Here is a 72,089-nt window from a genome sequence, read left to right on the forward strand (position 1 = left end):
GAATCATACAAGATGCATTAGCTTGGAACGATTTGAACTCATCCACAAAGATATTCATAGAAAACTTGCTTCTCCATTCATTGCATTACTCTACATCCACCTAGTGTGATGGGACATGGGAGAGAGAAATAGATTGATAAAAAGAAAAATACAGAGCATGCAAATCGATAGATGAAATACAGAACCTATATTGATGTAAGATAATGATTATAGGAAGAGCTATCTCATGTCATAACCTCCCGACCACTCCTAAGCTATCTCACTATTAATCACAATCTCAATCTTGTGCACAATCTCAATCACAATCACACTCTCAATCTCTATCACACTCTCAAAGACAATCACACTCACAATCTCAATCCCAATCACAATCTTGCAGCCTCTGTCAACGATTATAGACACTATCCAAATCGTTGCTACGTAACAAAATTGGGCTTGTAACATGGAAAGTAGCGGAATTAAAATAACTATAGTGATCATTTTTAAGAGAATTCTTCAAGAGCATAAAGAGAAGACTTGATGATAGATAGCAACATATTTATTATACCTAATTAGCTTGGCATGAACAATACTTTGAAAGAGAGAGAATTAGAGAAGTTGACAACAGTTGAGGATCGGATTTACTTGGAGCTGGTTTCCCCACCAAAAGGCTTTTGTATTATAGATTTCCCAATAATGAGAGACTTGGTACAATACAAGCTTTGTGTTCCTTAAGACCTGCTCTATGCAATGAAGATGGAAAGCTTCATGCATCAAAATTATGCCCTTAATCAACTTAATGAAAGCATTAACTTGTCCCCGGCCTCAGTTTCAAGACCTCAAACACCTTCAAAGGTGGAGAGAGCTAGTAGGGAATGAGGGTAGGGAAGAGGAAGAAGAAGTAACATACGAGAAAGAAGTACCTTCCTCACCTTAGATTACTCTTGTAGCTTAGCTTAGCATATTAATATAGATGGTAGAGAAGATCAGCATGCCATTGAAGCTTGGCTCTTGGTTGGATTTTCATTCCATATCCAAGAGTTGTTGGTGTAGACTCTCAACTTCTCAAGCTTGGACAAGGAGATGGAGCTCTTTGCTTCACCCATCAAAGTGTGTGTGTGTGTGTGTGTGTGTGTGTGTGTGTGTGTGAGAGAGAGAGAGAGAGATAATGAGAATAAGGATGTCCAAATCAGTCCCCCCTCTCTCGCTCTCTCGCTCTCTCTCTCTCTCTCTCTCTCTCTCTATATATATATATATATATATATATATATATATATATATATATATATATATATATATATATATATATTATTTCATTATATCATTTGGACAAGTGTCCTCTTTTTCCTCTTTGAGAGAAAGAGCTCAATTATTTATTTAAATGCATCTAAATTCTAATTGGACCCCCTTAAATCCTATCCAATAGGATTCAAGTATATCATGAGGGCAAAATGGGGAGGATCTTGACATGTGTCTTTTATGCTTCTTAAGAGATCATGTTTGAATTGAACACTTCAAGCACCTTAGTAATTTAAACATGACAGTATTATGCCTCTTGAGAGATCATGTTTGAATTGAACACTTCAAGCACCTTAGTCATTTAAGCATGATAAGAACCTCAAGCTTGGGCAAGGTTCCCGCAAACACCTTAAGCACCTTAGTGAGCAAGCACGACAAGCACCTCAAGCTTAGGTAGGACCCCTTTTGTTTAATTTACATAGTGCTCCAAGGGTGAGCCCCTCTTTGCATGAAATCGTGTCCAATAGATTCTTGAGGGTTTGAAAATATGCATGGACTAGGATTATTCACAAATATGATATGGATATGATGAAAAAAACAGGTTAATCCATAAACAATTCATGGAATCTAGAATAGTGTCACTTGTATATGAATATAAAAAATAAAAAATATATAAAAATTTAGGGAATCAAATGAAGGGGTTTTCATTTGTTTTTATTGATGTATGCCTATTTACAAGACGTAAGGAAAAATGCATGTAAAAAATGGTAATTTAGTAAAGAGAATAAATGGGTGAAAGGTATTTTGTAATTTTTTCTTATAGTGGATTCACACAAAAATTTAGAGAGGCTTGGGTGAAAAGATCTTTTTATAGAATAAAGAGTATACACGATTGGTAAGAAAAATTATGGTAATGGTGAGTCAATGTACATAAAATACTTCGGCAAATAATGGACGCTTAGGTAAAAATATTTAATATATACCAAAATAATTATAATTAAAACCCTATATTTATGCCCTAATATAGTGAAATATTTACACACAAATGGATCATAATATATTTTTATTTATTTTTTTGGCTCAACTAGCCAGTGACTAGTTACGTAAGGGTTTTAAAGAGATATGGGGAAAGTCCCCTAACTCACACACGCCTATGTACAATGAAAAGGTGAGGATAGCCACATTATTTGGGTGATTTTGATAGGATGAGATAGCTCACTATGGCAATTAAAAATAGCCAAAAAACAACTATCACTAGCCTTCCCCCAAGATGATGGTATATTCATGTTCCATCATAAGGCATCTTTTCCAAAGAGAGTGATTCTGAGTCCTTTGTGACAAGATTTTCATTGTGTGGCTCCTTGTCACTTTGGTTTAATTCCAAAACATGCATCATGCAGCAAAACTTACACGAGATAGTATCTCTTTGACATTTCTTTGGTAGATCCTTTGGTGGAAGGCAACTCAAGTAGAGCTTTAGAGCTTTAGCCGATACTCGTTTACCTTCTTGGAGTGCTCTTTACCATTCAAGTCCATGAGCTGGTAGTAACTTGAATTGAAGACTATGTATGGTCCTTGCCATCTAGTTTCAAATTTGCATCAAAATGATTATCAAGTCGATTGTCATACCTTAGTAGAAGATCTCCTTCCTTGATGCCTTTATCGTTCAGTTTCTTTTTTATCTTCTCTTTTGCTTGTGTAGTTTTCTCTTGTAGCACTCATAAGCCGCTTCTCTCTTCCACTCCCACTCTACTAATGTAAGAAGTCAATCCGTCCATGCTTCTTGATCATCTTGTGCCCCTTTGCTGTGAAGCCACATTCTTGGAATGTTGAGCTCGATAGGCTGAAAATCCTCTTGACCATAGCCCAAGTGAAATACCATGAACTTTGTGGCCTCCCTGGATGTGGTTCCATATGCCCACAATGCTCCATCCAAGATGTCATCCCACAACTTTGTCTTGTTTTTCACCATCTTTTTTATGATTCCTGCAATCAACACCATTAGCCTTCTCCACCAAACCATTTGACTGGGGTAGTAGAGTGTGTTGTGATAATGTAGAATGTGAAGTTCTTCACACACTTCTGTGAGCAAGCCCTTACTAAACCCTGGACCATTATCAAAAAAAAGAATCCAAAGGTGTGTCAAATTTGTAATAAATGTGGGGTAGATAAATTTTCTCAATGTCCTCTCATTTACCTTTGCCACACTTTGTGCTTTCACCCACCTAGTCATATAATCTATTGTCACTAAGATGTAGAGTTTACCATTTTTTATTCTAGGCAGTGGACCCATAGCATCAATGTCCCATTTTTGAAGGGTCCATTTGCAAGCACAATTTGCCTTGGACCATGCACCAATCCTTTGTTTCCATTAACATGACAATTGTGATAGCTTCTATACCAATGTTGAACATCCACATGCAAACTTAGCCAAAGATACCCCGCAAGAAAAACCTTCTTCACAATTAACTCTTCGAAAAAATGACCACCACATGCTTCCTCATGCAAACCTTCTAGAATGGCTGAAATTTCCTCCATTATTGGTACTCTTCTACACAATTGCTCATTTCCTCTTTGATAGAGGGAGCCATCTAGGAAGAGATAGGAACTTGCCTTCTTCATGAGTCTCCTCTTCTTAGCTTTTTTGAAGCCTTGTAAAAACTCGCCCTCTAAAATGTAGCCAATAATGGTATCTTCTTGGGAGTGACAATAACAAGAGAGACCCACTCAAAATTCTCCACTGGATAAATGAAACCTGTTGTTAGAAGCTAACTTACCTCCTTGAGTAGAGTCTGGTCCTTGATGACTCCTAGCCTTCATAGTTTATGAGCCTTAGGTTTGGCCTCATGCTTTAACTTGATCTTGTGTTGAACATCATCTACTCCACTCACATCTAAGTAGTCTTTAGCAAAAATCCTGAGAAACTTCCTAAGCACACATTTGAAATCCTCTCTTTCTTCCTTTGTAAGTGTTTTTGACAGCATACCTTCTAGCATCCTTTCATCTTGTACATCTTGTTTCTCTTGAGAACCTACCTCTTCCAAGCCTGGGCAAGAGGTCTTGGATGGTTGAAGGAAGCTGGGTGAATGACGTTGTCGGGGGATAAATGTGCGAAAGGTGAGCCGGGAAGGCACCGGGCCCCTGGCTGTGAGAGGTGTGGGGAAAAGAGATGTAGCAGACACAATTAACAAGACAGATCTCAAAACAAACGGTACTCTTAATTCTAGTTAATCCACAGTAGTCATCATTAATCAATCATTTATGGAGGCTTAATGCTCCTTACAAGATGAATCCTGGCTTAAACCAGGTGCTAATCAAGAAAAGTGATAATGACCTACTTAATATTGTCTTCTGCTTCTTCCCGTTATGGCTTAGGAACTTCCTCTTCCAATGGCCATCTGATTTGTCTTCAAGAATTGAATGGGTTTAGGCTTGGCTAATGGTTTAGGATTAGGATCAGAGATTAGGCTTGGCTAATGAATTGAGATTAGGCATCGGCTCAGTTCCATGATCCTGCAGGCTTCGATTCATTACTTGCTTTAATCCTTACAAGCTTTTGCTCAAGCTTCGACCTCCAACTTCCTTGCTTGCATGCCTTGTCGAAAACTAGCTCGAGAGATTAGGTTTGATTTTGAGAGCTTAGCTCATGGCTTAGGATTAGAGGCTCGAGAGTTAGAGAGCTTATGAACAACTAATGAGAGATTAGAGAAATCAAGAGGATCTTGAATACCTTTGATTAGGCTTGGATGGCATATCTCCTTAAGAGTCGGTTAGTGGGAGCTTAAGGGATTGAGCTTGAGGTTCATGAGATTAAGGATTTCTTACGGGATTAGGAGCTTTAGTGAGTGCTTAGAAGATAATCCGAGCTGTTTATGAGGAGGATTAGCTTAAGAATCGAGCTTATGAGAAAGAGGAGAACTCCCAATGATGAGGAGAAGGCCCGAGAGCTTAAGGAGCTTGGCCTCCCAAAGAGCGTCCTCCTGACGATGATGAGCCTTGGCTTCCTCTTTTCGAGAGATTTCCCAACAAGATGATGAAGAAGAAGACTCTCCCAAGAGCCGTCCCCTTTTGTGCATGAGGATTCTATTTTTAGCCATCCCATTAGCGCTAATGGGAATGGTTGCTTGATGATGTGGCAGCCAGGCGGATGACCAGCACGGAATCATGCAGGAGTGATGCCAAATTTTCTCGCGCCGGCGTTGTGATCAACTTTCGCTTCTGCAGCGTCTTCATCCGAGTGCCACGACGTCCGGCGCGATGATTTTTCTCCTCCTCTGCGCCCTTTGCGCTGCTCGCTGCCATGGTCTCTTTTTTCTTTACATGGCTTCACACCCTTTGTTAGTTAGGGTGGCCATTGGATTAGCCCTAGTGGGCGGCCGGCCTTTGCTTCAACTTGGGTGGGTGACCCCCCATTTGGCATACATATCGACTAAGGCATTACCAAGCCGAATTCTCTCCAGCGGTCCTTGACTAATATTATCATTATGAACTTTGATTCCCGTATTAACATCTCATATAATGCCACATGCCCTCAAGATGCAAGTTTATATTCGCTGGAAGGCATCTCCTTTGCAATCGGAAAAAAAACCCAACTCCTTGCCGTAGCCGTGTCGGCATTCCCTGCAATATTGCATTCCAAAAGACGACATTCCGAACACGAGACTCCTCAAGCACTTGTTGTTCCCGCATATCAAAACCCGAATAAAGCTCAAAAACTCTCAGATAGCACTCCGGCCGAGCCGACCAGGGCGGTTTGAAAATTGTAATGTCCAATATTTATGCTAATGAAAATTGTGTCACTAATATGAACAATTAAGACTCCTCTTACTTGTTGTATGCTTGTAAACTATGTCTTATAAAATCATGATTTGTGTAAGATTGAGTTTAGTAAGCATTTAAATGATCAATTTTTGTCTTCTAAAAATTTGATTTTTATACATATAAGTTGTGGAAAGGTACTCTTCTCCTTGCCCCTACAAAGTTTCATGGTGGCCATCACTAACCGTCTCGATGGTGAGGGACGACTCGAACACCAAATTTTTTCCATTGGGAAATTTATTTTGCCATTAGGCCTTAGCAAGGGCCCTTAGCAAGCCCAATGGAAAAAAACTGGTGATTGTACAGCACCACATTGATGAGACAACAATGGATGTCCTTAAAACTTGGCAGGCGTGGGAAAAGCACCCTTTCGATTTCCCTACAAAGTTTCATGGCCATAGCGAACCATCTCAATGGCCAAGGGCATCTCGAGCTCCAATTGTTTACCATTGGACCCTTAAGAGAACCCAATAGCAACTCAAGGGGATCTTGGGTATACATTATGAGATACTTTGGATCCTTCTTTAGCCATCATTTTCTCCAAGTTGGATGTGGATCTGTAGTGTTCGTGGCATGATCTTTCTCTAATCTCTCCTTGACTTTGAGAATTTTGTACTTGACTAGAGGATATAGAAGGGACTTTTGATGCTATGTGCTGATGATTTGTTTCGAGGTCAATTGAGCAACATTGGAAGAGTATAGTATATGCTTCTCCCAAGTCATAGCCTCTTTCCATATATCCTCCATCTCAGTCTCTATGCTCGCCTTCAAAACTTTTTATGATTAAGTTGTGAAGCTATATATTGGGCCTTGCTCTGCCTTGAGTTCCACTACGGTTGACTCTAGAGGTGTGGCGGTAGTATCTGTTTCTCTTCATATTGTAAGAATTCTAGAGCTTATATCTATGATGGCAATGATTCAGGCCGATTCTCCTCTTATAGCTTCTACTTGCCCTTCAATTTCTACTAGGTAGCTGCCAAGCCTACTTGCAAATATGTGATCTATTTTTGATAAGCGTCTACAATCTTTTTTTTTATAAGCATCTTAGTGTGTCATGAATGAGAGTTATAACTCTCACCTTTATATTTGCTCCAACTTTAGCTTAGTCTCTAAATATTTGTTTTTCTTCTCCATTGATTGATAGGCAAGATTAGACCCTTGTACATTAAGGATTGTGGGGTTGTCTTTCAACTTCTTTAGCGGTTCATTAGGATCTTTAAGTCGTGCCTTAGCTTGTGTTGCTTGGAGGTTGGCCACCTCCAACTGGGTTTGTAGCCACTACGCATGTGCATTCGTATCAAGCAATGTGACATTCACTTCTTGAAGTTTCTTTTCATGGCTCCCACTATCTGCCCGTGGTTAGCTGTTCCACCAGTGTTATCATCTCCTTCAGCTCAGTCAATTGATTGGTGTTAGCCTCTTGTAGGCTAGAGATCTTTGCCTATGACTATTTGTACAGAGAGCTATATTCCTCAACAAAATCATCCACCACATCTATTTTGGCGATTAGGTGTAGATTGTCTAGCTCAACTTTCTTGGTTTTGTCTTCTCTAGTATAAGCTGAAGTCTTTATTTTCTCCACTATATGATGTGTGAATTGTGCATATTCTTCAATCTCTTTATGTTGGATGGGTGAGAGGTGCTAGCTTTGATCCTCTTGCTAATATTTTTTGTGTTCCTTTTCAGTACTTGTGGTGTCTTGTGGGGAAAATACTCCTTGATCTTCTTGATGCTCTATTTGTTGGGTATGCTCTTGTTGCTACTCTAGTTGTGAGTCATCTTCCCCCATGTCTTCTTTGCCTTCATTTGGTACTACTTCAGTAGTGCCTAGCTCTGTGAGCACTTGTTCTTCTATCTTATCTACTTTCCAATGTCCTTTGGTTGGGTGACTTCAGTCTTTGGTGGTGGTGATGCATCTTCTTGTGCCATATCTTGTGTCTTGTCATAGATGGGTGAGAGTGGTGTGGTAGTTTTTGGAGTCTCTAGTACCTCATATATGTGCCTACCACTTCATCCCTCTCAGCACCTTTGGTCGTCTCTCGTTTCTTTCTTTCTAACTCTTTGTCTCCATTGATCCTCTCTAGTTCAGTTGATGGATCCATGACCTTTGCATATAATGGGTTTCACTTCATCCCTCTCAGCACCTTTGGTCATCTCTCATTTCTTTCTTTCTAACTCTTTGTCTCCATTGATCCTCTCTAGTTCAGTTGATGGATCCATGACCTTTGCATACGATGGGTTCTTTATGTGTAGCTTATGGAGTTTTGGTTGCCAAAATTCTTCAAAATCCTTGTGCAACCCTCTTCCTCTATCAAATGCTTCTTTCTCTCTTTAGAGCCGAGCTGCCCACTGTGTTGGTTTGTTAGCAACAAGCTAACACGGACACCATTTTTTGGAGTTCTCTTTGTAAAAATTTTATTATTTTGATAAATTTGGAATATTGTAACTCCTATTTTCTCGGATAAACTCTGTAATTAATGAGCCAGGGCTACAAGCTTCCAGATTATATCAGCCAGTCATTACCCAGCTTTGGTAAAACTCCATATTATTAGTTTTGACCACCCAAAAACCTTGGCTAAGGTATAAAAGCCAATTTTTGTAAGTTTTTTATAAGTTTTTGGATAAGAAATACACAGTATGAGCTAACAGTGCTCATTCCTCTCCTTCTCGCGTTTCCTACTCCCTCTCCGGTTGTCACATTGTGATTGCGTTTGTTGCATTGAAACCGCAGGTAAGAGCTCTACACATTGATGTAAGCAATTCACAGTATTTCGTAGCTTTTGGCATCGCCGACCCGCGGCTTAATTTCATCATAACTAGGAATTTACACTTTTAAATCAAAAACTAAGTATAGGCGGGGTAATGGGGCATCATTGCTAAGCATTTAGATGCATTCTGGGTCGAAAATGACTAGGTCAAAAATCCATTGCTGTTAATAATCGTAATTTTTGAACTTTACCTAAAGTGGGAATTGAGACCATAATCATGTTTGCTTAGGTCTTATAAACTTGTCCTAGAAGTTTCATTATGTTGGGATGTCATTTGATGCTGTAATGGATGTGATTTGTTTGTCGATGAGCAATTGGCTTTTGGTGATTTCAGTCACTTGAGTGTAGCTTGAGTTAGATGCGAGTTGTTAGTTGTTTTCCGAGAGATTGACAACCTCTTGTAGCCTCTATGCACTAGTCGAGTCAGCTTCGTCCCATGGTTTGACAAATTAATCGTGGTTCTCGCTAATACTGCAATAAGATAGGATGGTGAGGTTAGACATGCGTCCCACATTTGGCACTACTGTCGGGGATCAAAGAGACCTAAACTAGGGACAACACGAGCGTCTCGTGTAGTTGTCCTTTAACTTCCTCTAGGTTCGCCTAGAGTTCAAATGTTACGCCCTATGCAGAGCCTAGTCCATCTATGATAATGGTAGAAGGAGATTGGTATAATCCACATCCACCACCAATGCAAGAAATAGTGACTTATGCTCCACTAGAGCTCGCACCAATGTATTATGTATCTAACCAAGGTGTCAGCCCTCCCGTGGTAAGACCCATGATGAAGCCAAGAACAGGAAACTGTCATAACTGTGGTGCTGATGATCATTGGGAAAATGAATGCCCAGAGTCTGACAAAAACCTCAAACCAATTGAAACCTATTGCATACAATGTTGCAAAAAGGGAGGACGCTTTCCGAAAGATTGTCCTAAAAATCCTTTGAACAAGGATAAAACGATAGTAAACGTAGTCCAAGTGATACCTAGTAGCTCATGAGAGAGTGAACCGATTGTTCCAATCAAGGTAATCACTAGAGCCCAAGCCAAGAAAAAGAAACACAACTCCTCTTATGATTTGGAAAATACTAAAGTTTCCTCTCAAAGAATCAAAAGGAGTAGAAGCAAAAGATATGAGATGAGAAAACAAAAACAATGGGTTGAAATCGAGGAGAAAGCAAAGAAGCTATTCTAGGAAAAGTTGAAAGAAACTGGAAGTGAGTTTAAAGAAACAACCGTGAAATCTGGAGGATCCATTTTGGTTGATAAAATTTTTGAGCCTATTAATGCCGCCTTGGAAGCCTACCAAGCAGGAGTTAAAGCAAGCCAAAACATAGAAAACAAGTGGAAAACCTATCCTTCTCTAGACATGGAAGCAGCTAAGCTGAAAGCTTATCAAAATTTGGTAAGAATCACGCAAGAAATGCTGGAAAAACAAAAACCCAAGCTTGAAAGTATTGCAAAACCTAAGGAGCTTGTGGTAAAAGAAACGAAAGAAAATCCGATGTGGTGGCAAAACCCCACCTTGACACAAAAGAACCAGAGCTTATAGTGCCCGACAGCGAAGATGCCTTAGACGGAATTCCATTCGTAGAGGCAAAGTGGCCAGGACACTTATGGGAAAAAGTGAGAGAGATCAATGATGGGAGCCTAACTCTATAGAGGAAGTCTGGTTGGATAACCTACCTTCTGATATGAACATGGATTTACAATCCTTGTACGGGGATTGCAGATCGAAAGCTTTAGGAATGTCGAAACCATTGACCTTGAAAACATTACCTTCTTACTTGGGAGATAACGAAGATGAATCCATCGTGTGTAAGACCACTCAAGTAAAAAGAGCTGAACAGACCCTAGAAGTAGACAACATTCATTCAATCATGTCTACACCCATCCAATGCACTCTTACCTTGGGAGGATTGTTAAAAATCAGACCATACTTATGGAATGATTTACAGAAAACCCTAGAGAAGGTAGGGATAACTGGGTTAATCTCAAAAAAATTGGGAAATTTGAAAAATGAAATGGAAAACAAAGAGATTTGATATATTCCCATGAACAAAGTCGGAGAATATTATGAAGGGGAAGAAGGAAACACCTCCCTTCCAGTGAAATATAATGACATGGAAACCATGGCAATACTGGATATTGGAGCTGGCATAGCCATAGCCACTAAAGCAATATGGGAATCCTGGGAACAGCCAGCCATTAGACAAACTAGAATGAAATTGCAGTTGGCTGACGGACACATTGAGAGACCATTAGGGCTGCTTGAAAAAGTGATAGTCAATTCTTGTGGAATTGAATATCAACACACTTTTGCCATAGTAGACTTTGGAAAAAAACTCAACTATGAAATCATATTGGGAAGACCTTTCATACGATAGGTACAGCTTATCCAAGATTGCAGAAACAATTATCTGAACTTGAAGCAAGTGGGATCTATAACAAGAGTAAATCTAAAAAAATCACACTTATAGAGATGTCTTGAAAACACCCATCCAAGAGTTTGATTCAAGCTCTTTGACTGAAACTAAACTCCCATCCTGGTTAAACAAAGACACTCCTATTTGGATGTGTGGAGCTTCAAAAAATGAAAGCTTAAGATGAGAAGAATGTATCATAAGGGACTGCACAGACGAAGCCTATGTACCTGAACCCTTTCCAGAGCATTTATTTGAGCCAATCGAGTGGACTCAAATTTTATCAATGGATGTATGTGTGAATACGTCTATGTCTCAATTTTGGAATGAGGATGGCTACGACATAATTTTCATCCAAATGATTTCAATCCTCAACATTGAAGACAAAGATGAGGAACCCAAGGACTTAATGAAAGCTCAACAAGTCTTTTCAGACCTCTATTACGATGCAACTGATGAGTTAGATGAACACTCAGCTACCTCAGAAGGTTCGGGGTCAGAAAAAGAGCATATGAGAGCTAAGCTACTCTTAAAAGGAGGGGAGGAAAAGTTCTTTGACTTTCCAAACCAGAAATCAAGAAGAAAAAAATGGTCTAGACGAAAGAGAGACACCAGAATTGTGAAAACGCGACCTATGCCATCAGTCTCGAGTAAAACACAATTTTTGATGCAGATAGATGTTAATGATTGTGTCAAGGACAAAATAACTGGTAGATATCCTTCAAACAAAAACTCAAAAATATCTCAAACATCGAGAAAAATAGGGAAGGGCACTTAAGAAAAATCACAGGATAAGAAACCACTCATGACCAGAGTCAAGCGGAAAAAGAAATATGAAGAGTTGAAAAAAGCTCTAAAGGAGATATACACAACTGAAATGGAAACCATGGAAGAGGATGGTAAGGATGTAATGCATGTTCCATCCCATTACAAAAAGTATACTCTCCAAGATCGGGAAATTATAGTCGAACAACCTGTTAAGGAACTACGGGAACAGGGCGAGTCTTACGAAGGGCCTGAAAATGCTAAAAAGATACACTTGAGTGAACCAAGAGAAGAGCCTAGACCGGTTTACATTGCGAATGACCTAACAAAAGAAGAAGAAAAGCTTTTATTGAGTTTGTTAAAGGAATACCGAGATATCTTCGCTTAGTCTTACAAGGATCTCAAGGGTGTTGATCCAAAAATCTGTCAACATATCATACCCATGAGAGATGATGCAAAACCAAGTAGACAGAGACCATACACGTATAATGAAACATTTCCAGGAAGATAAAAGAAGAGTTTGAAAAACTAAAGGAAGGCGAATTCATTTACGAAATTAAACACACAGATTGGGTGTCTTCAATTGTGGTAGTACCCAAGAAGAATGGAAAATTACGAGTGTGTGTTAATCTCAAAAAGGTGAATGCAGCTACCATTAGAGACAACTTTCCTCTTCCGATAACTGTGCATGTTTTAGAATGAGTTGCACGCAAAGAAGCTTACAGCTTCTTAGATGGATTTTTGGGATACAATCAACTTTTGGTTGACCCAAAGATCAGCATAAAACTGCTTTTGCAACAGAATGGGGTATATTTGCCTATCGGGTTATGCCATTTGGGTTAACTAATGCTCCAGCCACATTTCAAAGGTTGATGAGCCATGCTTTCAAAGAATATCTTAGGAAATTCTTAGAAGTATATATGGATGATCTATGCGTACATTCATCAATCCGGACTGATCATTTTGAACACCTCAAAAAGGTATTCGAAAAATATAGACTTTATAGGATTTGCTTAAATCCTGAAAAGTGCACACTCATGGGTAGACAAGGAAAAAATTCTTGGACATATAGTGTCTAAAAATGGCATAGCTGCTGATATTGACAAGATTCATGTCATTACTGATTTTCCTAGACCAACAACAATAAAGGGGGTACAAGCCTTCATGGGACATTGTAGATATTACCGAAGGTTCATCTACATGTACGCTAAATTGCAAAACCCATGTATAGCTTGATTACACACTTTGAGTGGACCGAGGCATGTGAAGAATCCTTCATGATTCTTAAGCCAGCTCTCACCTCAGCTCCAATATTGAAAGCACCAGACTAGAATAAGGTACTCCACGTACATGTAGATGCTTCCAATTTTGCTATCGGTTGTATACTAGCTCAACCAGGAGATGGAAAAATTGACTTTCCTATTTCTTATGCTAGCCGACAATTGAACATGGCGGAAAAGAATTACACCACCATCGAAAGGGAAGGATTAGGAATGATCTATGTCATTAAAAAGTATTAGCCAACAAGTTTGTGTTCTTTGTGGACCACCAAGCTTTGTTGTATTTGGTCAAACAAGCCATGCAGCACAGGGAGAATAGTGAGATGGTTCATCATTCTTCTGGAATTTGATTTCACTGTGGTTGTAAAAAAAGGTACTACACATCAACGAGCAGATCATTTTTCAAGGATTGTTTCAGAGGAATCACCTAAAGGGATAGACGATGATCTACCAGATGCCAATTTGTTCTCCGTGGAAATGATACCTCGATGGTCGAAAAACATTGTGTCATTGATGACAACAGCTCAAGTGGATTCACAAATACCACTTCCTATCACGATCAAATTAATCGATCAATCGGCTATGTATCAATTACTAGCTGGAAGACTATACAAAAAAATCGGGACGGGGTATTGCTCTTATGCATTAATCCTGAAGAAAAAGAACAGTGCCCAAGTCAAGCACATGTTACCATAGTAGGACTTCACTTTGCGAAAGACCAAACTATGCAACAAATCTTGAGACTTGGAGTATTTTGGCCCCCCTATTTACGGTACCACGTGAGTGTACAATAGGGGGGTTTTTAGATTTTGTACATAAGCATATACAATAGGGGTAGCCCCTCATTATTTCATACTCATACCGTACACATAAGGGAGGGGGGCCGGGGGGGCGTGGGGGGGGGGGGGGGGGGGGGTTACATTGGGGCTACATTCAACTACATGAGCTACCTTAAATACATTAGTAAGCCTCTCTCTCTCTCTCTCTCTCTCTCTCTCTCTCTCTCTCTCTCTCTCTCTCTCTCTCTCTCTCTCTCTCTCTCTCTCTCTCTCTGCATCGATGAATACTTTCATGGCGTGGTGAAAATAAGGGAAAACTTGAAATTCTCTCGTTTTTTGGGTCAAAATTAGAAGCTTTTGTCGGTAATTACATTAAAACTTAAGTGAATTGCCTCATTTTCTTAAAGCCAAGCTCAAAACCCCTCTAATTTGTCGAAATTCCCAAAATACCCTTCAAATTTTTAAAATTTCCAAAGTACCCATGTATCTATTTTGGTCGGATTGATGAAACTTTTCTAATTTTCATTCCTTTTTTACAATTGAGATGCATTTTTGAGTGGTCAGCATGTAATTTGTCACATATTACCTCACAAAACAGGCGATTATGTCCACAAAGATAACACATAAGTGTACTCATCAACAAAATGTCAATCACTGAAGAACAAGAATACATCCTAATTCTTCTCTGTCCTGCCACACATTAGCTATATATATATATATATATATATATATATATATAGAGAGAGAGAGAGAGAGAGAGGAAGAAGAAGAGTTTTAACGTCGTAGGAAACTATCCCAAGATACCTAGCCAACGAGGAGAGTTGAACTCAAGACCTGTTATGAGTGAGAGAGAGAGAGAGAGAGAGAGAGAGAGAGAGAGGGAGAGGGAGAGAGAACGTTAAAGCTGGTATCTATTATGCTTAGTTCAAATGTGGAAATGACACATTGTGAGAACATAGATTTTCACTCTATATTTGTTTCACCATCTTTCATGGCAACAATGTACCCTTATGTATGAACCAACTCAACCAACAATATCATCGTGAGTTCTTTTGTCCATCTCAACGTCTTCCAAATTTCCACCTATGCTTGCCTTCAAGATGCAATCATAGGTGGTGGAGAGATGTGCTCACTTTGTATCTATTGAAAACGGCTCAGAGCTTCCTGGCCCTACCACATTTGCCATACATATCAACCAAGGCTATGCTAAACATACCAATTTTTTTCAACAATCCGTGAGTAACAATATCATCGTGAGTTCTTCTTCTACAATCTCCATCATCGTCACTTCCTTGACTTTTGTCATCATCTCAACTGCGGCATCCACTTCTTCTATCATGTGTACCGTCACTGCTACTTTTGTGTAATTCCTCTTCTTTCAACTTTAGCCTTATGCTCAAGCTCCTATTGCATAACACTACAAATTTTAATCTTTGGAGGTAAAGGGCATGTCTGCGTCAAAATTTCAAGAAGCTCCGCGGCTAGAAATCCCGCCACAATGGATGGAGATCAGCGTGCGCGCAAGGTGCGACCCAAGCAAGCACGATCGCAAAGGTATAACGCACATGAAGTTTTCAGACTACGTAAATCCATTATCGTCTGTGTGTGTGTGTGTGTGTGTGTGTGTGTGTGTGTGTGTGTGTGTGTGTGTGTGTGTGTGTGTGTGTGTGTGTGTGTGTGTGAGAGAGAGAGAGAGAGAGAGAGAGAGAGCTGGATCTCGGCCTTCCATCGCCAACTTTGAACCCTACTTTTCAAGAAGTTCGCCATGAACAGCTTACAGGAGAGCGCTCTCTTGGCCAGAACCCTACTGAAGCTGCGCTGCAAGAAATGATCAACGAGGTTGAATCAGACGGAAATGGGACCATTGATTTTCTTGAATTTTTGAATCTCATGGCCAGAAAAATGAAGGACTCTGGCTCTGAAGAGGAACTTAAGGAAGTGTTTAAGGTGTTTGACAAGGACCAGAATGGGTTTATTTCTGCAGCAGAGCTTCGTCACGTGATGAAAAATCTTGGGGAGAAACTGACTGATGAGGAGGTGGATGAAATGATCCGTGAGGCTGATGTTATCGGTGATGGACAAGTCAACTATGAGAAGTTTGTGAGGATGATGTTGTCAAAGTGAACTTTGTTGAATACCTCGTGGTGCAACCAGCTTTTGCTGGGCTTAATGTTACCTTTGCAAAGTAACCTTTCTTTTATGCTCATTTAAGCCCAATTTGGCTATTAGTCATAGTGTATGCCTTCAAAAAATATGATTGCAGGCTTGTATCTTGGATGAGTATTTCTGGTGTTAAGCTTAGCTGACTTGATCTTGAGAATATCGAACATGTTAGTACTGCCCAGTTGCACAGTTATAGCGTTAGGATGAAGTGCTAGTTCGTTTGATTGCAGTTTTCATGTAAATTGATCAAGAATCTTTTTGAGCAATTCTTAGCAGTCAAAAAGAGAGAGAGAGAGAGAGAGAGTTCTTGCTTCCGTATGACACGGGTAGAAGGAGAAGAAATTGGGAGACCTGAGAGCTCTGAAATGCAGGTGCCTTTGTGCTGCGGCCAGAGTGGCCTTCCACAAGCTATCTGGGCGGGCGGGTGGATGCAGTAACTATGTTGGCTGGTGGCTTTGGCTTGCACAATGCATGGCGCAACCATGCCCATGTTTCTTCTTTTCCTTGGTAAGCTCGTTGACTTGATCTGCAGCTTTTTTTATTCTGATTGCATGGCCAAGCAAGCCTCCAAGGTAAGTAATAGCTTTGGTTTCCTACTATGCCTTGTATTAGAATCAACAACAACAAGGCAAAGGAATGACATTGGAAGGCTTGCCATGTTGGGATGTATTTCCAATTATGTGTTTGTTTCTCTGATTTTCTTTCTAGTTTTTTTATTTGTCTTTAACAACTTCATTGAAGCTTGAATTAGTGATTTAGAGTTTACATTGTCTTTAGTATTGATGACATGAAGTGATGTTATATCCATCCCCTTAACTGAAACATTTCCTCTTGGTGATTTTTTGCAGTATGCAGTCTATTTATTCTACTTGAGTTTGGTGTGGTCTGGGACTGGATAGATTGGTAAGCCTACATTCTCATTCACACTTAGTTAAACATGAATGCGTTTGGATAATTAGGATAGAACGTCAGGAGTACAATTTATTTGAGAAAGAAATAGAGACATTCTACTATGTAGTGCAGAAAGAAACTTAAGGTAATCACTCTAATCATTTTCCCATTCAAGGTAGGCTGAGTCATTCAAAGTCATTGCAGTCGATCTGATTAGCTTCAATTGTGTAATTTACCAGATCTTTTTTTAAAAAGGGTGCTTTGTTATTGCATAGGCAAGAAACTTGCTAATTTACTAACAGGGACTCCTTTGGCTGGGTAATATTATGTTCTTATGTGTCAGCAAAGGAAGAGTGCTAACCCTACAATGCAAACAAAACCAAGCACTGACATTCGTTGAAGCCAGAAAATTGTATTGGAGAGTAGCCAAATATCCATGTTTCTCTTTATAACAAAGAGAGAACCATTGTAAGACTGGCTTCGAGTTTTTTGTGTTATCCTAGAAAGAAGTACCATGATCAAAGCTACAAGTGGCTAGACACCGAGACCATTTCGATTGGCAGTTATGTCGACACGAAGAAATTCCCAAGACATCAAGAGTCAAGACCCTTGCTTCTGCACCTTTGTCATTCGGCACAGTTGTCACTTTGACTGAGGAGGAGCCTTTGCAAGGGGGCCAATGACGCAACCAAATCGGCGCCAAGTTCTGGGAGGTGGTATGCACAGAGCACGACATTGATCCCACGGGGTCATACATCGGTGACACTGACGTGCAGATGGAGAGAGTGAATGTGTACTACAATGAGGCAAGCTGCGGGCACTATGTGCCTCGTGCCGTGCTCATGGATCTGGAGCCAAGTACTATGGACAGTGTTCGAACGGGCCCCTATGGGCAGATCTTCTGCCTTGATAACTTCGTCTTTGGCCAGTCCAGAGCTGGCAACAACTGGGCCAAGGGTCACTACACCAAAGGCGCGGACCGATGCTGTTCTAACTTCTCTAGCTTCCTAGTATCCCCCCTCACATGGTAGACATTGGCTTTAGATCTACGCTCACCACTGCCAGCCAATGCTGGATTCCAAATTTGTTTCAAGTTAGCAAGGCTTTGCCACAAACTCTTTCTTCAATTAATGTTGATCTGTAAACTGTATATTATTTCTATGCTTGAGATGTTTGTCTATACACTGTGATGCAAACTTCTGTAGTGGCAAAGCTTCCTCTTTTCAAACTTCTTCGGCAAGGATGATGACGATGTGAGGAGGAGTTTGTGCTGACGCTCACAATGGGAGGTCAGCACCTTGCAAGCAAAGCGATGCATGACTTGTGGTCGTGCTTGTGGTGGCCATAGCAATCTAGGGATGGGCTAAGATGCATGACTGCTATTTGTGCCGCATAAAAATGCCAGGCTAAGTTCATTAGGATCAGGACGGGCCGGCACTCGAAACGGATGAGGATGGCAGCATGATGCATGAAGATGTATGCGCTTGTCACCCCTTATCTGAAATTGGAATCTCTAAACAAATCAATGGTTTTTATTTTTTTGAAGCCATTAGGAATACCTATTAATTAGGTGGTACTAGTTGCAAGATAATCGAAAAATCTCTAGAATCTTCGAAAATGCTCTTCCGGGTGAGTACGCAGGTCCTTGGAGATGCCCCGGTGGTGTTAAGCAAAAGAGAATGAAAGCAAAGATGGAGACTGACCGTAGGTGTCACGTGACACATCCAGCCCTATGTGTCCGTGGAAAAGCTACAGCATGATCAGGGTTCAGTCAGTCAGTCCATTCAGTCTAGATTAGCAGTGATCTGGGTTCAGTCAGTCCAGTCAGTCTAGATTAGTAGTGATCTGGCACTTTTGTGAGTCTATTCGTAGATCGTGCATGCCCAGTCACTTAGCAAGATGCATATCCTCTGGTTGCACACAGCATGATCATCAGTATTCCCTTCAGAATCCATCAGATTCAGTCATAGGAATTTTCAAGTGCATTTAGCCTATTTTTTCTATTTTTGACATTTTTCACTAATTATTTGTAAGTGACTTTCCAACAAAAGTAGGTAGGGCAATTTTGCTAAGTTAATATATAAGCAAACCCAAGTTAGCACTTTCTAGCAGAAGAGGCAGTAGAAGCACATGCTCAACAGGCACCTCCTCAGCAGAACCCCAGCAGGAACCCCTAGCGTTTTTGGTCCTCATCCTCACCGCACATTAGCCTAGCGTTTTTCAACTTGGATCATCGTCATCTTCTCTGAAAACCTGGAGTTTTCAAGCAGCAGCAATAAGACCTCCACAGCTCGCGTTTTTCCCATGATCGCCATCAGTACCAGACAGGGTAGCGTTTTCTATTAACGCTAGAGAAGCTGCAGCGTTTTTGGTTTTCAGCCCATTCCGCAGCAGAACAGTAGCGATTTCAGCCTTCATGGACAGCAAACCATTCAGCCCTAGAAGCATTGCAGATACCCTCATTTTCAGCCCTCAAAAACGCAGCTAAAACAGTCATTCTCAGCCCTCGAAAACGCAGCCAAAACAGTCATTTTCAGCCACCGAAACAGCCCCGAAATTCAGCAGATAGAAGACCACAGATTTCAGCCCTAAAGTCGTCGTCGTCATCATCGTCGTCGTCACCGGCATATGAAGGAGTAGGAGCGGAAGTGCGACGCGAGAGAGAGTGCGAGAAGAAGAGCACGACGATATGGTGAACTCGCTCTACTGTAATGTGTAGAGCATAGTGAGTTCTTATTAGGTTTTTACAAAAGAATATGTGTACATACCTAGCGGCCCGCCCACTTACCTGGGCGACCACATTGGGCTTTATACCCCAACAACCCCCACTTAAAGTCCAATGTGGTACTTTAAGTGTGAGAGAAGCTACTATAAAAGCTAATATACAAGAGATGTAGAGAAGTGATGTACTACCCTACACCTAACTGCTTGCGAAAATGCGCAAAGCTCTCTAAGGGAAGTCCTTTTGTAAGTAGATCAGCAGGATTTTCTGTGGTGTGAACTTTGACAAGCTGAAGTTGCTTATCCTCGAGCATTTCCCTGATGAAATGATACTTCACATCCACATGCTTTGTCTTTGAGTGATAAACTGGATTGCGAGCCAATTGTATAGCACTTTGACTATCACAATATAGCACAGACATCTCTTCTTTGATTCCCAAATCTGTTACTAGTCGATTAAGCCAAATTGATTCTTTGCATGCCTCTGATGCTGCAACATATTCAGTCTCTGTAGTAGACTGAGTAACACAATCTTGTAATCTAGAACGCCATGATACTGCTCCACCAGCCAATGTAAAGACATACCCTGACGTAGACCTTCGGTTGTCTAAGTCACCTGCATAATTTGAGTCTGTAAAACCCTTTACACTTAGCTCCTGACTCCCATAGCATATACGCATACTCTTTGTAGCTTTCAGGTATCTCAATATTCCTTTCACTGCCTCCCAATGTTTCTTGCCTGGGTTTGACATGTATCGACTTACTACTCCCACTGCAAATGCAATGTCTGGGCGAGTAGCAATCATTGCATACATCAAACTACCCACTGCAGACGCATATGGAATCTTATCCATTTCAGCCTGTTCTTCCTCAGACACAGGACAATCTTGTTTGCTAAGTTTCACATATGGTGGCAATGGAACACTCAATGCCTTTCCCTTCTCCATATTGAAACGTTGCAAAACCTTGTCAATATACTCTGTTTGAGATAACCAAATCAACTTCTTTGATCTTTCTCTCTCAATGCGCATACCAAGTATATGACTTGCCTCACCCATGTCTTTCATGTCAAACGATTTTTCCATCTTTGACTTCAAAGCTAAAATTTCTTCCAAGTGCTTGCCAGCAATCAACATGTCATCCACATACAAAATAAGGATCAGCCAACTGCCATCCTTAGCCTTCTTTGTATATAGACAGTGATCGAACTCACTACCCTTGTAGCCTTGAGAAAGCATAAACTTGTGGAATTTATGGTACCATGCCCCCTCGGTGATTGTTTTAAGCCATAAAGACTCTTTAACAACTGGCATACCCAATCTTCCTTGCCTTTCTCAACAAACCCTTTTGGCTGCTGCATGTAAATTTCCACATCTAAATCACCATGCAAGAACGCTGTCTTGACATCCATTTGGTGCAACACCAAATCTAATATGGCAACCAATGCAAGAAAGCATCTCAATGTAGTCATCTTGACCACCGGAGAGAACACTTCATCAAAGTCAATGCCTTGTTCTTGCTTAAAGCCCTTGGCAACAAGCCTTGCTTTGTAATTTGGCTGACTATCATTAGCGGTGATCTTATACCTGTAAACCCATTTACAAGGTAGAGCCTTTTTGCCCTGTGGTAATTTAACTAGCTTCCATGTCTGGTTTTTATGCAGAGCTGTCATCTCTGACTGCATGGCCAATTGCCAATTCCTGGAGTCCTTCATTTGCACTGCTTCCTTATAACATGAAGGATCATTGCAATTAGTCAACATGACATAGTTCATAGATGGAACAAACCTATTAGGAGGTCACGTGACACGTCCAGATCTACGCACAATAGGTGGTGATGGCAGGAAAAAGAGCAGTGCAATCGGGTGGCCTCTATACTCGTGCACACTCCACAAACCACGCCTCATGCAAACAAGCAAAGAACAAAAGAAAGGGGCACCACCCTAAATTAACAGGTTTAGGGACCTCACACATAGTGCACATAGGCAAGTGAGACTTCTGGCATTATGATGGCATCAAAACATATGGCAAAACACATAGAAACGAAGCTTAGGGACCTTATGTAGCATATATATACACAAGACATCAGCTTAACAATACAACGGTATCTGATCATACATAACAAGGATATAGAGAAGCAAGTCAAGGATGGCTTAATCCCTTGTTAAAAACAATCAACCCAGCAAGTAGGTATGATCCTATTAGCAACACATCAATACCTTAGAGAATGATGGCGAGGATGGTGGCCATGGAGCATGAGACAAGACTCCTTATTTAGGTTTTAGGGCTAGTAATGTAGCATACTAGAGGGAGAGAGAGAGAGGGAGAGAGAGTAGAGCTCCATCCATAGCTCCTCGTTGTGAGCAATGTCGTCATAGCTTCATTGCTTGGTAAAGTGGGTGAAGTGTTGGTTTTGAGTGAGAGAAGGCCTCCTTATATAGGTTTCTGAGAGGGTTTAGGATTAGGGATAAACATGCTTAAATCCGCTGATTGGGGTTACTTTTTGCTTAGGGTGGTCAACAGATTGAGGTCACCTGATATGTCACCATCAAGATATTCTCTAGAGTGACGTGAGAGGGGAGGGTAAATGCTGATTTTTCTGATTGCGACACATGGGGATAAGGCCTTGACCAGCATTTAAGAGCAGGTAAGGTGGCTGTTGAAACTAAAGGTTCTGCACATGTCAGGGGGGGACCTGCTGGGTCCTCCTGAATATCAAATTCTCAAAAAATCCTCAACCATGGCTTCTTTTGACATGTGTTCTTTGAAAAAATCAGCATGTCTCTTTTCAACTCAAAAGTCTTTATCCCTGTTGACTCACCTTTACCATAAGATTTTTCCCTTTTCTCCTCCTGTAACTGCATTGTTGATGCCCAATCACTGCTTCTAGTCACAGTGAACTGTTACCTACCAAATACTTATGGTGCAGTAAAAAATATTTACCATGGGTAAAAAAAGTTACTGTAGGTAAAAAGTGATTTGTATTTACCATGTAGGTGAAAAATATTTACTGTAGGTAAAAAATATTTACCGTCGGTAAAAAGGTGAAAACGGAGTATGCTATGCTGTGAGTCCACACAAACATCCTCGTGTAAATTTCACTAGAAATTCACACTTAGAATGGGCTATTCTGTAAGATATAGGTTGTAGGCATGCATAAGAGCTCGTTCCCACGTATCTTCTGTCCATGGCACTTTTTACTCTTTGGTGCTTGTGAAGTAGATTTTTCTTCTCTTTCGAGATCCCTTGGACTAGAGTATCCTCATCTCCCCAACAACTGACTGTGCCTTTATTGCATCTTCAGAAGGGGTCCCAAAAACCATGCATCATATAGCCCTCCCCCTTAAGCTAGAGGTATTTGATGCCTCTAGCTGTAGGTTGTGCTACAATAGGGTTCTCTTGAATACTTACCCACCTGGTACCACTTGAATTTGCCATGTTACTGCTTTCTTGGCTGATGCACCCTGTTTAGTCCTTTCTGATGAATAATTGTATCCATCCATGACTAAAAACTGGTCTCTTAGACCCTTGAAAGCCATACCCCATCCATTGTCAATATCCACTTTCAATGGTAGCATTCTCTTTTTTTCTTTTTTTTCTTCTCTTTTTTTCCTTTTTTTTTTTTTCTTTTGGAACGACTATGTACATGATTGTTACCTTAGTTGGAGCTCGAATATGATGAGCTCTCCTCTGAACCATCCTTAGCATTGATTTCACCAGCATATGGCTGTGAAAGACGACATTGGTAGGCCTTCAATCGCCAACCATTTACCGGGGTCTGATGTACCTTACCATCTAGGTCACCCAGTTGGTAACTACCATTTGAGAACCTCTGTATCACTACAAAAGGGCCTTCCCACTTAAGCAAGAACTTACCATCCTTCCTGCGATCAAAGCGATTGTCGTATCTGAGCACTAAAGAACCTTCCTTGATACCTTTCTTGACAAGGTTGCGATTGAACTTCTTTCGTTTCTTCTCTGCCTGGGCTACATAGTACTTCACTGCTGACTCTCGATCTAGCCCTAACCTCTCCAAATCGATGATTCTTCCTTCCACCTGCTTCTCTTGACTATCCTCTTGATGTGCTTTTAGAACTCGGAGGCTCGCTAGCTCCACTTCTATAGGCAATAGTGCCTCTTGCCCGTAAACCAAGTGAAAAGGTGTATACCCCAAGGATGTTTTAAAGGATGTTCTGTAGGCCCAAAGTGCTGCATCTAGGTGTTTGTCCCATGCCTTAGGATGTAAATGCACTTGCTTAGTGATGATCTTACATATAAGACCATTTACCTTTTCCACAAGACCATTGCACTAAGGGTAGTATGGTGTAGAGTGTCTGCGCTTGATTTTTAACTTGCTCATCAATTGCCCGACTAAATCAGCTCGAAATCCCGGTCCCCTATCCAAGAGAATCTCCAAAGGTGTGCCAAAACGGCAACAAAGGCATTCAAAAATGAAATCACTCACGTCCTTGGCTGTGATGCGCTTTGTGGGACGAGCTTCTGCCCATCTGATCATGTACTCCACCCCCATAATGATGTATTCCTTCCCTGATTGAGTGCAAGGTAGTGGCCCTATTGCATCTATCCCCCATTTTTCAAATGGCCCATAGGTTTTGATTGGATGCTGATTTTCATGGGTAAGACGCCTTGGTTCAGCTTTTTGGCAAACCTCACATGTGCTGCACCAATGTTGTACATCTCGATGGAGGCTTGGCCACGTGAACCCTGCTTGTAAAATCTTTCTGCTAGTAATCTCTTGTGCAAAGTGGCCACCACACACACCTTCATGAAAACTAAACAAAATATCCTTTATCTCTTGGGATGCAGGAACTCTCCTTAAGACAACATCTTTCCCTCTACAATACAAGTCCTCATTCACTAAGCTATAGCTGGTAGCCTTTTTTGCCAACCACCTACGTTCACTTTTACTCATACCAGAGGGTGCTTCACAATGCTCAAGAAAGTAAAGTAAATCATGCAGATCCTCCTTTCCCTGGTATAAAGGACTTTTCACAAGGATAGCACCTACTATGAGAGTTTGTAGTTCTTCATGTGCTAAGGCATCTGCTTCTCGATTTTGATCTCTAGGTACAAAGTGCACTCGAACTTCTTTAAAACCCTTCAACAAGGCCTTTGCTTCCCTCATCTTAACAGACAATTTGTCATTTTTACAGGCCCATACACCAACCATTTGCTTAACAATCAACATGGAGTCACCAAAAACATTTAGCTTTGTGATGCCCTGAGAAAGACAACATTGCAACCCTAAAACAAGGGCATGGTACTCTGCCTCATTGTTAGAATGAACCTCTTTTAGATGAAACCCTTTTGCAAAGATCTTCTCCTTCTCTGGACCTAATATTACTATGCCTGCTGATGCCTTGTCTTTGGTCCTCTTGTCAGCCCCATCAAAATACAGACTGTGTGCTCCCAGTCGAACTTCAGGCTCCGGGATAGGCGGTACCTTACTAGGTGCCTCTTTCTTGGCCTTCTCATAACACCTTTGTGTGAGGACATCTGCCAAACAAGCACGGGTGGAATCCTCTACTTGTAGTGTGTAGTCAAACTCTTGAAGCTGCACCACCCACTTTGCTATTCTTTGAGACAATTCCATGTGTTGTAGGGCATATGGAAAAACCTCCTCAGTTGTGATCACCACAAATTGTCTCGGAAGTAAGTAAGCCTGAAACTTCTCCACTGCAAACTTAAGAGCTAGCACCAATTGCTCAGTTGCGCTGAAACCCTTTTCAGCAGCTGTCATCACTCTACTAGAGAAGTAGACTGGTCTCATGAGAGATGTCTTTGGGTCTTTTTGCATCAAGATAGCTCCTAGAGCTTCTGGACCTACACTAGGATTTACATAGAATAATTCACCCCATGTGGGTTGTAGGACGACAGGCAATGAGCTCAAAATGGTTTTAACTTCTTGAAAGCACCTTTCACCCTCCTCACTCCATGTCAATGTAGTGTGTTTAGTGAGCTGCTGCAAAGGATAGATTGCTTGAGAAAGGAGATGTATGAATCGTCCCATGTAGCGAACCTTTTGAATGAAGGAGACTAGTTGCTTCACGTTTGAAGGAGTAGGTAAAGCTAACAATGTCTTTACCTTTTCAAGGTCAGCCTCAATACCATCTTGAGACACAACATGGCCTAGTAGAGTGACCTTGCTCTCACCTATGTGGCACTTGTCTTTATTCAATTGCCCACCCAATTGGGCCAGACGGGTGAAACCTTCATCAACCTTGGACAGATGTACTTCCCTAGAGCTGTAAATGAAAAAATCATCAATGAAGACTCGTATGGACTTACCAAAGTAAGGTTGAAACACCAAGTTCATAAACCTCTGGAAAGTAGCTGGGGCATTAGTTAAACCAAAAGGCATAACTCTATAAGCAAAACACCCCCAAGGTGTTATGAAGGTAGTCTTTCTTTGGTCTTCATCTGCAATTCTGATTTGGAAGTAGCCTGAGTACCCATCACACACTGTGTACCTTTCATGACCAGCCACTTCATTTAGTATTTCATCTTGAAAAGGCAAAGGAAAATGGTCCCTTTTTGTGGCTGCGTTTAGAGGCTTGTAATCCACACATACCCTCCACTTCCCATTTTTCTTTGGTGCTACCACAACTGGAGAAACCCACTCAGAATCTTCCACTGGGTAGATAAATCCTGCCTTGAGTAATCTTTTTACTTCTTTTAAGAGTGCATCTTGTTGCACTAGCCCTAATCTCCTTAGCCTTTGCACCACTGGTTTGGCACCTTCCTTTAATTGGATATGGTGTTGGGTTACCGTCACTCCTTTAATGTGCTCGTAATCAGTTATAAAGAGGCCAGCATGCTTCTTTAGTACCTGCAAATAGGGTTCTCTCTCTTCTTCTAGTAGGTCCTTAGCTAGCATCTCCTCTAAGCCTGTGGCTTCTTCCTTGTTTAGAGAGTCTTGGCCACCTTCTCCTTCTGGGTTTCGCAGTATTATACCCATGACTTCCAAAGAGCTAGCATCCTCCTCAGATGACTCATCCTCAGATGAAGAGCAGCTGCTTGTGCTCCATTCATCCATAGAAGTCTCCATCTCTAGGTCTTGTTGTCTACCCTGCTTCACGTCATACACAATTTTTTGTTGCTTGCCACCTACCTTATGATTTGGTCACAACTCAAGGGAACCTGTCTCCCAATCTTGCCTAGCTTTCATAGCCATAAGCCAAGGTCTTCCAAGGATTAGCGGATAGACCTCCCCCTTAGTTGGGATCACATAAGCATCAATTGAGATTGCCAAACCAAAAGCTGAAACCTTCACTCCATTAACCTTTCCCACACAAGCCACCCTTACATTATTTGCCATCTTAGCTTGTAAGGAAGTTTGCTCGTTTACTTCCAAACCCAACCTGTGCATTAATTTCTCTGTCATAACACAAATCTCGGCTCCACCATCTACGTACACATTGGAAACTCGCTGACTCTTAATCTCTGCATCAATGACTGGCACGATATCCTTCATGGCTCTTGCACTAATAGACCCAACTGACTTTGCCTTAGCCCTCCTGGTGCTGACCATCTTAGACCAGGTTCTACGCATCTTTGGGGAAAGGTGGAGGAGTTGCTGCCATGAAATCTTTGGTCCTTGCTTACTCACATCTGCTACCAGGTCGTAAGGTATGGATCCTACCCCAAGTGGAAAGTCTTCTACTCCTATGTGCCTCCTTGACCTACTCTTCCTTTTCTTGTCTCCTATCACTTGGGAGGAACCCTCATTCCCTTTATCCGGCTCTAAAGCTTCCATTTCATCAGTTCTTTGTCTCCTAACTCTCTTTATTGGCATGGTAACAGCTTCCTCCATTTTTTCTTTCCCTTTATCCTTACCGTTGTCAAGACTTATGACAGAGACAGCCCTGTCCTCCCCTCCCGATGGTAGTGGAGGGATCTCTGCTGGTGCTTGTGGTGGTGGAGGAGGGGGTCTCAATATTTGGATTGGTGGAGCCACGTGTGCATTTTGTCCATTTAGTGGCCTAGCTTGAGGAGGAGTGACTTGCTGGCGAGGAGGCCGTCTTTGATTACCATTTCCTTGATAGCGTCGTGGATGGGGGCAATAATACATGCCGTGACCTACCTCTCCACAGTTGTAGCAAATGTACTCACGTGCTTGCCTTTGTCCTTCTTGTCTATTTCGTTCATTTCCTAGCTGGGGAGCCCTTACACCTTGAACCAGATTGATGGACAGGCTCTCTAGTTGATTGGTGATTTGTTGAAGTAATTCTTGTTGAGAGGACTCTTGGTCTGTTGCTCCTGTCCCTGCTACTACCCTTGCCGTAGGTTGAGCTAGCGGTGAAGGCTCCATTCCCCCTTATAGTTGAGCTTGAAATTTTAACTTCCTATCCTTCTCCCTTGCATAAGTCATAGCTTTATCAAAGGTATCTGGGAATTTACCTTTTATCTTTTCTCGAAGGATGGGGTAAAGCCCTGCCAGGAAACAGTCCTTCTTTAGGCATTCTGGCGCCCTTTCTCCTTCACCTAGTGATGCACACCATTTCTCCCACAGGTTGGAAAACTTTCCTTCATAGCTTCTATAGTCATTGGGTGATGTTTGGCATAGCTCTAAGAGTTGTCTCCATATCTCCTCTGGAGGCTCATGGCGGCGAAATTCTTCGATGAAGGCCATCTTTAAGGACTCCCAGTCTCTTCTTTCTTCAGGTGCCAAAGTTTGATACCATAATTTTGCACCTTCCCTCAAGACCAAAGGAAAGGCCCTTAACTTAGTAGCTTTGTCATCCCTTCCCGATACCAGAAAGGCCATTTTCAAATTATCCAAAAAGTCTGGAGTAACCTCCCCAGGCTTACCATAAAAATTACGGAAGGCCATAAGTGAGAGAGTAAATAATTACACAAACAGCTCCAATTTATTTTAAAATAGAGTATGGTAATTACAATTTGGAGCTTTAGCACAACTTAGCTCAAAATAGGATGAAGATCGACACATCAAAGGAATGGTAATAGTCTAGTAAGGGTAGAATGACAGGATGAGGAGAGCGCAAGATTTCCCCAAGTCTCTCAGGGCTATTCTTTGCTGATAAAAGATTTTTCTATCAATACAAATATTCACACGGATATGACGCACAAAATGGAAAGGAAACATGCGGGGATCATCATTCTCATTATTGGCATCCATACTTACACACAAGAGCCTAGCTTAGTTGCACTACCTTGGGACCAATGAGCCTGATCAGCCACAGAAGGTCAGCACCTCGGATCACTTCGACTCTTCCTGATACATCTGTGAAGACATAAGGCGTGATGGCAACACTTTGTACAATGCTGAGCCTTTTAGCAAGCAACAATTGGATGATATTACCATAATCAGCATGACGAATGAAAGTGACACCATTAATGTGCAGCACATCATCAACTAAGATAGTTTCCTTAGATTGAGATAACTTCTTGAAAATTAGCAGCAAAGGTAGGGCAGGGAGGCTTTTCACCCGGTCTCCAAAGCACTTTGGACAATATCCAAAGTGATCTTCACGCGGACAGGAGGTTGGCTTGGGATTGGTGGTGTCTGGATTCACAAAGTGCACTGGGAGCACTCGCAGACGGGCGGCAATCTTGTAGGCAAGCCTTCGCCTCTTTGCTTCAGGAGGATTTAGGGGTGAGAGTCGTGGTTGCAAGTTGGAGGTTGAAGTTGGTTGCTCACTAGCCTTTTTCTTGCCTGTAGTGGTCATGTAATCCCTTAGTAATGAGATTAAGCCAAATGTTACCTTACGCTTGAGCACGCGCTGCGGCCTTGGGCCACTTAGGTGTAGAGGTGATCTTCCTCCTCTTAGTCGGCTCCTCAGGAAAGAGAGGTCTGGTGATGCTTTCTCTTCCCTTAATGTGTGTCACAGTACCTTCGTGTATGTTGATGTAGAATATTTCAAGCTCGTGTGCGTTGGAGGTTTTTGGAGCACTCATAGGTTGAGAGGAGAGGTATATCAAGCTCTTCTTCTTACTCTACTTCATTGGCAACGATCACGAACAAGGCATGTAGAAGAACTTACTTCTTGAATTTCAATGACACTGCAACCTGGTAACAAGACCTTGATGAAAGCTTTTAAGGCCTCTAAAGCCTCCTCCTCTTCTGTTCTCCAATTTGCAAACTCCTCACGCCATTCGTCCATGTTGTAGATTGCACATCTTCATTGCTTGTGGACTGAAGGTCTGTGTAGCCCTCCTCCGTGGGGGCACCAAAATGATGGCGGGAAAAAGAGCAGTGCAATCGGGTGGCCTCTGTACTCGTGCACACTCCACAAACCACGCCTCATGCAAACAAGCAAAGAACAAAACAAAGGGGCACCACCCTAAATTAAGAGGTTTAGGGACCTCACACATAGTGCACATAGGCAAGTGAGACTTCTGGCATTATGATGGCATCAAAACATATGGCAAAACACATAAAAACGAAGCTTAGGGACCTTATGTAGCATATATAGACACAAGACATCAGCTTAACAATACAAGGGCATCTGATCATACATAACAAGGATATAGAGAAGCAAGTCAAGGATGGCTTAATCCCTTGTTAAAAACAATCAACCCAACAAGTAGGTATGATCCTACTAGCAACACATCAATACCTTAGAGAATGATGGCGTGGATGGTGGCCATGGAGCATGAGACAAGACTCCTTATTTAGGTTTTAGGGCTAGTAATGTAGCATACTAGAGGGAGAGAGAGAGAGGGAGAGAGAGTAGAGCTCCATCCATAGCTCCTCGTTGTGAGCAATGTTGTCATAGCTTCATTGCTTGGTAAAGTGGGTGAAGTGTTGGTTTTGAGTGAGAGAAGGCCTCCTTATATAGGTTTCTGAGAGGGTTTAGGATTAGGGATAAACATGCTTAAATCCGCTGATTGGGGTTACTTTTTGCTTAGGGTGGTCAACAGATTGAGGTCACCTGATATGTCACCATCAAGATATTCTCTAGAGTGATGTGAGAGGGGAGGGTAAATGCTGATTTTTCTGATTGTGACACATGGCGATAAGGCCTTGACCAGCATTTAAGAGCAGGTAAGGTGGCTGTTGAAAATGGAGGTTCTGCACATGTCAGAGGGGGACCTGTCGGGTCCTCCTGAATATCAAATTCTCAAAAAATCCTCAACAATGGCTTCTTTTGACATGTGTTCTTTGAAAAAATCAGCATGTCTCTTTTCAACTCAAAAGTCTTTATCCCTGTTGACTCACCTTTACCATAAGATTTTCCACTTTTCTCCTCCTGTAACTGCATTGTTGATGCCCAATCACTGCTTCTAGTAACAGTGAATTGTTACCTACCAAATACTTATGGTGCATTAAAAAATATTTACCATGGGTAAAAAAAGTTAATGTAGGTAAAAAGTGATTTGTATTTACCATGTAGGTGAAAAATATTTACTGTAGGTAAAAAATATTTACTGTGGTAAAAAATATTTACTGTCGGTAAAAAGGTGAAAACGGAGTGTGCTGTGCTGTGAGTCCACACGAACATCCTCGTGTAAATTTCACTAGAAATTCACACCTAGAATGGGCTATTCTGTAAGATATAGGTTCTAGGCATGCATAAGAGCTCGTTCCCACGTATCTTCTGTCCATGGCACTTTTTACTCTTTGGTGCTTGTGAAGTAGATTTTTCTTCTCTTTCGAGATCCCTTGGACTAGAGTATCCTCATCTCCCCAACAACTGACTGTGACTTTATTGCATCTTCAGTAGGGGTCCCAAAAACCATGCATCAAGTGGCTCAGGCTCAGCCACAACCTGTGGTTCCACTCTATCCTGTCCTTGCTCCTCTTGAGCCCTGACATTTTGTCTTGCACGTGCAGATCCATCTTCTTGGAAGACAACTCTTCTAATCTCCTCAACCCTCTCATGTTTAGAATGATATTTGGATTCATTAAAGTGAACATCATTGCTGCGGACAACCTTTCTGGATTCGGGATCCCAAAGTTTGTACCCCATCTCACCAGAATTACCATAGCCTAGAAAGATGCACTTTCTACTCTTTGGCTCAAGTTTATTCCTAAATTCCTTTGGAACGTGAGTATATGCCTCACAGCCAAAGACTCTGAGATGCTTGTATGAGGGCATTTTGCCTGACCATACCATCTCTGGCACTGAATCCTTCTGCAAAACCTTGCTAGGAGATCTATTTACAAGATGAACAGCTGTTGATACAGCTTCAGCCCAAAACCCATTTGGCAACAGTGCATTAGACAACATACTTCTGACCTTCTCTTGTATAGTCCTATTCATCCTCTCAGCAACACCATTTTGAGGAGGATTGTAAGGAGCAGTAAGTTCACGTTTTATACCTTTTGACTCACAAAAGTCCTGAAAGGCCTTTGAAACATACTCTCCACCATTGTCAGTGCGTAAGCATTTAAGCTTCTTGCCACTCTGATTCTCCACAAGTGTCACAAACGTTTTGAAAACACTAAACGCTTCATCCTTGTGCTTGAGAAAGTAAACCCATACTTTCCTCGAGTAATCATCTATAAATGTCATAAAGTAAGAAGCTCCCCCTAGAGATAGGTTAGGCATAGGTCCACACAAATCACTATGAACAAGTGCCAATTGTGTATCTCTTCTACTGCTTCTATGCTTATGTGGCTGCTGTGTTTGCTTACCATACAGACAATGTTCACAGAATTCAAAATCATTAAATGAAAAGCCAGGCAAATAACCAGAACGAGACAAGATTTCCATTCCCTTCTTGGACATATGTCCTAACCGGCTATGCCACAAAGAAACGTTCGGCTGCTCGGTTACATTGATTACACTTTTAGAGACATTTGATACATAAATCATGTAAAGTCCTCCAGACTTTACTCCATGTGCTACTGTCATAGAACCCTTGGATATCTTCCACATGTTCTGTCCAAAAATGGTGACGTAGCCAGCATCATCAAGTAAACCTGGGCTGATCAAGCTCTTTGTAATTGCGGGAACATGTCTCACATTCTTCAGCGTGAAAGAAGAGCCATTTTGAAACTTCAACTGAACATCTCCAACACCTAAGATCTCACACGTCAGCCCATTGCCTAGCCGAACATGATCTTTAGTGGTCACATACGAAGTAAACCACTCCTTGTTTGGAGACACATGAAGTGATGCCCCTGAGTCTATAATCCAGTCACTCAGTGCATTTCCATCAGATGTTGTAAGAAGAGCTGAGTCCATTGTATTCTTCAAGAAGTAGATGTCTCCTGACACTAGACTGTCATCCTCTGCAACAGTGTTTGTCACATTTATTTCTTGACTGAGGACTTGTTCTTCTCACCATGGTCTTCAGCTTTCTCTTTGCCTGTTTCTGTTTTCCATTCTCTGCAGTCTCTTTTCATGTGACCCTTCTTGCCACAATGGTAGCATTCTATGTCACTCTTGCCTTTAGCACTGCGGGACTTGCTACGAGACTGATTCCTCTTTCCACCTTTGTACTTTTCTTTGGTCCTTCCCCTGACAACTAAGGCTGTTCCTTTGCCTTTGTCCATTGTCTTTCTATTGGTTTCTTCAGTAAGCAGACTTCCTTCTACACCTGCTATGTTCAAACCATCTGGAGGTGCAGAATTACTCAAAGCTGTGCGAAAAGTGTCCCAACTTTCCGGCGATGTGATCAACAGGAACATAGCTCTAACAGGTTCATCAAACTTGACACCTTGAGCTGACAACTGACTGTAGATTGTGTTGAATTCATTCAGATGATTGGACATAGGTGTCCCTTCTTTCATCTTCAAGTCAACAAGCTTCTTAAGCCAGTATACTTGTGAAGCTGCACTTTGCTTCTCATAAAGATCACTCAGCTTTAACCATGCTTGATAAGCCGACATCTCGTCTGCTACATTGAAGTAAACGCTTTCTGCCAAAGTCAGCATAATGGTAGAAAGTGCCAATTCATCCATTTCGTTCCATTCATCTTCGTCCATATCTTCTGCTTTTATCCCCTTGAGCTTTATAGGTTTTATCTGCTTCTTTTGTACCAACACGTGCCAAATGTGCTTCTTCCACAATGGGAAATTGGTTCCATCCAGCTTCTTGATATTGTAAAGAGCAGTGTCCTGTGATCCAGCCATAGCTACGCTTCATAGTGGTTTACTTTCCTGGGAAAAATTCAGCAGAGTTTCCCCTGTAAACTGACCTCTGAACCAATATCAACCTGTCAAATGAACCAAGAAAGTTTCAAATTCTGCATAAATTTCGGCAGAGTCTCCTTTGTAAAATGGCTCTGGTGTACTCAAAAACAGACCAAAAAACAGCTCAAAAAACACTGTCTCTCTGACACTGTAAGCTGCGAGTAAACCTGTCCTGCACCTGTACTGTCTCTCACTGTTCTGTCACTGTCCTGTAAGCATAGACTGTGACAATGCCTCAACGGCAGTAAAGCAAAGATGCAATCCCAACTGTCTAACTCACAGTCAATACATCCTAGCTGCCTATCTAAGGGTGCTCGAGGGATCGCTCCAAGACCTGTATCACCGAAAGGATCTCAACATTCGAGAATCCCCCAGCTCAATAAAACCTCACTCGACCCTCAACAAAGGCTGCAGTAAATGTGACAGTACATAGACTTCCCACAAAGTCATACATCCACAAATTTCCCACTATATGCTGTAATCGCTGCAGCGGTTGTTTGCTGCGTGACTCACAGCCAACAAACCCTCAACAGACATACATCATCTCTGACAATACATCCCATGTGGAAGTACCTGCAATGTCAGGATGAAATCTGGAATATCAAGCAGCAAACTCAAGCTACCTGATGAACTAGTCGATGTCGCCTACAGTCTGTGTGTAGATGCGCCCGTGTCGTATGTGACACGCCTCCAAGAACTGTGAGCCGTCCTTCGATGTGTAGACAGCCACAAATCAACACTCTGGGAGTGTCGATATCCTCAGCACCTGCAGTCGTAGGCCAAAAACCCCAAATTTGCAGAGTCGGATCTGCACCCGCCAAGACCACGTAGTCGAAAATGGCCTGCGCAAACCTTTGTCGAAGCCGAACGGTGGCCGAGATGACCTCAGAATGATTTGGGGTCGTGTCTTCGCTTATCGAATTTCACTCCAATCTGAGCTGGTGACTCTAGCCTCCTGCAGTGCTGCCTCGAGCCTCGATCTGAGCTCTGATACCAGTTGAAGGAGTAGGAGCGGAAGTGCGACGCGAGAGAGAGTGCGAGAAGAAGAGCACGACGATATGGTGAACTCGCTCTACTGTAATGTGTAGAGCATAGTGAGTTCTTATTAGGTTTTTACAAAAGAATATGTGTACATACCTGGCGGCCCGCCCACTTACCTGGGCGACCACATTGGGCTTTATACCCCAACAGCATAGTCCCAGGTTGCATCAGTCCATTGCATCCGCATTGTACCACTTTGTGCAATCATAAGTAGACTACTCTCGCCAACGAGAGTGGGGCCTTCGGAGGAGGGTTTTACAACGTCTCTGGTGTCGTATCTCTCTTCTCTCTCTATCTCTCAGTTTCATACACTTGCACGCACATTGTCCATTCACTTTGTCGTGATCATAGCACTTTCCATTAAGAACGGAAGGCTCTCCCTTCCATAAGAACTAAAAGGAACCTTGAGCACAGTTCGAAGCACTCATCTTGAGCAAAGCGCAAACAATCATTCCGCTGCACCTAACAGTAGGTGTCGGGGAGGAGAATACGTCACCATGGAGCATAGGGCGAGCAGTGAGGCTAGGCGCGGCAGGCTTAGAGAGCCAGGCAGGGATGGCGCAGGACGAACGTTTTTTTTTTTAATAACAAACAAAGCGCCTTCACAGTTTAGGCTCTTCGATGCAGTGGTTAGCCAGTATGATTTGTTTATGAGAATTCCAGAGTTCGATTCGCATGCTAGTTTTGCTTGGAAGGTGCACTGCAAAGGTGAGGCAAAGAACTATTATATAAGTGGTCATATGACTTGACCGGGTGTGTCATCTTGAGCTATCGATTTTCACCTTCAGTTCTTTTAGCTTTCAAAGTGAAATATGGTATACCAATGTGTCACATTAGGTTAATGCAGGAGCTTTGATGTGATAGTTTGAAATAGAATCGAAAATATCTATATATATGTAGTTTGACTTGAATGCTTCTTTTTTTAATAGGATATCTATATAGTCATTATGGAAGAGGGTAAGAAGAAGGCATTTCTTCAGTCTCTAAGGTCAACTCTCTGCAAGGTGATTAGTGAATTGCCGGAGAAGCACGTAAAAAGTATCGTGCAAAATGAGACGCTCATGGACAAAATGCTTGAAAAAGCAATTGTAAGTGCGGTCTCCAAGGAAACCTTTGTTATAAGCAAAGACAAAGCTCGCCAGTCTGCTTATAGTATCATTGGTAACATGGAAAAGTGTCCCCATGATTTATATGAAACTCTTTCCGAAGGTGTTCAGTTGACAAAGCTCAAGGCTTTGCGTGCAGAAAGAGAGAAGAGTAAGCGTGCCAAAGATATAGATACACAATATGTGTTATCTAAAAAGCTACGAAGGGAGTTACAAATTATGTAGTTGTTTGCAAGTATTCTTGTTTATGAATGGGGCTTGTCTTTACAGATAAGCAGACTCGGGTATGGCCATCAAGGAGATTGTGATTAACCTCAATAAAGGGACAGGGCAAACAAACACAGTTGGTTTTGTTATGGGAAGAGAGGGAGCCATATGACATGTTTTGATTTGATTTATGTATTTTATGTACACGGCAACCATATGACATAGACATCACATTTTGTTGATTGTAAGCATGACATACTAGCACTTTGGAATGTAGTTTGGTTTTAAGGGTTCATTTGGTAGGCTACTTTTATGTTTTCATTTTGTGTTTGTTTTGTACATGATCGCCTATCGATGGACATGACCTTTTGGTAACGTGTGATTAGACTATGTGATTGAAGGTTTTCTCTGTACTATGATATGCAGGTCATAATATCACTTTGAAGTTAGATTACTTTCACTCGATTGAAAATGTGTTTGATTTTAATGTGTAAGATAATCCTTAAATCCCACGTGGGAGCCCAAGATGAGGTGGACAATTTTTTTGGAAAAAGAAATTATGTGATGAAAAATCCCATGTGGGAGCCCAAGAAAAGGGTGTACTGATTTTTTTTGAGAAAGAGGTCTTCGTACAAAGGAGGCTCTGGCGAATTTTTTAAGATTTATACTTTATGTACAAACTCAAAATTAAATACAGATGGTGCTCTTTTAAAGTGCATTTTGCTTAAGCATAGACGTGCATTCATATCACATATAATTATTTTTGTTCAAAAAGATTAATTTTTTAATGAGTTGTTTTGTAATGTGTTTTGATTTGATGAGTGAAGTTTTTCATGGTTGTTTAAGAGTATGCATTATTTGTTATTTAGAGAACAATCCATTTCATGTGTGTCTTAAATCCCATGTGGGAAGCTTACTAAGTAGGTGGCTAGTATTATATGTTTTGAGATTGAGATTTGTATCAGTTTACAAGGGCAAATGTTATTCGTTTTTTGATAAATTACATTGAAATGATTGGTTTATTTTAATTTAGTATTCATTATATTTGTTGCTTTTCATGGTTTTCTCTCAAAACATCTATTGCAAATGAAAACACACTACAATGTACACTTCTGTTCATTTGCAGTTCAACATGTATTTTTGCAAAAGCATGTGCTTCTAAAATTGTTATGTTACTAGTATACACAAAATAGTGGGTCATTACATCCCATACGAAATCCGTATGAGGGGGGATGGCTCTTTGCGAGAGCGTCCGTAACTAGTGGGTATCTTGTGCATATGTAGGGGGGTAGGTTAGCATGTAGGGTACCGTACATAGGGGGGGTTCTCTGATTTTGATGCACGCAGGTGACATCCCCCCATTACTAATAGTGAATCCCCCGGTGTTGCAAGAGTCACTTTCCAAAAAAAACCGGACTAGGCAGCGTGCAGTTGGACAGGTTTTTATTGCTTCTCAAAGAAAGGGTGGTAACAGCAATGCAGCCACTTCTTATGGTTCTACTGCGAGTGGCAAAAATTCTCTTTCTAATGCTTCTGCTGGCAGCAATTTGCCTGCAAATTCTGGTGATAAGGGCAAAAAGAAGATGCGTTGCCATTATTATAAAGCTAATGATCACTTGATCAAGTCGTGTCCTAAGTTGAAGGCCAAAGAGGCTAAGAAGAAAGAGGGTGGTTCCACTGTAAATGTTGGTTCCACTACAAATGCAGCCATTGTTGAGTCTTCTGTGAAAGGACATTGTGTTGCTGATGTTGATGCAGAATGGGCTTTTAGCGCAGAGTGCACTTACAATCCTGCTGTCCATTATGCATGCTTGTCAGTTTTTGCAGATTCACATGTGTGGTATTTCGACACTGGTGCTACAAAGCACATTAGCTCACATCATGAATTGTTTACCTCTCTCGAGTCTGTCCCTCATGGGAATTCAGTCACTTGTGCCAACAATGCCTCTTATCCGGTTCATGGAGTTGGAAAGATTGTGCTTACTGCTGCTAATGGCAGTTCCTTCACACTTGTTGATGCACTTTATGTACTTGGGATCAAGAAGAATCTTTTGTCTGTATCTGCACTTGCTAGACTTGGACTTGTAGTCAAATTTGTGGATGACAGATGTACAGTTCATGATCTCAGTTTTCGTGATAAAATTGTTGCATCTGGACTTTTGTTCCATGGGCTGTATAAGCTCACTTTGTATAACAAGTACGGAAAAAATTTTGCAAATGCTGTTGCAGATTCAAGGGCTATTTCAAATGCAAAACTTTGGCATGCACGTTTTGGTCATCTGAATTTTGCTAGTTTGCTGCGTTTGCAGAAATCTGATATGGTTGCTTCTTTGCGCCTCTTGCAGCACCTATGAAACATGTTTGTGAAGGTTGTATTTTGGGTAAGATGCAGCGTTCTAAGTTTCCAAAGGATGGTTCAGTTCGGGCCACATGCAGATTGCAGTTTCTGCATAGTGATTTTTGTGGGCCCATGCAAACTCCGTCCTTGGGCAATTACCTGTACTTCGTGACTTTCATTGATGATTACTCCAGGCATGCATGGGTATTTCCACTTAAAGCGAAGTCCGAAGTTTTTATGTGCTTCAAATTTTTTTTGGCCATGGCTGAAAATGTCTTCAAATGTACTATGGGCACCCTTCGTTCCGATCGAGGGGGGGAGTATATATCTCATGAATTTAATGCATTTCTGGCTAGTCGTGGGATAAAACACCAATATATAGTGCCTTATACACCTCAGCAAAATGGTGTTGCTGAGAGGAAAAACAGGTCACTGATGGAAATGGCACGATTTATGGTCAAAAGTCAAGCTTTGCCGCATTCTTTTTGGCTTGAGGCCATCATGTGTGCCACTTATGTACTTAACAGGTGTCCTACAAAAGCTTTGCAGTCTATTACTCCATATGAAGCATGGCATGATAGAAAGCCTTCTATTGATCACATGCGTGTTTTTGGATGTTTGGCATATGCTTTGGTGCCACAAACACAGCGGAGAAAATTGGATGATAAGGCTGTCAAATGTTTTTGTTGGTTATAGTGCTGAAAGCAAAGGTTACAGGTTGTATCATCCGCAAACAAAACGTATTCTGGTTTCTCGGGATGTAGTGTTTGTGGAAGATTTTGTTCAGCCCTTGCTATCATGTACTAGAGACAGTAATGTAAGCTCACAGGACATTTATGACACTTTGTTGCCTCTTTTTGGTGGTGGAAATACGAATGTAAGTTCCAATGAGGCAAATGTACAGCCTATGGGGGTTTCTGAAAATGTTTTAGATCAGCCTATTACTGATGCAAATGTACATTATGTACTTGATGAGGAAAGGGCTGAAAATGAGTAGGCTAGAGGTATGCCAAAATGGCTGGTGCACACTTTGCGTGACAGTAAATTGGATGCACCTTTGTCTAGTCGTACTCGTTCAGGCTCTCGCCATGCATCTTATGCATCAGATTGTTATGCTTTGGCTATGTCTAGCTTACATGATGTTGAGGAGCCTCTGTCTTTTGATGAAGCACAGAATTCAGAAAATTGGATGGCTGCCATGCAATCAGAATATGATGCACTTATAGAAAATGACACATGGACTTTATGTGATTTGCCTCCTGGCAAAAAGGCCATTGGTACGAAGTGGGTTTACAAGTTGAAACGCAAGTCAAGTATGAGCCAAAATGAGCACCAATTACTTGGAAAATTGTCAAAAAATGCAAGGAAGTCTTTGCAAGACAAATTTTGGGTTATGGACCACATTTCTTGATCCAAATCACCTTTTATCTCATACCCAAGGTCTATACAATGCCTAGAACCAGCTTGTGTCAATTTTGGAAGAAAAGTTAATAATCATGATTATTTACTTTTTGGTCAAAATTGGGGAGTTTTGATATTTTGCCATCATGCATCCAAAGTACATGATGTGTTAAGCCCACTAGCCAATGTTGAACCAATTTGGAGCCCAAAATTTCAAATTTCCTTTATATCTACTATTTCAGAGACCTAAAGCCAAAATCTGGTACCGTTTTCACCCTATGCATCCAAATGAGCCCATATTTCACTCAGAACATGTATTTGGTATATACTTCAAGCCTATGAAGCCAAGTTTGCAAAAAGTTGAAAAATTTCCTCAGCTGTAAATAATCGCGATTATTTACTTTGGTTGCAACTATTTGTTTTGACTTTACAATTTTTTTGCTTGCATGTTTTTATGCATCCATGCTTGTTCAGAAATTGATTTGAAGCAAATTGGACCAAAGTTGTCAGCATTTCAGTCTAAAGGACATTTCAAAGAAAATTCCGACAAATTTGCTAACTTTGCACTCTATTCACTGAACAAGAGCCATGCAAGCAGCGGAGAGGGCCAAGAAGAAGCTCAACCAAAAGGAGAAGTTGCAGGAACTGCCCGCTTATCAACTAGATCCAAGTCAGTCAAAGCAGCCAAGGCATCATACCTCTCCATAGAATAGTTAGAAGAGCATCACACTACAGTCTTCACTGGCAGGTTCAAAAGTGAAGAGGGACATCAAGTGGAGTTGCAACTCCTACCCAAAGAAGTCTATGATGTAGCCGCAAAGCCAAAGACCAAAGAAGCTAAGCGCAGGCTGGGACTCAGGATTTCTACGAACAAGAGCCTTGCGGAGTGGATTTTCAGAAAGCTTACAAGATTTTATCCACCATTAAAGAAGATGGAACTGCACGGATCACTGACCCCCATGGGGACAAGGTCGAAGTAGTGATAACTAAAGATATAGTGGCAGAGGCACTCAGACTGCCCACAGAAGCTAGGAATGACCATGCGAGCAACGGACAAGAAAACAGCCAGAACCTTTACCAAAGAGACAGTCGTGACTACCTTCGCCGATTTAATTCACAAACAAGTGGAAGAGCCAGTCCGCTTGTACCACCAGCACTTCCATTTTTTGGCAAAAAGGCCACCAAGGTACACTATGCCAAATCACACCGTGGCCACCACATTCACTCAAGTTCTCAAGTCGATGACAAGGCAACCAGTGGACCACGCGTAGTATGTCCTGACCACTTTGAAGGGCACCAAGAAAGAAGGAAAAATCACTTACTTGGGTGCGCCAGAGGTCTTGATGAGGATAGCAGACCATGCCATTGGCATGGCCGAAAATTTACCACCTGCTCGTGATCAAAATACATGGATATTGGCAGCACAACCCTCTCCAAGAGCTACAAGGTCGGGAAAAAGATCCTATAAATCCGATGAAGAATCAGCTGTGACAGCTCACTGGAAAGGCACAACAGTGAGAGCTCGGATAACGAGGAAAATAGAGCTCGTAGAGAAGAAATGAAAAGAAAAGTTGTGGCTGCCCACCAAGAAGAGCCCGCACAAAAACAGGCACGCTCTGAAAGAGAGAAACAAGCCTACCAACGCAGTAGACAAGCACAAGGGAAGGACCCAGAGAAATGGGTGCCTACTGGACCTAAAGGCCCAAGGACGAAGCATCATACAAGAAAAGAGGCTGAAGATCTAACAGAGCGTTTGGAGAAAATGTATCAAGAAGCAGAGGCCCTAAAGCTAAAGGAAGCTGAAGAAGCGGCTAGAAGAGCCAAAGGGGCGAAGGACCAAAGACAAGCCCAGGAGATGGCTAGAGAAGAAGCACAAGAGCAAGGATACGAATCTCCCAGACCCACCTCACCGCGTACCGAACAACAGGAATACCCCATGCCAAGCCCACCACCATCACCTGAGAAAGAGAAAACCAATGAATCTGAGTCCAACAAAGAAACGGGATCTGCACAAGAGGCTAACGAGCACGAGAAGCAAAAAGAGAAAGAAGTAGAGCCTGAATAAGAGGAAACCGTCGAAGCTACTCCAAAGCCTGAAGAGAAAAAGGCAAGTGAATCTGCACAGGAGGCTGCGAAAGAGGCTACCACTACACAAGAGAAAGAAACCGAGCCAAAGAAGGAAGTGAGTCCGGCACTAGAAGAGACAACAAGATGTGAGCCAGAACCCTTTACTGCAGCACATCAAGAGAAGGATGGAGCACCCTCTACTTCCACTCAGCCAAAAACCACCGAGGCAACAAGGCCTTAGGATGACGAAGCAAAAGACCAACCCTCTACCTCCACACAAGAACAACCAACAGCTACAACGTAGTAGAAAGGCACACATGAGGCTGCAGGCACATCTCAGCTGGCAAGATAGGAGGATTGGCAGTCAAAGAACGAGGTTATAGTACAAGTAAATGAATATGCAAGGTAGATGCAAGACATGACGGAGAGACTCCGTTCCGCAGCACTAAGCCGTAGCACAAAGGCCAAAGAGAATGAGATGGTGATCGACGCTCTCCAAGGACAATTAGAAGACAGGATGACTGTCATCACCGATCTTCAGAGTCAAGTGCAAGAGATGAAAATAGAAGCTAAACAACACCAGCTAGCTAGAGATCGGCAGCAAAAATAAATGGAGGAGTTAGGTGATCTGGTCACCAAATTATCCGATGCCTGCAAAGCAAAAGAGGAGCAGCTGATAGAAGTTACGAATGAACTTCTTACGACATCTCTGTCAGCTCAAAAAGTTCAAGTGCAATTAGATGTTGCCAATGCTTCTCTTCAATACTCTGAATAGAGAATAAATGATCATGCAATCTTCTTACGGCAAATCAGAGAAAATCTAGCCGTGGCCTTGATTAAAGGGACTAATGAAGTGTACAAGGCACTAGAAAAGAAGAACAAAGACCTTGAGTTAAAACTAAAGCTGGAGCAATCACAGCGCAGGGACCTGGCACTAATGCGGATTCAAAGAGAAGAAGAGCTCCTAAAGGAAATAGTAGAGCTCAAGAGAGTTAACCAACTCCTCATAGATGGAAAACCGGATATGCAGGAAGAGGCAGGCACTTCAGAGCTGCCGCAGATAGACATACCCTCTGTCTCATTTGCTGAGTTTGAGACACAGTCCACAGCAGAGCTGAGTGGTGAAGAGGATTTCTCGATTCACATAACGAATGTAGACATAGTGCCAATGGTCCAGCTGTCAAAAGTTGAAGAAGACGCACTGAAAGAGAAGATCACCCTAGAGGTGGATGAGCAAAGGAAAGCCGCAATGGATTGGGAGTTGAGAGTTTTACACTCTGTCAATGTCACTCAACTCACTCCCAATCAGATCAATGTGAAATGGCATCAGTAATCCCTGCCATACCCTCTCATCAAAGTGGAATTATTACTTGTAAAAGAGAGGCTGTACAAAGATATGCAAGAAGATGGCGCAGATAAAGACCACCCAAAGTGGAGGTTAAGCTGGTTGAACAAGAATCCGAGATACCTGATTCTGTTCACAAGAGCACTTGCAGCCCTTCAAAGAGATCCAACTTTTTGTCATGTACCCAGAGTAAGGACATGGCAAGAGCATGAGGCACTGACAAAGAAGAGGCCAACTTGGCTTAACTACCCTAGACTGCCAGCTCCAGAGAGAGGACAAGCGACAGAGGAATACATGGTGAAAACCCTACCGGGCATCATGTCTTTCTTCAAGAGTCTACCGGATCTCTCCTGTGCCATGTTATATAAAATTTGTAGAATGTTGCTCACATGCATCCAAGTCTTTAATGAGCCTGAGCAAGCAAGAGCCCCATGGATGTCATTTTTAGAAGGTAACAAAGGCTTATGCTATGATCTAAGTAGTCAGCCTTCCAAAGAAGTACTTTACGGCTTCTATGCCAGATATATGTTCTTGCCATCGAATAATATGTTGGCATTTGAAGAAGCTTTCTACACTGGATTCTTCACCTGGCGAACGAAGATATTTGCACTGGTGATCAGCAACCTTACATCCAGCTTTGTAGGCTACTCAACGGTGGAGTTGAAGAATAAAGTGACCATGCAATTTCTGCAAGCGCTAGACAAAGAAAGTAAAATTAGATACCAGATGGCACTGGATGTGCTTAAAGACCGCCTCGTCAGTCACATCAACCCGAAGACTATTTCATCCCATAAAGATGGGTCAAGGGATGACACAGGCGAGAAGGGGGGGAATGCTAGCAACAAGCTAACGCGGACACCATTTTTTAGAGTTCTCTTTGTAAAACATTTATTATTTTGATAAATCGAGAATATTTTAACGCCTATTTTCTCGGATAAACTCCGTAATTAATGAGCTGGGGCTAGAAGCTTCCAGATTGTATCAGCTAGTCATTACCCAGATTTGGTAGAACTCCAGATTATTAGTTTTGACCACCCAAAAACCTTGGCTAAGGTATAAAAGCCAATTTTTGTAAGTTTTTTATAAGTTTTTGGATAAGAAATACACAGCGTGAGCTAACGACGCTCACTCCTCTCCTTCTCACGCTTCCTACTCCCTCTCCAGTTGTCACATTACGATTGCATTTGTTGCATTGCAATCGCAGGTAAGAGCTCTACGCATTGACGTAAGCAGTTCACAGTATTTCGTAGCTTTTGGCGTCGCCAACCTGCGGCCTAATTTCATAATAACTAGGAATTTACACTTTTAAATCGAAAACTAAGCATAGGCGGGGTATTGGGGCATCATTGTTAAGCATTTAGATGCATTTTGGGTAGAAAATGACTAGGTCAAAAATCCACTGTTGTTAATAATTGCGCTTTTGGAACTTGACCTAAAGTGGAAATTGAGACCATAAGCATGTGTGCTTAGGTCTTTAAACTTGTCCTAGAAGTTTTGTTACGTTTGGATGTCATTTGATGCAATAACGGTGTTGGAATTAGGGCTGCAGAGAAACACACACAGCTTGGAGAAGACGAAGGAAGCTCAAAGCACACAATAGAGAGTGTGTTACTTAGTGTGCAATGGAAATATGGATAGCCCTAGAGTGATGGGCGTATATACAATGCACGCAGGAAAAAACCTCCTAAAGAGGGAAAAAATGCCACGACGGTCCTAGTGTGTTCACACACATCACTACCACATGTATATGGTAACAAATCCCCCCTGGAGTGATGCGGTGAACCAGAGCTGGCACATGAGTAAAGGGAAGTGCCATGACCTGAGGACAGGATCAGTCCACAAAGGGGAGTAAGCCCAAAGCTTTGCGGAAAGCTTCAAGCTTCTCACAAGACAATGCCTTTGTCAAAAGATCTGCAAGGTTGTCTTGTGTTGGCACATAAGCCAAGCTGATCTCTCTTGCTAAGAGCCTCTCCCTGACATAGTGGTAATGCACCTCAATGTGCTTTGTACGAGCATGAAAAATTGGGTTCCTCGCAACTGCCAATGCGCTCTGACTGTCAGTGTAGATAGTGTTGGCAGTGTCCTGTCCAACACCCAAATCAGCCATAAGGCGTCTGACCCATACACACTCAATCGTAGCTGTGAAGACTACCATGTACTCAGCCTCACAACTCGAAGTGGCCACAATAGGTTGCTTCTTGCTCAACCATGATATACATGAACTACCAAGCATGAAACAAAAACCACTTGTGGACACTCGCGTGTCAAAACAACCAGCCCAATCTGAGTCCAAAAAAGCATGTAAGTCTGGCGGCAATGATCCCCCCTTGGGATAAAACAAGCCAAGATATAAAGTGCCACTAAGGTAGCGGAAAATCCTCTTGACAGCCTACCAATGCTTAGACCCTGGGCTATGCATAAATCTGCTGACCTGTGAGACTGCAAACTGAATATCCGGCCTCGTGTTGCATACATAAATGAGGCATCCAACAGCAGTTTGGTAAAGAGTGACATCAGCAGGATCGCCAACATCATGTAGACTCAACTTCAAACCTTTTTCCATGGGAGTGGCAATAGGTTTGCAATCCTCAAGTCCAAACTTACATAGCAATGTCTCTATGTACCTTTTCTGACACAAGGCAATACCACCATCACACTGCTTAAACTGTATACCCAAGTAATGATGCAACAGCCCCAAATCTTTCATCTTGAAAGTAGCATTCAAATCAGCCTTAAATTCAGCAATATGTCTCTCATTTGGTCCAGTGATCAGCAAATCATCAACATAAAGAACCACAATGAGAAGTACATCACCCTCACGCTTTACATACAATGTGCTTTCTATTGGACTGTTACGAAAGCCTCGTTAACCAAATGAGTGTCAGCTTTTTCATACCAAGCACGAGGAGATTGCTTCAACCCATACAAAGCCTTCTTACATCTGCACACTTTGTTCTCTTGTCCTTTTATGACAAAACCGCAAGGCTGCGTTACATAAACTTCCTCAAATATGTCACCATTCAAGAAAGCAGTAACAATGTCTGATTGATGTACATCCCAACCAAAATGAGCTGCCAATGCACATAGAAAATGTACAGTAGTCATACGACAAGTGGGAGCAAAAGTCTCTTCATAATGTATGCCTTGTTGTTGTGCATAACCTTTTGCAACAAGTCGAGCCTTATGGCGATCGATCTCACCATCCGGCTTGCGTTTCAACTTGTAAACCCACTTCGTACCAATGGCCTTTTTGCCAGGAGGCAAATCACATAAAGTCCATGTGTCATTTTCTATAAGTGCATCATATTCTGATTGCATGGCAGCCATCCAATTTTCTGAATTTTGTGCTTCATCAAAAGACAGAGGCTCCTCAACATCATGTAAGCTAGACATAGCCAAAGCATAACAATCTGATGCATAAGATGCATGGCGAGAGCCTGAACGAGTACGACTAGACAAAGGTGCATCCAATTTACTCTCACACAAAGTGTGCACCAGCCATTTTGGCATACCTCTAGCCTGCTCATTTTCAGCCCTTTCCTCATCAAGTACATAATGTACATCTGCATCAGTAATAGGCTGATCTAAAACATTTTTAGAAACCCCCATAGGCTGTACATTTGCCTCATTGGAACTTACATTCGTATTTCCACCACTGAAAAGAGGCAACAAAGTGTCATAAATGTCCTGTGAGCTTACATTACTGTCTCTAGTACATGACAGCAAGGGCTGAACAAAATCTTCCACAAACACTACATCCTGAGAAACCAGAATACGTTTTGTTTGCGGATGATACAACCTGTAACCTTTGCTTTCAGCACTATAACCAACAAAAATACATTTGACAGCCTTATCATCCAATTTTCTACGCTGCACTTGTGGCACCAAAGCATATCCCAAACAGCCAAAAACACGCATGTGCTCAATAGAAGGCTTTCTATCATGCCATGCTTCATATGGAGTAATAGACTGCAAAGCTTTTGTAGGACACCTATTAAGTACATAAGTGGCACACATGATGGCCTCAAGCCAAAAAGAATGCGGCAAAGCTTGACTTTTGACCATACATCGAGCCATTTCCGTCAGTGACCTGTTTTTCCTCTCAGCAACACCATTTTGCTGAGGTGTATAAGGCACTGTACATTGGTGTTTTATCCCACAACTAGCCAGAAATGCATTAAATTCATGAGACATATACTCCCCCCCTCGATCGGAACGAAGGGTGCCCATAGTACATTTCGAGACATTTTCAGCCATAGCCAGAAATTGTTTGAAGCACATAAAAACTTCGGACTTCGCTTTAAGCGGAAATACCCATGCATGCCTGGAGTACTCATCAATGAAAGTCACAAAGTACAAGTAATTGCCCAAGGACGGAGTTTGCATGGGCCCACAAACATCACTATGCACAAGCTGCAACCTGCATGTGGCCCGAACTGAACCATCCTTTGGAAATTTAGAACATTGCATCTTACCCAAAATACAGCCTTCACAAACATGTTTGACAAGTGCTTCAAGAGGCGGCAAACAAGCAACCATAGCAGATTTCTGCAAACGCAGCAAACTAGCAAAATTCAGATGACCAAAAACGTGCATGCCAAAGTTTTGCATCTGAAATAGCCCTTGAATCTGCAACAACATTTGCAAAATTTTGTCCACACTTGTCATACAAAGTGAGCTTATACAGACCACGGCACAAAAGCCCAGATGCAACAATTTCATCACCAAAACTGAGATCATGAACTATACATCTGTCATCCACAAATTTGACTACAAGTCCAAGTCTAGCAAGTGCGGATAAAGACAAGAGATTCTTCTTGATCCCAGGTACATAAAGTGCATCAACAAGTGTGAAGGAACTGCCATTAGCAGCAGTGAGCACTATCTTTCCAACTCCCTGAACTGGATAAGAGGCGTTGTTTGCACAAGTGACTGAATTCCCATGAGGGACAGACTCGAGAGAGGTAAACAATTCACGATGTGAGGTAATGTGCTTTGTAGCACCACTGTCGAAATACCACACCTGTGAATCTGCAGCAACTGACAAGCATGCATCATGGACAATAGGATTGTAAGTGCACTCTGCGCTAAAAGCCCATTCTGCATCAACATCAGCAACACAGTCTCCTTTCACAGAAGACTGAACAATGGCTGCATTTGTAGTGGAACCAGCATTTGCAGTGGAACCACCCTCTTTCTTCTTAGCCTCTTTGGCCTTCAACTTAGGACACGACTTGATCAAGTGATCATTAAACAAAAGATACCCAGGTGATCAGGAAGAAGAGATAAACAAGCATGCCAAATCTTGTTCAATTTTGACGACAATGTTGGAAAGCCTAAATTGGGCCTACAAAGCCTGATTTGGCAAAACTTTTGAAAATAGGGAAATCGGTGTCCATATGAGGAAATTTTTGAAAAGAGGTTATACTTCATAGTCTAGGAGGACTAACGGGGGGTTTTTAGGGAAAATGACTTGGGAAGCCCAGGTATGTATAGTGCAAGTAGGCCAAAATAGTCTCATTTATACTTAGTCTTCTTAGTGGGAGAGAGCACTTGGAGTCTACTTCGGACATGCATTCTTCCACCTTTAGAGGCCGTCACACTACACAGTCTTGCATGAGACATGAGGGTAAGCAACTAAGGAGCATGTTTGATTGTACTTTCGGGGTTGAGGTAGTCCAAAAAAACCCTAGGTTAGCAAAACCTTCCCGAGAGAGAATGAAAGGAAACATGATTGTAGCGGTCATCTCGGTGCTCCAAACTGAAACAAACTTGATGGGGGGTATAGTGAGGACCTATAGAACATTCATTCCAAAAGATTCAAATGACTATTTGACTGGGGGATGGGGGTCTATAGCTAATAAGCTCAAATTTGGCCCGGAGTCAGAAACAAGTTCTGACTTTATAGGAGGCTTCCCCATAGGTGTCATAAGCAATGTACTTGGGTAGAATCAAGAGAAAATCTCAATTGGGGCTTCAAACACAAGAAATCGGCTCGAAGGACTACAAAGCGTCATTTTGCGCTATAGCTTCAATTCTACTCTGAATGGGACCAAACTCGATTGGGCAACTCCCAATGATGTATGGGACACGTCCACAAGCTCGGATGTAAGAAAATGAACCACTATCAAGTGTCAGGGACAAAATCTCCAAAGTCAAAAGACCAAGTGAAGAGAACAATCTAGGGGACCAAAATCAATTTACAAGATAAAAGATAGGTACTAGACTTGTAGGACAAGTGTATGCCATAAAAATTCACATTGGTCAAAAATTGCAACGAGAGATAACAAGCACGCTTAGTATCTCCAGGCCCAGATTCAACCCCTACTTTACATTTTTGCATCACAGACATTGTCTACATGTTGCATTAAGACCCTAAAACTCCTCACAATTCAAAAATCACTTTTACATTGTTCTCACCACATCAAAAATACACTTAAGCTTCCAATTTGTAAAATTTAACCCAAGTGTACTATCTCAAATCCAAAAAAGTGAAAAACCACATTCAAGGCAACGGAGCATCATGAACAACCACCCCATGTAAAGAAAATGCAAAAAAGATGCAAAAATGACACTATATAATAAGCGCGCTTATTATCTATTGAGTCTAAATGAGCCCATTTTTACAAAATCTTGCCAGCATCAGTTCCAACATTCATCACAAGTGCATAGATCAAATTTTGGACAATTTGGACACTCCAAATATTTGCACCAACACTTAGTCAATTTCAAAAGCCTTCCAATTAAAAACTGACTCCAACCTATCATTCTTACTACCAAAATTTCCCAAAATCCAAATCCTACTCATTTTCAATGCTTGCAACCCCCGTGCATAGACAAAGTTCAAATCTAAAGCCAAAATCACTCCCTAGATAATAAGCACACTTATTATCTCTAATGCAATTTTTTGCCAGTTTGACTTTTCAATGATTTCATTTTGTTTTGATGGGTTGAAGTAGCAATAATTTAGCTTCAAGTTTGAATTTGATTAGCTATAGCTCATTTGGGGCTTCATAAGAGATTTCCCACACTGAAATGTATCTAATGACAAATTATGATGTAATGGCTCATGCAAAACCTACCAGCTACCCCAAAGAAGAAGACTCAGAAGCAGGAGCTCCCAGAGTATTAGCTAGAAGAAGAGTCTATTTGGGAAGCCAAGAAGACATTTGCAGGAGATACTCTGCTAGAAAAATACCATGTGTGCATCTTCCATGACCGGTTTAGAAGTAATCAAGCAGTAGAGCTGCAGATGATGCCAAAAGAAATCTATGATGTGGCTCAGACTCCCGAGCTCAGAGAAGCCCACTACAAAGCTTGGACTGCTATCCTTTTACTAGATGAGACCTTGCAGAGTGGATCTACAAAGAGCCTATGAGCTATTAAGCTCCATCCAAGAAGACAAAACAGTAAGGATTTTAAATTCCATCAACCAAGCCCCACTAAGTGGACATCTCTATGGAACTTGTGGATGAAGCCCTTAAGCTCACGGTAGAAGGAGAGTTGATTATATCCAAAGAAAAGAAGAGGACATGGGTCACTCGTAACACAAGTGTGGCAACATTTCAAGATATGATCAACAGAGGAACCCACCCATCTCTTCCACTATAATTTTCACTTCTCCTCCAAAAGACCGCCCAATATACATGCCTGAACCATGCAATGGCATCAGCCTTTATCATAGCTTTGAAGATGAAGTTATCAATGCCCATAGACCACACATCATATGTGCTAAACACTCTCAAGAGTACCGAGAAGTCAGGCAGAATTAGCTTCTTGGGATCCCTAGAGGTCCTCACCAATATTGCATACCATGCAGTGGGCATGACAGACAACTTGCCCTAGATCAAAATGCTTGGCTTGTAGTAGCAAATATACAGAATGAAGAGCAAGAAGAAGAGGAGGAGTCAGCACCACTTGTAAGAAGATCTAAAAGGAAAGTTATTCAACAACCTTTTACAAAAGGTGATGAGGAAAGCAACGAGGGTCCCATGGATGAACGTGAGGATTAACCCTTGGAGGAAAGTACTCCTAGTATTGAAGCTGAAGAAGAGAAGAAAAGAGCGACCAAAGGCAAGAATAAGATGGACAAAAGGGCAGCTAAGGGAGCACAAATGCTCCCACTTGTAATCATTGAAGAACCATGTGGGATGCATGTCTAACCTCACCATCCTATCTTATTGCAGTACCAGGGGAGGTCACCTAATAAAAATGTAACCTATCACGTGAGTTCAATAGAAGGGTATTTAAAGTTCTTGAAACTTATAGAAATATATATACAGAAGGGCATTATTTTTTAAAATTTGAAAAAAATTTACAGATTTTAAACAAAAAGGGTACATTATATTCTTAAAAAAATTCACAGATAAGGGGTTTTACAAACATGTCTTAAACGCACGTGATATGGTAGTTTTACACATAGTGAACCCCTCGAGTTGCAGTATTAGTGAGAACATGATTAATTTGTCAAACCATGGGACGAAGCTGACTCGACTAGTGCATAGAGGCTACAAGAGGTTGTCAATCTCTCGGAAAACAACTAACAACTCGCATCTAACTCAAGCTACACTCAAGTGACTGAAATCACCAAAAGCCAATCGCTCATCAGCAAACAAATCACATCCGTTTGTTACCATATACATGTGGTAGTGATGTGGGTGAACACACTAGGACCGCCGGGGCATTTTTTCCCTCTTTAGGAGGTTTTTTCCCCCATGCATTGTATATACGCCCATCACTCTAGGGCTATCCATCTTTCCATTGCACACTAAGTAACACACTCTCTATTGTGTGCTTTGAGCTTCCTTCGTCTTCTCCAAGCTGTGTGTGTTTCTCTGCAACCCTAATTCCAACAATTGGTATCAGAGTAGGTCACGTGCTCCCGGGCTTAGTCGCCAGCTACTCCAGCACACGCCTGCTCACTTTCTCCGATTTCAGTGAGCTTTGGCAAGCGTTCGGAGGTCGACAAATATTCTGGGGGGGGGGACTCGTAGAGCTTGGTCTGCTCAGAATTTTGATTTGGGCTCATTTCGGCCTCCGTTTCCACTACAGGCAGTCTCCATCTAAACTTGTTTACTATTTATTTTCTATAACAGCCATCAATATTGTTGTAGCTATGGTTTCACGAGATAAATGGTCAGCCCTATGTGTGCTTGTTACAAGATAGGAAAGTATCCATGTTCATTAGCACACAGTCTAAGTTGTTGGCCCTTCCCTCGTCTGTATAGTTGTTGGCCAATCATGGTATAATTAGCCGCTTCGGCTTCAATTTCTCTCTATCTTTGTTTGCTCATGTCTTCTAATCATTTTCTATTCATCAAGTACTCCACTAGATATCTACTCCACTTGTGTGCAAGGGTTATATGGAACAAAGTTGCATGTGGTATGGCTACTCTCTCCTTGCATTGGGAACAATTGCTCACATAGGCTACTCTCTCCTCACATTGGGGATAACTGCTCTCCTCACATTGGGGATAACTGCTCTCCTCGCATTGGGAACAACTACTCACATAGGCATGAACATCTCTTTTCATAATTTTCCAATAAACCCCTAACCATGTCAGTCTTCTCAAAGTTTGGTCTTTTGCAGAATAAATTCCCACCACTATTGGATGAGCTTGATTTAAGTAGTTGGCTCGTTCATTAGGGCTTATGCACAAAAGTAGAATCCCGTCCTTGTTTGTTCAATACAATCCTCTAGCCAACAATTGATACATAGCCGATTACTCAATCAGCCATGGTGTTATTGGAAGTGGATCTGTGAATTGCTTGAGCTATAGTCATTAGAGAGGCAAGATCTTCTAACCATCTTGGAATCATTTCAAAAGAGAACAGATAAGCATCTAGAAAATCATCGTCAACTCCTTTTGAGGCTCCCCTAAAATGAGCTTAGAAAGGTGATATTCTCATTGATGTGTGGTGTTCTTCTTAACTACTACCGTAAAATCAAATTCTAGCAGGATGATAAACCATCTCACAATTCTACAATTGTTGCAAGGCTTATTGACAAGGTAAAGTAGGGCTTGGTGGTCCACAAAGTAATGCCTGAATTTTCGTACAGCATAGATCGTACCAAGTCCTTCTCTTTTGGTCGTGGTGTAATTCTTTTTTGATATGTTCAATTTCTTGCTAGCATATGAGATAGACAAACCCATTGTCCCCTCTCTTAGTTGTGGCAATATGCTACCAAGAGCAAAGTTTGATGCATCCACATGTACATGGAAAATTTTATTCCAGTCCAACATCTTCAATACTGACGCTGAAGACAGAGCTTCTTTCAACTTCTGAAATGACTCTTCACACTCTGCGGTCAAGACAAATTGAGTGATAAGGCTATAAATGGGTTTAGAAATGACCTTGTACATGAAGATGAATCTAAAATATTATCCACAATGTCCTATGAATGCCTAGCTTCCTTAACATTTGTTGGTCTAGGCATCTCAACAATTACTACTACCTTCTCCATGTCGGTTGTAATGCCATTTTTCAAGACAATGTGTCCAATAATCTTGCCATGTCTAACCATGAATAAATATTTTTTGAGATTTAGACAAATCTTATAAAGACGGTATTTCTCAAAGACACACTTGAGGTGCTCAAAATGGTCTTCTCTTTTGGATGATTTCACACAAAGATCATCCATGTAAATTTCCAGGAAATTCCTCACATAATCTTTGAATGCATGGCTCATTAGCCTTTGGAATGTTCTTGGTGCATTGCTTATCCCAAAAGGAATGATTCTATAAGCAAAGATACCCCATTCGGTGGCAAAATCCATTTTGTGATGATCTTTAAGATCAATGGCTAACTGATTGTAACCAAAAAATCCATTCAAGAAGCTATAAGCTTCTTTTCCCACTCACTCTAAAACATGATCAGTGATTGGAAGAGGATAGTTATCTTGTATGGTTGCATCATTCATCTTCTTGAGATTTACATACACTTTGAGTTCCCCATTTTTCTTTGGTACCACCACAATTAGTGACACGCAATCATTGTGTTCTATTCATAGATGAACTCTACTTCCTTGAGTTTTCCTATCTCCTCTATCTTTTTGGAAAATGTCTCATTGTACGTATAGGGTCTGGTCTCTATCTACTTGGCTTAGCATTGTTTCTCATAGGAATAGTACGTATAGGGTCTGGTCTCTATCTACTTGGCTTAGCATTGTTTCTCATAGGAATAGTGTGCTAACAAATTTTAGGATCTACTCTTTTGAGATCCTTGTATGACATGCAAAGACATCCTTATACGCTTTCAAAGTTTTGATGGGGATTTCTTCCTCTTCCTAAGACAAGTCCGTAGCTATGTAGGCTAGTTTTTTGGTTCTTCCCTTGGTTCCGCTAGCTCAATCTTCTTGGCGTTCTCTGTGCCCTTATAGGATTTTTCACGTTCCTTAAATTGTCTCATTTGTTACTCCACTATGATCTGTCGATCTGCAGAGTATACTTTTTATAATGTGACAGAACAGTGATAACCCCTTGTTTGTTAGACTCCATTTTAGTGGTCCATACAATCTTCAACATTCTTTTCAACTCTTTGTACGTAGATTTCCACTCCCTTTTTGTCATTAAGGTTCCTTTTCTTTGGATTTATCAAATTTTCTTGGTTTTTTTTTTGTTGTGGATTGCATTCCACATTCTTTCCCTTTTTTGAGATAGGGTATCTGCTTGCGTTCTTATCCTTGTTACAATCTACAACATCAACCATCATCAAAAACTGAGTTTTTTTCTTATCTTTGGCACATTTTGATTTCTTTTTAGTCTATTCTCTTGTTTCTTACGATATCTCAGTTGGCCTCTCCGATGCTGATAGAAAATTCAAAGACCTTTTCATCCCCTCCTTGCACCAATAGTTTTGATCTCATGTGCTCTTTTTTAGAGTCAAATTCCTCAATAGTGAGTGTCTCCTTCTCTAACTCATATGTGGCATCGTAATAGTGATCTGAGAAAACATGATGTTCATCCAAAAGTTCAATTGTTACCATCTAGATGGGAACAATGGCATAGCCCTCTTCATCTCAAAATAGGGAGGGCATGGACTTGTTGACGTATACATACATGATAGCTAATATTTGAGTGCACTCAAATGGCTTGAACAAATATTTTGTAAAGGGTTCTAGTACATAGTCAGTGTTGTTTAATTTAGTCTCAACAGATTGTCTCTACATCCAACTCTTGGATTGGTGTCTTTAGGACATCTTTGTATGAGTGGTCTTTCAAGTTTGCACGCGTAATTGATCCAACCTATTTCAAGTATAGATAAGTGTTTTCCCAGTCTTGGATCAACTATATTTCCCAAGATGATTTCATAGTTCAATTTTTTTTCAAATTCTACAATGGAAAACGTGTGTTGACAGTCAATTACACATGAGTTGACTATCACATTTTCTGACGATCCCATGGGTCTTTCAATGTGCCCATCTACCAATTGCAGTTTCATCCATGTCCCATTGTCTAGAACCAATTTCTTCCATTATGATGGAAACACATATCCCACTGTCTAGAACAGCCATGCTTGTTATATCGTTATATTGTACCAGAAGAGCTGTGTTCCCTTCATTCCCTTTGCAATAATCTCCTACCTTGTTTATAGGTACAGATTTAACAATTTTTCCCCGAGATTCTTCTTTGTGCAATTCTTTGATGTTTATGACCATTTTTTAAAGGTGCCTTGTAGATCTTTCCATAGGTGCAGTCTGATCTTCAAAAACTCACCCAATGTTATGGTACATTGAATATGTATTAACATGATAGATTGTAGGTTCTCCACATCCAAATTCTGTTGTGCTCAATTTAGCTTTGTGGTCTTGCATACCAGTGATTTGTCTTCGATCTCACTAAGTATGAGGGTAAAGTGTGTTTGGGCTTTTGAAAGGCTCCACCGCTCTAATCCCTAGTCTCCATACAAAGATTGTCCATCGAGCGCCATGGGTGGTTGGTCTAACCAAACCTTTTTATTGGAGTTGATTTCAGAGTTAAGCTTTCATCATTCACTTCTCTAACTCGTTTCCATAGGTGATTTGCCCAATCTTTCTCCACTAAGGGAATTCCCTCTAGACCATCCTACATTGTTTGGAAGTATTAATTCACCAATTCCTTTGTGTCTTTGGTTTCCACAGATTCTGGTTTTGTTTCATTTTTTGGTAAATTTCCAATGATTTCCAATTTTGGTTTCTATGCTTCCAACATTAATTGCATGATTTGACCTTGCATTCTTGTTAGGCTATGGATAATTGTTTTTCCAATGGTCATCTAAACCACAGTTATGGTGATTCCCCGTTCTTGGTTTTGGCATTTGTTTCACCATGGGTGGCCTAGCTCCATGGTTTGCATTAAAGTAAATTGGTGCTACCTCTGGAGGTGCCTAATAAATTGGTTCTACCATGGTAGGAGTCAGTTGAGTATACCACTCATCTTCTATTACCGCGATTGACGAATTGTTTTCATTGTAGGGTGTAACCAACACTAGTGCCTACTCTTCCACTTGTTCGTTAGGAAGCATGTACTTAATTGGCATAGCATTATTTCTTGGCAAGGGTGGTTGCTAACCTAGCATTGGTTGTGGCCTTTCCATAGCCAAAGGTGGTCTCTAGACTTGCCCCATGTTAGGTGGATACCTATACATAGGTTGCTCTTATGGTCTCATCAGTACATACTAGACATTTCCATTGTATTTAGGCTTGTAATAATGGTGGGAGTGGGATCGTGGTAGCTGGGGTGGATGAAAGAGAAACATAGTGCAAGTGTGTGAGTGTGTGTAAGCAAGATTATGACTCAAGTGAATTAGGTTCCAAGATAGATTAGCTTGGACTCATAAACACAATCTTGAGTATTGACTTAGCTTAGCACATGCTCACCATAGACAAGCATGTAGTGCAAACTTGAATTGTGTTGTTTATTCATGAAAGTGAGCTTTAAGTAGCTCTACAACTTGACTTCATTAATGTGGGATAATTCCCCCTCTTCCCTCCTTCACTTAGACTCTAGGACAAAATCCACACTTTACAATCCTCCCCTTGGGATTTGGACTAAGACAAAATACTGAAGATGCAATATCCACACAGGATAATAAGTTGGTATCCACACAGGATGGTAAAATCCACACAGGTTGACAAAGTCCACATAGGAAAAAAAAAATCCTCGCTTACAAGTAGAGAGGATGCATCTTCAAAGTATGTTGTCATAGAAGACAAGGTTGTTCTTGCCTTCATCTTCTTCTTTATCTTCTACCATGTGAGCTGATCCTTTAATAGGTCTCTTCCCTTCGTAGCTTCTGTTGTTTCTTCTACTATTGCTACTTTCTCCACTGCTACTGCCTCCATTTGAGTAGCAGTGAGAAGGAGGGTGTCCCTTCTTACCTCATTTGTTGCAAGGTTTGTTTGTGTAGCAGTCTTTCACTAAGTGTCCCATTCTTCCATATTCATAACACTTTCTTCCAGTTGATGATATCGATGGTGAATATCTTCCCCTTGAAGATGACATGACAAAAGCCCCTCCTGATGATGTTAATGAGTCTTTTTGCTTTCTTCCTTGTGCTTGAATTGAGTCAATGACATCTTGGAAAGGTGGAGCCGGTTCTTTTTCTTCAAGAATGGTGACTAAGTGGTCATAAGAAGGTGGAAGTGCACTTAAGAGTATCGCCACTTTGTCGTCTTCTGGTACTTTGCACTGGATGTAAGTGAGCTACGTGACAATTCTCTTAAGCATATTTACTAGGCTAGCAATGTCCTCCCCTTCAACCATAGTGAGCTTGTAAAGTTGTCTTTTGAGACTAACTTTACTTCTTTTAGCCCTAGCTCCAAAATTGCTTTCTAGGACATGCTAGGCTTCATGTGCATGCTTACATTTGTCTATGAAATGCACATAGATGTCATGAAAGGAGGTGATGATGATTCCTGACGCTTGTTCATCCTTGCTATGAGTGTGGATGCCCTAGTGTGCACTCCATTGGGTTCGGCTTGTTGCTCTAAGGCAGTGCTGATGAACAGACCATGAACATTTCTTCATGAGGTATCCCATTAATTTTTTTTTCCAAGTATGAAACCCCTCCCCATTGTACTTTTCAATTCCCTTTCCCCCCATTGTACTAATAGACGGGTCTTAGCTTAGGAGACTCTCCTAGCCAGTGTCTGCCTCTTTACACAAGCACAAAAATTTGAAGTTGTTGTGCTTGGTTGGATTCATTTCATCGAGAGGTGTGTGTGTGTGTGTGTGTGTGTGTGTGTGTGTGTGTGTGTGTGTGTGTGTGTGTGTGTGTGTGAGAGAGAGAGAGAGAGAGAGAGAGAGAAAGAGAGATTTCCTCCTTTGTGAAGCTCCTCTTCATCAGGGTGAAGAGGGGCTTCACCCTCTTCACAAAGAAGTAATGTTCCTCTACTTTGCTTTGATGTTTAGCCAGCTGATGTGGAGTCCAAAGCTTTGGAATGATCCCCTTTTGAATGATTTTCATGCTCCCTTTTGAATGCTCGGTGCAGAAGCCTTTTTCGGATGCTTGTTTGACCACCTTTTCTTGAAATCCCTTGTTGAAGCTCTGAGAAATTTGTAGTTTTGAGACCTTGGCTAGGTGCTCAAGGTTCCCTTTGTGTGCACAACTTTGTGGGACATCACCCCTACAAGGGTTTGAATGCTTAAGAGCTTGAAGGCAAGGTTTGCTTGGTGACCCACGGGATCCAGGGCCAAATGGGAATGGGTAGTGGGGCAAGAAAGGAAGGTTGAGCAACATCCGGGCAGGCAGGGTCAGAGGCTTGGCTAGCGCGGGCAAACCGGGCATGTTTGAGGGCAGGTGAGGGAAGTTTGCTATTGATTGTAGGATTGAAGAAGTACGAGCAGAAGTGCGATGCGAGAGAGAGTGCGAGAAGAAGAGCACGACGATATGGTGAACTCGCTCTACTGTAATGTGTAGAGCATAGTGAGTTCTTATTAGGTTTTTACAAAAGAATATGTGTACATACCTGGCGGCCCGCCCACTTACCTGGGCGACCACATTGGGCTTTATACCCCAACAACCTCCCACTTAAAGTCCAATGTGGTACTTTAAGTGTGAGAGAAGCTACTATACAAGCTAATATACAAGAGATGTAGAGAAGTGATGTACTACCCTACACCTAACTGCTTGCGAAAATACGCAAAGCTCTCTGAGGGAAGTCCTTTTGTAAGTAGATCAGCAGGATTTTCTGTGGTGTGAACTTTGGCAAGCTAAAGTTGCTTATCCTCGAGCATTTCCCTGATGAAATGATACTTCACATCCACATGCTTTGTCTTTGAGTGATAAACTGGATTGCGAGCCAATTGTATAGCACTTTGACTATCACAATATAACACAGGCATCTCTTTTTTGATTCCCAAGTCTGTTACTAGTCGATTAAGCCAAATTGATTCTTTGCATGCCTTTGATGCTGCAACATATTCAGCCTCTGTAGTAGACTGAGTAACACAATCTTGTAATCTAGAACGCCATGATACTGCTCCACCAGCCAATGTAAAGACATACCCTGACGTAGACCTTCGGTTGTCTAAGTCACCTGCATAATCTGAGTCTGTAAAACCCTTTACACTTAGCTCCTGACTCCCATAGCATATACGCATACTCTTTGTAGCTTTCAGGTATCTCAATATTCCTTTCACTGCCTCCCAATGTTTCTTGCCTGGGTTTGACATGTATCGACTTACTACTCCCACTGCAAATGCAATGTCTGGGCGAGTAGCAATCATTGCATACATCAAACTACCCACTGCAGACGCATATGGAATCTTATCCATTTCAGCCTGTTCTTCCTCAGACACAAGAAAATCTTGTTTGCTAAGTTTCACATATGGTGGCAATGGAACACTCAGTGCCTTTCCCTTCTCCATATTGAAACGTTGCAAAACCTTGTCAATATACTCTGTTTGAGATAACCAAATCAAATTCCTTGATCTGTCTCTCTCAATGCGCATACCAAGTATATGACTTGCCTCACCCATGTCTTTCATGTCAAACGATTTTTCCATCTTTGACTTCAAAGCTGAAATTTCTTCCAAGTGCTTGCCAGCAATCAACATGTCATCCACATACAAAATAAGGATCAGCCAACTGCCATCCTTAGCCTTCTTTGTATATAGACAGTGATCGAACTCACTACCCTTGTAGCCTTGAGAAAGCATAAACTTGTGGAATTTATGGTACCATCCCTCGGTGATTGTTTTAAGCCATAAAGACTCTTTAACAACTGGCATACCCAATCTTCCTTGCCTTTCTCAACAAACCCTTCTGGCTGCTGCATGTAAATTTCCACATCTAAATCACCATGCAAGAACGCTGTCTTGACATCCATTTGGTGCAACACCAAATCTAATATGGCAACCAATGCAAGAAAGCATCTCAATGTAGTCATCTTGACCACCGGAGAGAAGACTTCATCAAAGTCAATGCCTTGTTCTTGCTTAAAGCCCTTGGCAACAAGCCTTGCTTTGTACTTTGGCTGACTATCATGAGCGGTGATCTTATACCTGTAAACCCATTTACAAGGTAGAGCCTTTTTGCCCTGTGGTAATTTAACTAGCTTCCATGTCTTGTTTTTATGCAGAGCTGTCATCTCTAACTGCATGGCCAATTGCCAATTGCCAATTCCCGGAGTCCTTCATTTGCACTGCTTCCTTGTAACATGAAGGCTCATTGCAATCAGTCAACATGAAATAGTTCATAGATGGAACAAACCTATCAGGAGGTCGCATAACACGTCCAGATCTACGCACAATAGGTGGCTCAGGCTCAGCCACAACCTGTGGTTCCACACTATTCTGTCCTTGCTCCTCTTGAGCCCTGACATTTTGTCTTGCACGTGCAGGTCCACCTTCTTGGAAGACAACTCTTATAATCTCCTCAACCCTCTCTGGTTTAGAATGATATTTGGATTCATTAAAGTGAACATCATTGCTGTGGACAACCTTTCTGGATTTGGGATCCCAAAGTCTGTACCCCATCTCACCAGAATTACCATAGCCTAGAAAGATGCACTTTCTACTCTTTGGCTCAAGTTTGTTCCTAAATTCCTTTGGAACGTGAGTATATGCCTCACAGCCAAAGACTCTGAGATGCTTGTATGAGGGCATTTTGCCTGACCATACCATCTCTAGCATTGAATCCTTCTGCAAAACCTTGATAGGAGATCTATTTACAAGATGAACAGCTGTTGATACAGCTTCAGCCCAAAACCCATTTGGCAGCTGTGCATTAGACAACATACTTCTGACCTTCTCTTGTATGGTCCTATTAATCCTCTCAGCAACACCACTTTGAGGAGGATTGTAAGGAGCAGTAAGTTCACGTTTTATACCTTTTGACTCACAAAAGTCCTGAAAGGCTTTTGAAACATACTCTCCACCATTGTCAGTGCGTAAGCATTTAAGCTTCTTGCCACTCTGATTCTCCACAAGTGTCACAAACGTTTTGAAAACACTAAATGCTTCATCCTTGTGCTTGAGAAAGTAAACCCATACTTTCCTCGAGTAATCATCTATAAATGTCATAAAGTAAGAAGCTCCCCCCAGAGATAGGTTAGGCATAGGTCCACACAAACCACTATGAACAAGTGCCAACTGTGTATCTCTTCTACTGCTTCTATGCTTATGTGGCTGTTGTGTTTGCTTACCATACAGACAATGTTCACAGAATTCAAAATCATTAAATGAAAAGCCAGGCAAATAACCAGAACAAGACAAGATTTCCATTCCCTTCTTGGACATATGTCTTGACCGGCTATGCCACAAAGAAACGTTCGGCTGCTCGGTTACATTGATTACATTTTTAGAGACATTTGATACATAAATCATGTAAAGTCCTCTAGACTTTACTCCATGTGCTACTATCATAGAACCCTTGGATATCTTCCACATGTTCTGTCCAAAAGTGGTGACGTAGCCAGCATCATCAAGTAAACCTGTGCTGATCAAGCTCTTTGTAATTGCGGGAACATGTCTCACATTCTTCAGCGTGAAAGAAGAGCCATTCTGAAACTTCAATTGAACATCTCCAACACCTAAGATCTCACATGTCTGCCCATTGCGTAGCCGAACATGATCTTTAGTGGTCACATAAGAAGTAAACCACTCCTTGTTTGGAGACACATGAAGTGATGCCCCTGAGTCTATAATCCAGTCACTCAGTGCATTTCCATCAGATGCTGTAAGAAGAGCTGAGTCCATTGTATTCTTCAAGAAGTAGATGTCTCCTGACACTAGACTGTCATCCTCTACAACAGTGTTTGTCACATTTATTTCTTGAATCTTCACTGAGGACTTGTTCTTCTCACCATGGTCTTCAGCTTTCTCTTTGCCTTTTTCTGCTTTCCATTCTCTGTAGTCTCTTTTCATGTGACCCTTCTTGCCACAATGGTAGCATTCTATGTCACTCTTGCCTTTAGCACTGCGAGACTTGCTACGAGACTGATTCCTCTTTCCACCTTTGTACTTTTCTTTGGTCCTTCCCCTGACAACTAAGGCTGTTCCTTTGCCTTTGTCCATTGTCTTTCTATTGGTTTCTTCAGTAAGCAGACTTCCTTCTACACCTGCTATGTTCAAACCATCTGGAGGTGCAGAATTACTCAAAGCTGTGCGAAAAGTGTCCCAACTTTCCGGCAATGTGATCAACAGGAACATAGCTCTAACAGGTTCATCAAACTTGACACCTTGAGCTGACAACTGACTGTAGATTGTGTTGAATTCATTCAGATGATTGGACATAGGTGTCCCTTCTTTCATCTTCAAGTCAACAAGCTTCTTAAGCCAGTATACCTGTGAAGCTGCACTCTGCTTCTCATAAAGATCACTCAGCTTTAACCATGCTTGATAAGCCGACATCTCGTCTGCTACATTGAAGTAAACGCTTTCTGCCAAAGTCAGCATAATGGTAGAAAGTGCCAATTCATCCATTTCGTTCCATTCATCTTCGTCCATATCTTCTGCTTTTATCCCCTTGAGCTTTATAGGTTTTATCTGCTTCTTTTGTACCAACACGTGCCAAATCTGCTTCTTCCACAATGGGAAATTGGTTCCATCCAGCTTCTTGATATTGTAAAGAGCAGTGTCTTGTGATCCAGCCATAGCTACGCTTCACAGTAGTTTACTTTCCTGGGAAAAATTCGGCAGAGTTTCCCCTGTAAACTGACCTCTGAACCAATATCAACCTGTCAAATGAACCAAGAAAGCTTCAGATTCTGCATAAATTTCGGCAGAGTCTCCTTTGTAAAATGGCTCTGGTGTACTCAAAAACAGACCAAAAAACAGCTCAAAAACACTGTCTCTCTGACACTGTAAGCTGTGGGTAAACCTGTCCTGCACCTGTCCTGTCTCTGACTGTCCTGTCACTGTCCTGTAAGCACAGACTGCGACAATGCCTCAACGGCAGTAAAGCAAAGATGCAATCCCAACTGTCTAACTCACAGTCAATACATCCTAGCTGCCTATCTAAGGGTGCTCGAGGGATCACTCCAAGACCTGTATCACCGAAAGGATCTCAACATTCGAGAATCCCCCAGCTCAATAAAACCTCACTCGACCCTCAACAAAGGCTGCAGTAATTCTGACAGTACATAGACTTCCCACAAAGTCATACATCCACAAATTTCCCACTGTATGTTGTAACCGCTGCGGCGGTTGTTTGCTGCGTGACTCACAGCCAGCAAACCCTCAACAAACATACATCATCTCTGACAATACATCCCATGTGGAAGTACCTGCAATGTCAGGATGAAATCTGGAATATCAAGTAGCAAACACAAGCTACCTGATGAACTAGTGGATGTCGCCTACAGTCTGTGTGTAGATGCGCCCATGTCGTATGTGACACGCCTCCAAGAACTGTGAGCCGTCCTTCGATGTGTAGACAGCCACAAATCAACACTCTGGGAGTGTCGATATCCTCAGCACCTGCAGTCGTAGGCCAAAAACCCCAAATTTGCAGAGTCGGATCTGCACCCGTCGAGACCACGTAGTCGAAAATGGCCTGCGCAGACCTTTGTCGAAGCCGAACGGTGGCCGAGATGACCTCAGAATGAAATTCTGACAACACCAAGCCCTTTGGGCCCCCCACAAGATTTGGGGCCGTGTCTTTGCCTGTCGAATTTCACTCCAATCTGAGCTGGTGACTCTAGCCTCCTGCACTGCTGCCCGGAGCCTCGATCTGAGCTTTGATACCAGTTGAAGGAGTACGAGCGGAAGTGCGACGCGAGAGAGAGTGCGAGAAGAAGAGCACGACGATATGGTGAACTCGCTCTACTGTGTTGTGTAGAGCATAGTGAGTTCTTATTAGGTTTTTACAAAAGAATATGTGTACATACCTAGCGGCCCACCCACTTACCTGGGCGACCACATTGGGCTTTATACCCCAACAAGGATCCGTCCGGACGGCGTCAAACCCACGCAGGTAACCGATCGATGGTTGGGTCTCGTTCAAGGATGCAAGGGGAGCTATTGAGATTGCTTGAGCACCTCTTTTGAGGTCAGACAGCCAGCGCCTACGCCTTGTTGAATTTTGCTTGGGGGCCCATGTGGGGGTGGCCCCTTATGTCTCCTCCCTTTAGTCAATGGATTTATAAAATGGGGTGTTCCCACACAACTTCAACAAGAAAATTCTACCCCCTTTTTAAAAAAAGAGGTTTCAGCAGTTAATGTTTGACACACACCCACAATTAGGCTCTTCAACTGCAGTTATGCAGGGATTCCAAAGATTGAGAGTGTGCAAAATTGATTGAGATCTAAACTGTGCAAATGAGAGGTGATTTGAGCATGGGTTGTCTTGATGGGAAGCTCTTGAGGCGGGCTATGCACACACACGAATTGCAAATGCCAAGTTTTCTAAATGGAGAAGCAGCTATTGAATGCAAATGCAAGTTCATAATTGCAAATTAATGAATTCAAATGCTAATTAAGCTTCTAAGTAACCAGTGAGTAGTGGCCCAAGAGTCTTTAACTCAAGAACATGCTCATGCTAGCCAATGGAGTACTAATTAGGCATGTGATATTCAATAGAAGATAAAACCTAATGGATCTAGCTAATGTTGATTAAGGAATGCTAATTGTACAAACATGAAAATGCATAATAGCAAACCTAGCTAGCATACCCGGGGCTCTTATACCACTTGATGGGAATGGGATCGTGCTAGCTCGGGTGGATGAAAGAGAAACATAGTGTGTGAGTGTGTGTAAGCAAGATTATCACTCAAGTGAATTAGGTTCCAAGATAGATTATCTTGTACTCATAAACTGTCAGGACAAGGGTCCTACGGGGCAAGGCCCAACCTAGGGGGTCAAGGACCTAGGCCAAGGGCCTGGATTGGACCAGTGCAAACTGGGGATCCGCTTAGGGCAAGTGCTAGGAGCTAGCCTATATAAGGGGTGGTAGGGAGGAGGATCCTATGTTCAGTTACCCTAGGTCTTACATTGGTATCAGAGCTAGGGTAGAGGAAAGCTATGGAGGAGGGGAGGACAAGGGTCGATTGGCTGTTGGCTCTCTCTCTCTCTCTCTCTCTCTCTCTCTCTCTCTCTCTCTCTGTCTCTCTCTCTCTCTCTCTCTCTCTCTCTCTCTCTCTCTCTCTCTCTCTCTCATTCTCAGGTTTTGGACAAGCCGACAAGGCAAAGACATGGCCGCATGGGAAGTATCGCTTGACAAGCAGGGAAGGAAGAGTCGACGGAAGGCCGTGGGTACGGCCGCTTACAGCGGGGAGGGAGCAAAGCTCCACGTCCACCAAACCGCCCGCAGATGGTCTGAATGGGAGCGCATGGCAGAGATGGGCATTTTTCGACATAGGGCCGAGCCCCACTTCGATGCCAAGCTCCTGTGGTGAGCGGTTTTCCCTGTCGCGCAGAGCCGCCATGGCAGCGCAGGGTTTTAGTTTTTTTTTCTTGTTCTTTCACATGCGGCCGCCCAAGGGGGGCCCCTTTGAAAATTAAAACAGTGAAGGGGGAATGCCCACCCCGGGCACACACCCTCCGAGTTTGACGTCTTGCTTCCCCAACTCGGAGATACGGGACTGAGGAGCTGTCGAGTTTCAGGACGATGTCCCAACAGCAAAACTGATTCGAAAACAGTCTGAGGATGGAGTTCACGTAGGGACATGTAGATAAGCATACAGTCTATGGGAAGATTCGATATCCGGAAGATCCGATAGGATTGACAAAGCATGCAATCCTCTTGGTGCAACTCGAGCAATGACAACGCAACTCTCTGATTTCAACCAACAAGGTCAAGACCGAGGCGAATAAAGACTGAGGCGAATAAACGTACTGTTAGCATTCACAATTGTGAATGCAATGGCAAGGCCATGTATTCCATCATGGAATGATCCCGACAAGGAGAGTACAACATGGATGATGGTTATTGGTTAATTCAAGACACGTTGCTTGAGGCGGAAATTGACAAAGATAAACCTTCATTAGGGCTACAACAAGTCCTCAAGCACGACTTGAGAGTCCACAGAAATCATCTCCAAGGTATGCAATAGTTTTTGTTTTGGTTTGATTATGCTTTCAAACATGCTATGTAGCTCTTGCATGCAGGCACAAGCACGGCTTGTGACAAGTTCCGTACGCAATCAACTTTTTTTCCACTGCTTTGTTTGCAAAGAGCCACTGTTTGGTTGAGAGATCAACATTGAGCAAGGCTAATTGACTACACACTATTCAAGCCATGCTAAAGGAACTGATACTTACAGGGATCGGCACTGCCGATAATTCTTTCTGCTCAAGGGTAAAAAGTTGTTTGGCAAGTGTACTTCATGAGAATGGTTTCTCAGCGGTTCAATTTCATGCCACTCTATAGACAATTGGAGTGGCAATAGCCGCATCAGTTGGGCACTAACAGATTTTGGTGAAGCAAGGCTTCAATTTAGGGATCTTGCATTGTGGCTTCTCACGTTTGGCATATGCTATGAGCTTACACGATGGGGAAGGAATAGGCAAGGTGTTTGCAGGTGAATTCAATTTTACAGGTTATGGCCTTATGTACCAGACGAGTGTATAGGACATACGAGGGCGTCTATGCAGATATGGCCATGGGCCGTTTTGGAATGAGTTTTTCTCCCAATTTTCATGACAATTGGTTGCAGCAACAACGACCAGGTTAGCCGAGTATAAGTTTTTCCCGTTTCTTCCTGTTTACACTTTACTTGACAATTACTGTCATTGTGCAAAGTAAAGTGCTTTGGCAATTTTATAGGAAGCATGGCTTTAGGGAACTGGCAAAATAGGGGATATCATCTCACAGAATCCCTACCAGTTTAAATTCTGCAAGATACTTACAATTTTGGTTCTCACAGTTGAGGCCATCACTCTGCGCAAGGGCTTACCATTCTTTATGCAAGGCATGCTAGTGACGTGAATTCAATTCTGCCGCTTCATGCATTACGCTTCCGCACACACTCGCAACTCTGTCAAGGACAAAGTACGGATGGATTGTTGGTTGCTATCAACACTCAACAATACTAAAAAGAACCTACAATTTCGTCTAGATTCACCGGCAAGGTGCCCCTTTCAAGTCATCCTCATACAGTCACGAACCTACACGGTAGACGTTCAAGATTTAACTTGTGTTTTCTATTGCCTCTCTCGATGAGAGCGTCATACAGACAGATTGTGGAATGCTTATAGGATAAGCTGCAATTCAGGCATAAGATGTCTAAGAGCACACATTCTGGACACACACTCTACAAATTTAAGGAAAGTTCCTCAGCCCAGCATGCTCTTCTTTTCTCTCTTTTTCTTATTTCTTTCAAGAATAACAAAACTCTTCTAAGAAGCTTTTGATACATATTTTTCTCATGAGTCAGCTTGAGCCAAGGTGCTCTAACTCACAGCTTACACGTGGCTAAGATGCTACTCAAATTAGTCTTCATCGGTTCGTCGATTGAACACTATTTTGCATAAGGGCTATGAGCCAAACAAGATAAGAGCTGATGTTAGGAGAAGGGTAAGACCCAACTATTGGCATTCTTTGGGTGATTGTTTTCAAGATATACCCAAGGAAGTACACATCGACGTTAATGGACAAGCAAGAATCTTCTCATTACGGATGTTTAGGGTGTCATTTTTGCACTATATGTTTCTAGTGCGATGCTCAATTTGAGTTTTTGATATTGTACTTACATCAGCTGATCTATACCATGGAGTCTAGAGGCAACACACAGTTGAGACAGCATGGCTGTTAATACGAGCTAGACATCTGACTTATGTGGATTTCTTGCTCTCACTATAGCCCTACGGCGTGTCTATGAACATAATTCTTTGGGGTAAGACCTGGCATGTGATTGTTACATCACCCCATAGGCATTAAGGATCACATTTTGATCTGCATTGAGGATCACGGTTGATCTCTTCCAGTTATACTTTCAAGGAAAGAATTCCGCAATCTACCAAACGTGGTAGCGGACGGATACACTTTTCAAGTTTACTCCAATCATTCTGAACACGGTTGATTATGTTGGTTACCGTTATCTGCTAGTTGAGCAGTTTCTACAAAGCGTTTTACCAAGGGGTTTGACTACGTAGATTCTAATCCAAGGGCTTGGATTGCAAAGGCAACACCCAGGGTTCCTAGCGCAATGTTGTTTGTTTTTTCAGCTAAGGGGACGTACTCCTCTCCATTTGAATTCAGGTAAGTGTACATTACGTTCAAATCTCTATGTACGCATCTATTGATTTGGTGTTATTCCATTTTTAGTATGCTTTGCTCAGTTTTTCAAGACGTATAAGTACGCTTGAATGTTACAGAGCCATGCCAAGGGCATGTTAGCACAAAGTATTTTGGGCCAAGTGTCCAATCTATCTTTCTGCTTTATGCTGTTACGAACCTACTTGTAGGGTTCAATTTGGCACATGTTGTCACATGGGATACAACATGGTCTCGGCACTCAAGGAGTTCGGTTTAGCCAGTGTGGAGCAAGGCTAATGAGGGTCCCTCTCACTCCCGTCGTAGAGTGTTAGCAGTTACCTCCACACACAAGTACATCTTGTACTTGAAGGATGTTCTTTTTTACACATCCTTACATGCGACATATTCCACATGTGGAGAATACGAGTTTTACATGCGACATATTCCACATGTGGAGAATATGAGTCTCTGGACTGGCATGGGTGCCATTATTTCAATTATGTGTTACGAAAAAGTCCTTAGGTGATGGTCACATCTGTTTTTTGGACCATTTTTAGCACAACATATCAGGAGCAATTTCGTGGCCAGAAATTGTCGGATACTTAGAATGACTTGTTCAAGTACAAGTACTGCTAAACAACATTACAGATGGTTGTTTATACATATAGCAAGGCTATAAGTTGTTAATGAAAAAGTTTAATTGTCTGTACCTAGAAGTGATCAATGTTTTACCTTCTATTGCCATTCAGAGTTTCAGCAAGGTTTGCAAAAGATTGCAACTGAAAGTATTTAGTTTCTTTTCAGAACTATTTACATTCTTTTTAATGTGTGCTACGCGCATCACATTTTTCCATAAGTATTGGCAAGGCTCATTATGGATATACAAGTTGGGGTTAGTTTTTGCTAAATGCATGCACACTAGGTGTTATGGGCCCTAGTGTTTAGCAAAGGCTGATTTGGCACGGCATGCATATTCCTCACGTTGTTGCTTATGAAGCATTTTGCACTCTATGTGCACTATCTCTATGAGATTACTTTTCGGTCTACTAATCACCAATAGAGGTCATGGCTCGGTTTGGGCGTTTGTGGATTTTTTCAAGTTAACCACGATGGTTATTTCAGACATTGTTGATTCCTCACCAATGTTAAACACTATTGTGATTCCCCGTTTACCAGTCATCTGGGACGACTGTCTGTAAACCGTGAGGAAAACACACCTCAGTACTGTCAGTTATCCAAGGGGATAGCCAGATTACAAAGAGTAATCTTGTGCTAAAGGATCTGCTAAGAGCATACGTTAGCACAACGCATTTCTGAATAGATGATTTTCTCCCTATTCTAGAATTTTCTTAAGTATGATTTTCGACTTTGAACACCTCTTGTGGTGGGGTTGGAGATTGTGTCAATACTTTCATACGTCAAGGACTTACCAGGTGTGCTGACAAAGTATGTTGGCAAGTAACCTAAGCATGGGATACGACCAAAAAAGACTTCTCGGCGCGCATTAATTTCCTAAATGAAACTCTCCAACCGATCAAGCTTGAGTACAACAGAATAGAGTGTATCACTTCGGGAGGCCCTAACAAGCCCATACCAAGTGGACACGCCATCCTTAAATTTGAAAGTCGAGAGGGTCGACTCAAGCTTCTTCAACAATCACGTCTTCTCAAAGATACCAAGCTTTGGATTGCAGAAGAACTCACTCAAACACAACTCAAACACAAAAGTGAAGAGCTCAAGAAGGTACATGAAGCCCGCAAACAAGGCAAATGGGAAGTCTATCGAGGCGGTAAAGCCATCATCCAAGAATTTTGAAATCCCAAATCGGCCCTCCCCACAATTGACCCCCCCTAGGTTTCTATTTTCCTCTCTCATCTTCCTAATAGACCCTCAGTCCTTAACTGATATGTATCGTCATCTTTCACTTCATGCGCAACCGTTGTAATGTCTGCTCTTGGTCCCATAGGTCATATCTGACCTCTGTGGACGATAATTCTCTCTCTCTCTCTCTCTCTCTCTCTCTCTCTCTCTCTCTCTCTCTCTCTCTCTCTCTCTCTCTCTCTCTCTCTCTGCGCGGTGTTGGTCACCTGGTGATGGCGCTCGCACTGGAGTCACGATGGATACCAAACCCGACCTCTCTCTCTCTCTTTCTCTCTGGGGTATGTAGAGGAAGCATTCAATGCAGCGAGGAGCCTGTCCCTCTTTGAGTGTGTGTGTATGCGTGCGTGAGATGTAGCATGTTGTAGATGCGACGATAGCAGTACAAGAGGGAAGGGGAGTCTGGGACACATTGCTTCCCCCTTCCACAATCTCCGAAGCTGTTGACGCATTGCTTCCCCCTTCCACAATATCCGAAGTTGTTGACGCATTGCTTCCCCTTCCACAATCTCTGGTGCCACATAACCGATGGTGTCAGCTCCAATCACGCCTTTCCTAGAGGACTGCCCCTCTTCCAACAACACTGCTACTAGGCCACAATATCCTAATAAGTATGCATTCCATTCAGAATCGAGCATGATACTTCCTATCCTAAGCGTGCATTCCATTCAGAATCGAGCAGGATATTTCCTATCCTCACGTCTCAATGCACTATCTCCATCTCCTCATGAAGAAACTTCAGAGTGACTTAGATTGCACAACAGGGGTGAGCAAAATTTAGCTTGTTCACTGTGAGTGAAAATTTGTTGTTGAAGTAAACCTAATTGGCAGTAACAACCTCACAGCCCAGCTCCTCAAGAAGGTTTTGTTTTCTGCTTTTGCCTTCTCACAGAGTCGTAGTGTTGCCCTATGCAGCAATCCTCTCTCTCTCCCTCTCTCTCGTCCATATGTCACCCATCATTATTGTATCCCGGTCCCAGCCAAGCTCCCAGCTTCCAACTCTGCTGCCTAATCTGGCGCGTGGAAAGTCGTTTGAAGAGAAGGTTGGAAGCATAGAGAGGAGAGGTCACACGTGTTGATAGTGCACAGCCTTTGTTGGTGATCAGTGATTGAAGCCTTGCGTTCATTATGCCGGC

The 72,089-nt window shown here is 42.0% G+C and overlaps 2 pseudogenes; both read left to right on the plus strand.

The window, feature by feature from the left end:
• Nucleotides 1–15,863: 15,863 nt before the first annotated feature.
• Nucleotides 15,864–16,258, plus strand: LOC147425597 (calmodulin-1 pseudogene; annotated as a pseudogene).
• Nucleotides 16,259–16,681: 423 nt separating this feature from the next.
• Nucleotides 16,682–35,740, plus strand: LOC147425598 (uncharacterized; annotated as a pseudogene).
• The last annotated feature ends 36,349 nt before the right edge of the window (nucleotides 35,741–72,089 follow it).

Source organism: Adiantum capillus-veneris, chromosome 25 (genome assembly GCF_014529385.1).
Source record: "Adiantum capillus-veneris isolate H3 chromosome 25, ASM1452938v2, whole genome shotgun sequence".
In the NCBI taxonomy this organism is placed as follows: Eukaryota; Viridiplantae; Streptophyta; class Polypodiopsida; order Polypodiales; family Pteridaceae; genus Adiantum; species Adiantum capillus-veneris.